Source organism: Aquarana catesbeiana, linkage group LG04 (genome assembly GCF_042186555.1).
Source record: "Aquarana catesbeiana isolate 2022-GZ linkage group LG04, ASM4218655v1, whole genome shotgun sequence".
NCBI classification, from domain to species: domain Eukaryota; kingdom Metazoa; phylum Chordata; class Amphibia; order Anura; family Ranidae; genus Aquarana; species Aquarana catesbeiana.
In genome coordinates this window covers 350,071,865-350,143,953 of record NC_133327.1, presented here as the reverse complement: position 1 = coordinate 350,143,953, position 72,089 = coordinate 350,071,865, and the positions used below count along the sequence as shown (strand labels likewise).

Below are 72,089 nucleotides of genomic sequence, written 5' to 3'. Positions count from 1 at the left end.
GATCGTACCATAATGGGATCGTTAGTACAGAGCTTTCGAGAGCCGATCACGACAATTCATCCAAGATTATTCGATTGGACAAGCACAAAAATTTTCCTCGTACAATACCAGATCGTACAATTTTCGTTTAGTCAGTACAGTTGTCGTCCGAAAATACAATACAAATATATTACAACACATGACATCACTTCCGATTTTTTTTTCTGTTGTATGAGAATTTTCGTGACTTTAGTAACCTATTCAATTTCTACTTGCGACCATTAAGCGAAAAAGTCGGACGATCTGTCGTCCGATTTTCAAATCGTGTGTACGGGCCATAAGATGTGCAGTTTTATCACAGAATGTCGCAAGTTTTAAGGGAGTGTGCAATTGGTTTGCTGACTGCAGGAGTGTCCACCAGAGCTGTTGCCCTTGAATTGAATGTTCATTTCTCTACCAAAAGCCATCTCCAAAGGTGTCTCCAAAGGCGAGAATTTGGCAGTACATCCAACTGGCCTCACAACCGCACACCACGTGTAACCACACCAGCCCAGGACCTTCACATCCAGCATCTTCACCTCCAAGATCGTCTGAGACCAGCCACCCGGACAGCTGCTGCAACAATCGGTTTGCATAACCAAAGAATTTCTGCACAAACTGTCAGAAACCGTCTCAGGGAAGCTCATCTGCATGCTCATTGTCCTCATCAGGGTCTCAACCTGACTGCAGTTTATCATCGTAACCAACTTGAGAGGGCAAATGCTCACATTCGATGGCTTCTGGCACTTTGGAGAGGTGTTCCCTTCACGGATGAATCCTGGTTTTCACTGTACAGGGCAGATGGCAGACAGTGTGTATGGCGTCGTGTGGGTGAGCCGTTTGCTGATGTCAACGTTGTGGATCGAGTGGCCCATGGTATGGCCAGGCGTATTCTATGGACAAAGAACACAGGTGCATTTTATTGATGGCATTTTGAATGCACAGAGATACCGTGACAAGATCCTGAGGCTCATTGTTCTGCCATTCATCCATGACCATCGCCTCATGTTGCAGCATGATAATGCACGGCCCCATGTAGTAAGGATCTGTACACAGTTCCTGGAAGCTGAAAACATCCCAGTTCTTGCATGGCCAGCATACATGTCACCCATTGAGCATGTTTGGGATGCTCTGGATCTGCAAATATGACAGCGTGTTCCAGTTCCTGCCAATATCCAGCAAATTCGCACAACAACTGAAGAGGAATGGCCAGCCTAAGGCACACTTGTGCAATAATCATGCTGTCTAATCAGCATCTTGATATGCCACACCTGTGAGGTGGATGGATTATCTCGGCAAATGAGAAGTGCTCACTAACATTTAGACAGATTTGTGAACAATATTTGAGAGAAAAAGGCCTTTTGTGTACATAGAAAAGTCGTAGATCTTTAAGTTCAACTCATGATAAATAGGAGCAAACACAGAAGTGTTGCGTTTATATTTTGCTCAGTGTAACTATTGTTTGAATTAATAACCCCACCCACATCTTTTTCCGGGTGTGCTTCCACAAGCACTTCTTCCTGACCCTTGGGCTCCCACTGATCTCTCTACTATTCCCAGGACTACTCTCCTGGAACTGTAGGGGGTCTACTCCTATCGCATCTGTCAGGGAACCACAACCCTCACTACCTGTATCAACCTTAACCGGCACCCTCTGTTTATCAGGTTCGCAAATACCCTTGGTTTCCCTTGGCAACCAATTTCTCAGAAACCCACAACTCAATATTTTCAATATTATTATTATTAATATTATTATACAGGATCTATATAGCGCCAACAGTTTACGCAGCGCTTTAAAACATGAGGGCAGACAGTACACTTACAATACAAATCAATACAGGAGGGATCAGAGGGCCCTGCTTGTTAGAGCTTACAATCTAGAAGGGAGGGTCAAGTGAAACAAAACTGTGAGGGATGAACTGATGGAGAAAATTAAAGGTGTGGGTAGGATAGGCTTCTCTGAAGAGGAGGGCTTTTAGGGATTGTCTAAAAGCTAAAAGAGGAGGAGATAATTGGACAGGTTGGGGTAAGGAGTTTCATATAATTGAAGAGGCTCTGGAAAAGTCCTGGAGGCGAGCAAAGGAGGAGGTGACGAGGGAGCTAGAGAGCAGGAGGTCTTGAGAGGAACAAAGAGAACGATTAGGTTGATATTTTAAGACTAGGCTAGTGATGTAGCTGTGGGCTAAATTGCAGATAGCTTTATAAGTTGTTGTTAGTATTTTGAACTAAATTTGTTGGGTGAGCGGGAGCGGGATTGACAGAGAGGAGTAGCAGACACAGAGCGATTGGTAAGGTGCATGAATCTGGCAGCAGCATGCATGATGGATTGAAGGGGGGATAGCCTATGTAGAGGTAAGCTGATAAGTAGGGAGTTGCAGTAGTCGTGGCGAGAGATGATCAGGGAGTGAATTAAGAGCTTTGTTGTATCATTGGTTAGAAAGAGGTGTTTTTGGAGATGTTGTGGTGGTTGAGGCAGCAATATTTGGACAGTGATAGGACGTGGGGCTTAAAGGAGAGTTCAGAGTCCAGGACTGCACCTAGGATCTTGGCATGCGGGGCTGGGCTGATAGTTGTGCCATCAATTTTGACAGAGAGATTAGGGGAAGGGGCATATGGTGGAGGAAAAATTATAATACCATCAGGAACTCTTGTTCCATTGCTTGCTAGGACAGTGTCTGAGGAGGGACCACATACAGGCATGCAGTTACTCCCTATGGGAGCTTCCCACATACAGTCAAGTCCATAAATATTGGGACATCGACACAATTCTAATCTTTTTTGGCTCTATACACCACCACAATGGATTTAAAATGAAATGACCAAGATGTGCTTTAATTGCAGACTTTCAGCTTTAATTTGAAGATGTTTACATCCAAATCAGGTGAACGGTGTAGGAATTACAACAGTTTGTATATGTGCTTCCCACTTTTTAAGGGACCAAAAATAATGGGACAATTGGCTGCTCAGCTGTTCCATGGCCAGGTGTGTGTTATTCCCTCATTATCCCATTTACAAGGTGCAGATAAAAGGTCCAGAGTTCATTTCAAGTGTGCTATTTGCATTTGGAATCTGTTGCTGTCAACTCTCAATATGAGATCCAAAGAGCTGTCACTATCAGTGAAGCAAGATATCATTAGGCTGAAAAAACAAAACAAACCCATCAGAGAGATAGCAAAAACATTAGGTGTGGCCAAATCAACTGATGGAACATCCTTGAAAAGAAAGAACGCACCGGTGAGCTCAGCAACACCAAAAGACCCGGAAGACCACGGAAAACAACTGTGGAGGATGACCGAAGAATTCTTTCCCTGGTGAAGAAAACACCCTTCACAACAGTTGGCCAGATCAAGAACACGCTCCAGGAGGTAGGTGTATGTGTGTCAAAGTCAACAATCAAGAGAAGACTTCACCAGAGTGAATACAGAGGGTTCACCATAAGATGTAAACCATTGGTTAGACTCAAAAACAGGAAGGCCAGATTAGAGTTTGCCAAACAACATCTAAAAAAGCCTTCACAGTTCTGGAACAACATCCTATGGACAGATGAGACCAAGATCAACTTGTACCAGAGTGATGGGAAGAGAAGAGTATGGAGAAGGAAAGGAACTGCTCATGATCCAAAGCATACCACCTCATCAGTGAAGCATGGTGGTGGTAGTGTCATGGCGTGGGCATGTATGGCTGCCAATGGAACTGGTTCTCTTGTATTTATTGATGATGTGACTGCTGACAAAATCAGCAGGATGAATTCTGAAGTGTTTCAGGCAATATTATCTGCTCATTCTCAGCAAAATGCTTCAGAACTCATTGGACGGCACTTCACAGTGCAAATGGACAATGACCCGAAGCATACTGTGAAGCAACCAAAGAGTTTTTTAAGGGAAAGAAGTGGAATGTTGTGCAATAGCCAAGTCAATCACCTGACCTGAATCCGATTGAGCATACATTTCACTTGCTGAAGACAAAACTGAAGGGAAAATACCCTAAGAACAAGCAGGAACTGAAGACAGTTGCAGTAGAGGCCTGGCAGAGCATCACCAGGGATGAAACCCAGAGTCTGGTGATGTCTATGCGTCCCAGACTTCAGGCTGTAATTGACTGCAAATGATTTGCAACCAAGTATTAAAAAGTGAAAGTTTGATGGATGATTGTTAATCTGTCCCATTACTTTTGTTCCCTTAAAAAGTGGGAGGCACATATACAAACTGTTGTAATTCCTACACCGTTCACCTAATTTGGGTGTAAACACCCTCAAATTAAAGCTGAAACTCTGCAGTTAAAGCACATCTTGTTTGTTTCATTTCAAATCCATTGTGGTGGTGTATAGAGCCAAAAAGATTAGAATTGTGTCGATGTCCCAATATTTATGGACCTGACTGTATTTTACATATCCCCCTGTTGTCCAACAATCCAATAGCGACGGTCCTACCAACGAACATTTTTCACCATATTTTTTCACAGCAATGTCTTTAACCATTTCTGTTACCTCTGGTATTTTCAAGACCTCTGACCTGTCCAACAGTGTTCCAGAGTGCTTCTTATTCCTACACACATAGGCGTGCACAGTGCACAGCCTATTGCATTAGGGTGTGCACCCCAAAGCTCAAACACACATGCGTATATATATATATATATATATATATATATATATGGCTTTTTTTCAGGGGGAACTTGGTGGAACTCAGTTCCACCACCTCTGGCTCAGACCCTTTGGTGCCTGCTCAACACAATCACTTGTAAACACAGAAGTTTCTGTGTTTACAAGTGACAGCTCTGCACTCTGTATGTAATGCAATCCTTGTATTTAATGCCCCTTTAAGACCCCCCTACTGTTTTCATGAAATTTGACTGAACACACCCACTATTTGATGTGATTTGGAGGGTGTATGTAGGGGGAGGGGTTTTGTGGGGCCGTGGTTAGGTTCCAGCACCTATTGTTTGAGAAAAAAAGCCCTGTATATATATATATATATATATATATATATATATATATATATATATATATATATATATACACTAAATTACCAGAAGTATTGAGAATGCCTGCCTTTACACGCACATGAACTTTAATGGCATCCCAGTCTTAGTCGGTAGGGTTCAATATTGAGTTAGCCCACCCTTTGCAGCTATAACAGCTTCAACTCTTATGGGAAGGCTGTCCACAGGTTTAGGAGTGTGTCTATGGGAATGTTTGACCCTTTTTCCAGAAGCGCATTTGTGAGGTCAGGCACTGATGTTGGATGAGAAGGCCTGGCTCACAGTCTCCACTTTAATGTGAAGGCCAGTCAAGTTCCTCCACCCCAAACTTGCTCGCCCATGTCTTTATGGACCTTGCTTTGTGCACTGGTCCAAATCATTTGGTGGAGGGGGGAATATGGTGTGGGGTTGTTTTTCAGGGGTTGGGCTTGGCCTCTTAGTTCCAGTGAAGGGAACTCTTAAGGTGTCAGCATACCAAGACATTTTGGACAATTTCATGCTCCCAACTTTGTGGGAACAGTTTGGGGATGACCCCTTCCTGTTCCAACATGACTGTGCACCAGTGCACAAAGCAAGGTCAATAAAGACATGGACTTAGCAAAGGTGGTGGAAAATTAACTTCAAGTGCAAAAATTCACATTATAATAGTAACTAAAACATATAGCATTAAGTGTAACAATCTAAAAAATAAAAATTCCAAAGTGCTATAATCCTCCCAACTAAAAACTTGTTGCACTTGAAGTTAATCTGTATAGCAAATATCTATAGGAGGGGTTTCCACCATCCCTGCTAAGTTTTTTATTTATTTTTTCAGTGTGATGTGTATTATATGTTACATATCACGTAATATTGACGTTTATTGAGATTTACATACATTAGAGGGTTCCACCATTATTGTTAAGTTGTTGATTAGTAAGCCACAGAGCGGCCAGCCCCCCATCCCGTTGGCTTGTGTTTGATAGGCTGGCTGTTCAGTCCCGCCTACCCCCGACATCAGCGCCGAGTTTTGACAGCTCGTCTCTGCAAACAGTGACATTACATTACAGTTTCAAGCACTAAGTGGCTCTTGCATGCCCCCTGACTACTCAATGGGAAACTGTTTCACAAGCAGCGCGCTATACAGTCTCTTGCAGCATTTTACAGCAGATCTCCGGACACACATTAGGGTGTGCCCAGGCACACCCGGCACACCCCATGCGCTTGCCTATGCACACACAACATCAGAATGTAGCAGTCCAGCACATTGTGAGACAACTTTCAACATTAACTCAAAACATTGCATCATATAACTCCAACATTGGCTATCTCTGCCCATTACAGCCTGTAATATCCAGCTCCAATTAGCAGTACCCCATGGTACAAGTTCTCCTGACCCAGTAGAGGACAGCAAGATATAAACTGGCTGTACATTTAATGATTCTAACATTTCTTTTAGCATGTCTGTCACCACAAGACACGCTACATCATTAACTCCTTCATGCATTGTGGGCAAAATTTCTGCTGTGAGTTCACATTCACTCGGACCTTCTGTCATGAGAGGGTTAATCTCTGCAGCAGCCACTACACCGTGGTCTATAGATTGCTCTGCAGACCCTTCTCTTGGCACAGCAGCAATAGTGCCCACCTTATTTTTACACCACACTTCGTGCAGTAACGCAAGTTCTTTCTTCTCCCATGCTTCCCAGTCTGTTTTGAGATCACATTACATTAAAGTGGTTGTAAACCCTTACAGACCACTTTTGACTACAGGTAAGCCTATACTAAGGCTTACCTGTAGCTACCCAGGATATCTCCTAAACCTGCACGGTTTAGGAGGTATCCCCTGTGTCTGCATGTGCCGACGTCATCGGCACATGCGCACTGAAGCAATGGCACGCACGTGCCGTTTGCTTCAGTGAGTGTGCCGTTACCGGCGGCTCCCGCGAGCATGCGTGGGAGTGATGACATTGCGGCTTCGGCCAATCACAGTGCTGGAGTCGCGATACCCATATGTAACTCCGGGGAGAAATGTCGCTGGCCGGTGCTGTGTACGGGCACCGCAGCGGAGGCTTCAATCTCATGTGAGTATTACATAATGAGCTAGTATGCTATGCATATTAGCTCATTATGCCTTTGTCTTGCAGGTCTTTTTTTTTGTTTGTTTTTTAACTCATCTTCAGACACTATTGGTTGCAATACCACCATTTCACCACTGTGCACTGGCAGTGCTTCCTGCATTTTATACACATTTGTAATTTCATCTGGCTGTATTACCTCACTATTTGCCTGAACGTTTTTCACCCTATTACTAAGCAACCCATTGTACTCAGTTTTACCCTGTTTTTACCCACCATACAGAGTACTACACAGCAGCAAGTCCTTCTTGCATGCAGATCTCCTCTTGCCACCACTTCACCGGTATTAGACACATACTTAGTCTCTTTTACATTTTTATCAGGAACAGTCTTACCACTCCATCTGGCATATTTCCGGGTATATCTCCCCATGCAACCACAGGATGAAGCCACAAACACTCTGCTAGGTGTCACAGGCTTTTGGACACCCCAGCACTTTTTGTGGGGATGATTAGCAACTCTTTACTGTAGCTCCACCACCCAGGTGACCCTTCCTCTCTTGTTGCCACAAGAAACTGCATTCTCCCAGCAGAACTTTTCCAGTACTCTCCAAATGGCTGTAGCAGTTCCTCAGAAAACATTTTTGGTGTACCGTCTCTTTAAGGCTTGTGAGACAATACACATTTCCTTGATCACCCAGCAAAGCACAAACAGACAGTCTCTGGCAACTCACAGTTTTTGGTATGCTGGGGTTGGGGAATTTGTTGCTCATTGGTAGCGCCAAACTGTAAGTTTACTTCACACCAGAGGTACGTGTCACAGCTTTTTCTGCCTACTTTTATTTAAAAGTAACCAAAAAAGCACACATGAAAGTTTTCCCATGCAGGGGTTCTCAACATCAATGCAACAAAACATAGAATTTAGCCTTGTGGTTCTTTTTGCAGTTTCACTGCTTAGGCCCCATGTCTTGGTCCTCTCTTAAATGCCCCTGAAGAAATGATATACTTTTGCTCTTGAAACGCGTCGGGCATAGCGAGAAGCTACAACCACATCATTAACCAGCTCTTCACGAGCCCATGCACAACTTGCTGTTTTATGTAAAGTGATGGTGATGTATGCACCAATGTGCTTATTCTGTAATAATAAACTTTATACTTTTTAAATATATCTACTTTACATTTGAGTCTGCCTTAAAAGTCCCACAGTACCGGGGGTACATTATTAAGCCTGGTACACATGATCAGAGCATCAGACTTTTGTCCGAAGGGCGTGTGCCAGGAACTTGTCTTGCATACAAACGATACACAATTGTCGGCCAACAAACACAAATGTAGTGACGTACTACGTGGAATTTCAGCTCTTGAATGCCACCCTTTGGGCACCTTCTGCTAATGTTGTGTTTGGTGAGCATTGATTCTGAGCATGCGTGTTTGTACTTTGGACTTTTGTGCGACGGACTTCTGTACACACTATCTGAAAATCTGACAACAGACTGCTGTCCTCCGAAAATTTACTAGCCTGTCATCCAACATTTGTTGGCGGAAAGTTGGACAGCAATTGTCTGATGGAGCGTACTAACGGTCGGATTTTAGGCAAACAGTCTGTCATCACACAATTCCCTGCCAAAAATCCGATCGTGTATACAAGACTTTACATTCTGTTTAACACACACCTGCATCATTAGCATGCCTGTTTCCCAGAAAACCTGGCCCAGACCGCCATTTTAAACAGTGACACAGGCTCGACCTGCCACAGTTCTTTCTGTTTAATCCTAATCCTCTTTTAGAATAATCCTGGGCTCTGATTTTTATGTTTTTGTGGATGGACCTCCTAAAGCCAAACTGGAAGTTACATTTGTAGGAGGTCCTCCTTCACAGCGTCTTCTAGCCAGACGTAATTAATCACTTCAATACAGGGCACTTTCCTCCCTTTCTGCCCAGAACAATTTTTAGCTTGCAGCGCTGTCACACTTTGAATGACAATTGCTCAGTCATCCAACACTGTACCCAAAGTAAATTTTTATCATTTTCTTCACAAATAGAGCTTTCCTGGTGCCTCCATGGCAGCATACCAATGGTTGGTTGCTCCGCCCCCGACCAACCCACAGGACCACTTTAACTCTATAAATAAAAGAGTTGTTCCTCCCCACCGTCATTCTTTTCTCTGTCCTTGTTCCTACAGGATCAAGCGCTCAGCCCTACCTCACCGCTTTATGGTGTGACCATTGCAGGTTCATGCTCTCCTGCAGTATGGAGTCCCATTGCTTGGGCTGCTAAAAGCGCCAGATATGTATGGGAGCCTGTTTTTCTGTGGATCTTTTTGGGGCTTGGTGGGTTAACAGGAGCCAGTTTTCTCTCCTATATATTCCCTTGTTCGGCATACTAAAACCCTAAATGCTTAAATGCTTGTGCTTTTTACAAAAATGCTATGAGGTTTTTGCCTACCTCCACAGCATGCCTCTTGTGCCTGTGTAGCTCACCTCTGAGTGTGCAGCGCTTCGCACGCACGCCGCTCGGCTCTGCTTTCCCAGCGGGGGGGCGGGGCCTCGGCGTGATGTCACGGCGCATGCGCAGTAGCGCTGTGAAGCCGACGGCGGCCATCTTGGGACTCCCAGACCGCTCTCTAGTATAGTATATAAGAGAGCTTACTGTCAGTAGAGGAGCAGCTGCCTTAGAGGAAGCATCTTTGAGGTGTCCTCTCCCGCACCTTTATCCTTTTTGACTCTATTGTGCTATGGAGCCCAGCCAAGGTACCAGGGAGGAATGGGAATATATATATTTATATGTATACCTATATGTATATATATATATATATATATATATAAAAAATTTTGTTGTTCTTCCCTCCTCTGCAAAATCCTTTTTTGTTTTTAACTGCTTTTATATGAAATTTTCATCGTTCCTTTTCAGCTGTCCCTAGTACTATAATGCCGCATCAAAAAGATCCTCAACATACCACTAGGTAAGGGCTGCAACTTTCAGGTAAGTTTTTTTATCAAGAGAAAAGAGCACCCCGGGCTGATTGAAACACCCTTGTCTTTGTTTCTATTTTTTGTCTTAGCCCGCATCACGGATCTTCCCGCAGATCATCCCATAGAGATTCTACGGATAGAAGATCAAAGGACCATAGGAGCTCGGGGCATTCTCATTCGTCCTCGGCCCATACTTCCCTCAGTGGGCACAGATCATCACGACATACCTCTAGTAAACAGGACTCCCAGCACAGACCTGTATATCCAGGAGAGAAAGCATGCTGGGTGTGTGGCAAACAAGCCCTCCCTGATAAATTGGTATGTGGTCAATGCCTCCTGGAAGCTACAGGAGACAAAGAGAGAGAGAAACTTGACTCAATGGAATCAATCAAAAGAATGATCAAAGACTCTATCCGGGAGTTAGCCTTATCCCAAGATCAAGCAACCCCACCCGCAGATGAAGCAGCAGTGAATACACCCAATCCACAGCCAGACACAGAGGTTATTTTTGAAAGCGATTCTGATGTGGGAGAAGAGAATGCTTCAGCCTTTGATTTTGCTCTAGTGGAGCCCTTTATCAATGCAGTAAAGGACGCAATCCAATGGGAGGAAGATCCAGAGCCTCCATCTAAAGCAAAGAAATATTTTCCACACCTGAAGAAAAAATTATCAACCTTCCCCTTAATGGAAGAAATAAAGGAAGTTGTGACAGATGAATGGCAGAAGGTGGATAAAAGACCCTTAGCTTACAATCGTTTTCTCAAATTATACCCACTTGCTGAAGCAGATGCCCAGCTTTTTGATTCGCTTCCAACGGTAGATGCTTCAATTATGAGATTAGCCAGGAATACAACACTGCCTCTAGAGGATGCTGTCTCTTTCAGGGATGTACTTGATCGAAGGATCGATTCAGATCTAAAAAAATCTTATCAAGCTGCAGGAGGGGCATGTAAGCCAGCAGTAGCCCTGACTTCAATCTCTCGGGCTACTAGAGTATGGTCAGACAATATTGAGACAGCCCTCAGACAGGGGGTGGGGTCTAACGAGATCATCAAAGCACTAGATGAGCTGAAGCTGGCCTCAGATTTCATGGCGGAGGTTGCCATTGATGTCCTCAAGTGTTCCTCCAGAGCTATGCTGTATTCCATCACTGCCAGAAAGGCATTGTGGCTAAAACCATGGTCAGCCGACCCAACCTCAAAACAATCGTGGTGTCGCATACCATACAATGGGAAAGCTCTGTTCGGCGTCAAAATGGATGCAGCGATTACCAGAGTCACAGGAGGGAAAAGTGGTCTAATTCCCCAGGACAGAAGCAGGAGGAAAAGATTTGTGTCACGTCCAGCTGGTCAGCAGAGAGCAAGAGACTCCAGAATGTACCACCCGGGCAGGGAGTACAGAAGAGGCTGGAAGGGCTTGCAGGCAACTTTCTTGAAGGCGGGGAAGCCGAAAACCTCAACATCCACGGTTGAGGGCCAGAAGTCTTTTTGACTCCCTATCCACCCAAACCGCTCCAGTAGGAGCTCGACTCAGGGCGTTCGCCCAGGTTTGGGTGGAGAATTGTACCGATCAATGGGCAGTCTCCACTGTCATTCAGGGGCATTTCTGGACATTCAGAAAACGGCCCCCACCCTTTTCATTCCAGCCAACGAAGATACCAACCTCCAAAGAGAAGAAAGAGGTCCTTCTTCAGTATGTACAAATTCTTATCGGGCAGCAAGCAGTAGTTCCAGTTCCGGACTTGGAAAAACATTCAGGGTTCTATTCCCCAGTCTTTTTGGTCCCCAAAAAATCGGGCGGCTGGAGGCCCGTTTTGGACCTGAAGAGGTTAAACAGATACATCCGTACAGAGCATTTCAAAATGGAATCCTTAAATACAGTGATCCTATCAGTACAGCCAGGGGATTGGATGGTCTCTATAGACCTTCAAGACGCATATCTCCATATACCTATACTGCAGCAGTTTCAACCTTTCCTACGTTTCAAAGTAGGCGATTTACACCTACAGTTTCAATGCCTGCCATTCGGGATCTCAACAGCTCCCAGAACCTTTACCAAGGTGCTAGTGGCAATCCTGGCTCCTAAAAGGGATTCGAGTGCTTCACTACTTGGATGACATCCTCATTCTATCCCAGCACAAAAGGAGCCTAGAAATGCATGTACAGCTGGTCCTAGACACCCTGAGCAAGTTCGAGTGGTTAATCAATTACTCGAAAAGCCAGCTCACACCTACACAAAAGATGACATATCTAGGAGCACTTTTCAACACTCCAGAGAGGGCAGTTTCACTTCCCCTAGAAAAGATTCCTGTCCTGATAAGGAAGGTAAAGAGAGTATTGGCAAGCCATTCCATGTTGGCATCAGACTTTCTGAGTCTCCTGGGCTCCCTTTCCTCTTGTATACCCATGGTGAAGTGGGCCAGGTGGCATCTGCGGGGATTCCAACTGGGCTTTCTGGCACAGTGGAGGAAGAATCGCCTGGATCAGAGGATATTAGTTACATCCATAATGAAGTCCAGTCTCTGGTGGTGGACGAGACCATCCAACCTGCAGATACACTGTTCCCTAGGGCCCATCTCATGGACCATTCTTACGTCAGACGCAAGTCAGTTGGGCTGGGGTGCGCACTTCCAAGGTTAACTAGTCAAAGGGAGATGGCAGTTCAAATCGGAGGTGGTAGTATCGAACATACTGGAACTAAGGGCGGCATGGATGGCAATCTTACATTTAGTCACCTACCTCAGAGGAAAATCCATACTCCTACAGATGGACAACAAAGCGGCAGTGACCTATGTCCAGAACCAGGGGGGAACACACAGCAAGTCTCTACTCAGCGAAGTGACGCCCATTCTGACCTGGGCCGAGAGGAACTTAATCAACCTGCGGGCCTCATACATCCCAGGGTCCGAGAACCAGTTAGCCGACCATCTGTCAAGATCATTCGTCAACAACAACAAGTAGTCCCTGAATCCCAAGGTTTTCGATTGGATATGCCAACAATGGGGCACCCCCCAAATGGACCTATTTGCCTCTCCACTCAACGCGTAGACGCCTCTGTTCTTCTCAAGGTTCCCGTCCCCAGGGTCAGCAGGAGTAGACGCTCTAGCCCAGCCTTGGAATTTTCAGAAAGGATATGCATTTCCTCCGACTTCTCTGATATTGAGGTTTCTTCAGCGGCTGACGACGGAGAAAGTCACAGTCTTGGCAGTAATCCCATACTGGCCCAAGAGACCGTGGTTCACACTCCTAGTCAACTTGGCTGTATGCAGACCGCTTCCTCTTCCACACCTGAACGACCTTCTGTCTCAAAACGACTTCTCTCACCCGCATCCGGAAATCCTAGACTTGAGGGTCTGGAAATTGAGCGGAAAAGGCTGGATGATTTAGGGTGCTCATATAATGTTATTCAAACACTTCTTCAGGCAAGGAAGTCTTCCACTAATTCCACCTATTACAGAATATGGAGAAAATTTACAGAGCTGGCAGAGCTTAATCATTTCGATCCCCTGGATCCTGGGGTCCAGAATGTGCTTCTCTTCCTACAGAATGGCTTGGATCTAGGTTTAGGTCTAAACACTCTTAAGGTCCAGGTCTCGGCTCTCTCAGCCCTGACAGATACACGATGGGCTTTGAACCCTCTGGTCAAACGCTTTTTGAAGGCAGTCCTGAGATTGCGACCTCACAGGAAAGCATTATACCCCAAATGGGACTTGACGATTGTGCTGGATGTCCTATCAAATCCTCCCTTTGCTCCCACAGAAGATTGCACCCTAGAGGACATTTCCTTAAAAGCAGTATTCTTGATTGCCATCACCTCGGCTCACAGAGTATCGGAAATCCAAGCTCTAGGATCATGGGAACCTTACATCACCTTCTTCCCGGACAGGGTGGTTTTGCAACCCATCCATCAATTCATTCCTAAGGTACCTTCTCTCTATCATCTTAATCAGGAATGGGTTCTCCCAGCATTTGGAGAAGATCCAGAGTCTTCAAGATTACATGAGCTAGATGTAGCCAGATCCCTGAGACACTATTTAAACTCAACACAACAGTTTCGCAAAGATCAAGGACTGTTTGTCATCCCAAAAGGCGCCAGAAAGGGAATGGCAGCATCCAAGACGACCTTGACAAGCTGGATCGTAAAATTAATCCAAAGGGCCTATCGGGCTTGTGGTCTGGCAGTCCCAGATGTGGTCAATGCGCATTCCACTCGGGGAATGGCCTCTTCTTGGGCAGCATTGGCGCGGGTCTCCCCTGAGACAATTTGCCGAGCAGCTAGTTGGTCGTCATTCAACACTTTCATGTCTCACTATAGTGTAGACCCAGCGGTTCTTACTTCCTGGGAATTTGGGGAAAGAACCTTACAGATGTCAAGGCTGTAGTTTTTCATTAAATTTCTTATTGCAGTACCCTCCCTGTAAGCGAGTTATTTACCATTGGTATGCTGCCATGGAGGCACCAGGAAAACGGAAAATTGAATACTTACCTTTCCGTAATTTTCCTTTCCTGGTGCCTACCCATGGCAGCATACACCCTCTCTTCAATAATCCTTAGTTTTCTGAGATCTAGTTACAAGAATGACGGTGGGGAGGAACAACTCTTTTATTTATAGAGTTAAAGTGGTCCTGTGGGTTGGTCGGGGGCGGAGCAACCAACCATTGGTATGCTGCCATGGGTAGGCACCAGGAAAGGAAAATTACGGAAAGGTAAGTATTCAATTTTCCGTTTTCTTTTGGTGGTATTTCCACCACTGGGTTTTTTATTTTTTGCTAAACAAACTAAAAAAGACGGAAATTTTTGAAAAAAAAAAGTTTTTCTTTGTTTCTGTTATAAAATTTTGTTTTCTCCTTCACTGACGGGCACTGATGAGGCTGCACTAATGGGCACTGATAAGATGGCACCGATAAAGTGGCATCAGAGGCGGACTGACCATTCGGGCACCGCCCAAGGGCCCGGGCTCACTAGGGGGCCCCATCAGGGTTGCCAGCCTCAATAAAACCAGGGACAGTATGTAAAAATCACGATTATAGCTGCCCCGCCTCTCCACTGCCTACTCAGCCCATAGGAACACAGTGTACCCGCTCCCTTCTCCAGTGTGGCTTATTTGACATAGGAACAGGAGATGCCGACTGCTGGAGGACAGGAGAAGGAGGAGGGGACACAGCCTGCAATGTGGGACGGACTGCAACCTGATATAAAGTAAGCTGAACTAAATGTATTCTAAATGTATTCTTGTCAGTGGTTTACCCTGGTGAGCAGGGGGCAGGCTGTGTTTCCTCTAGTAGGGCTCCTCCTGTCTCTGAAGCAATTAGATTGATTATCCATGTGAGGACAAGTGCACTGCTTCAATCTCTGCTACACCGCCCTACTCTTTACCTGCCCACCAGTACACAGGCACAGTCTCCCCCTTTCCTGTATTACAACTTCCTGTGTATGTGAGCCTCTGGGGCATTACAAGTACCAGCATGCCAGGAGATGGAGGCAGCAGCAGTGTGTTCCATCATTGGATGAAAAGAGCTGGTTTGTGTATACTGTGTGTGTATACTGTGTATATGTATACTATATGTATGTGTGACTGTATGTCTATGTGTACTGTGCATGCGTGCGTCTGTATGTATACTGTGCATGCATGCGTCTGTGTACTGTCCATGTGTGCCCACTGCCGCTCAACAGAAGTCGATCTAACAATCCCGTACCCGTGAAAAATCCACTTGTTGCCATTCGGAGGCAGCTGAATGGTGCACTGCTGAGCTCGGTCTCAGATCAGGCAGCAGGGCAGGTCTAGGTGCACACCTGTGCAGTGATATCATGGCACACATCAAGCATGGCTTTTATTCACGTGCCCCACTGCCCGATCTGAGGCCAATCGCAGCAGTTCACCATTCTGCTGGCTCTACGACTCCCTTGCGCAGTTCAGAGCCTGCAACATGTGGATTTTTTTTAAAAGCCTTTTCCCGCCAGCTGCCTACCACACCAAGCACTCACATCAAGGTGCAAACCAAGGTGCAAAGGTGTGTCTAAGGGGATACTGATGGAAGGTGACACTCTGAGAGCTGTGCCGTAGGGTGGCACTCAGGAGGCTGTGCCGTAGGGCGGCACTCCAGGGGCTGTGCCATAGGGTGGCACTCCGGGGGCTGTGCCGCAGTGTGGTACACTGGGGGCTGTGCCATATGGTGGCACACTGTGGGCTGTGCCGTAGGGTGGCACACTGGGGGCTCTGCCATAAGGTGGCACTCTGAGAGCTCTGCCATAAGGTGGAACTCTGAGAGCTCTGCTGCAAGTAGCATTTTGGGGGCTCTGCCATAGAGTGGGACTCTGCGGACTGTGATGTATAGGGAGAATGTTGGGACTTCGATGTAGCGGAGGACTCTGATGTGAGCGTGGTGCTCATCCTGACTGCTGTATTCTATGTTTTGATTGTTACTTACTCCTGACCCACATACTCTGTACATTATAGTGTACATATACCTGACCAAGGTGTTCATTGTCTCAACAGTTGCTGGTTTTAATTAAGTTCTTCTGTAAGGTTGCCTCAGTAAGACAAAAATATCCTTTTTTTTTGTGCATAAAAAACATATATAATGGAAACATTTATTTTAAAAACAAATTATCCTGATTTATTTGTGTCTGTGAGATTATCAGTTGTGACACAGAAAGTAGAATTTTATGGGTACAAGGTCTTCTGTGGTATGTTTGCATTGTATACAGCAGGTGCAGATTCTGTTCAATCCTCCTTGGTTCGCCATGGTGCACTATGCATGCCACAGGTCATCATCTCCCTGGTAGGGGTCCCAGTGCAGTATTTTGCCCAGCGGCCCATAAGGCTGTTAAGGTGGCACTGCCCATGAGAGGCTTCTGGTGCCTCTACTGGGTTACCAGCTCTAAGTCTCCTGCCACTCTGCATGTCGCTAAGCTTGGTGCCCTTCTCCTAAAAAAGATGTCTGCCACGTGTCGGCCATATGTAAGCCTGGGGGCCCCATAATCTCCTATAGCCCAGGGGCCCCATGTGTTGTCAGTCTGCTTGGGTGGCTCTGATGAGGAGGCACTAATATGTAGAATTGATGGGCACTGATAGGCGGCACTGATATGCAGCACTGATGGGCACCGATAGGCTACATTGGTATGCAGCACTGATGGGCACTAATAGGTGGCACTGATGAGCACTGATAGGCGGCACTGATAGGCAGCACTGATGGGCACTGATTGGCACTTTGGTGGGCACTGATTGGCGATTTGGGTGGGAATTGGCAGCTGATGGGCACGAATTGGCATTGTGGTGGGCACCTCTGATGAGGGCTGCACTGATAATCAATGTGCTGATTATCAGTACACACCCCTCCCCTGACAGGAGAGCCCCCGATCGGCTCTCCCTGTCAGCGCAAACAGAGGAAAACCGATTACCAGCACCTCTGTCAGAGGCTCTTTACTACGATCAGAGATGCAGTGTGTCAGAGTGACACACCACACCACTGATCGCCATGCTGCGCGCCCCCGTGGGCATGTGCTGGCTTGTTATCCTGCTGGACATCATATGACGCCCAGTCAGGATAACTGAACCACTTCCCGGCCGCCATTTTGCTATAGGCCAGTTGGGAAGTGGTTAGTTTAGGCATTACTTTTATTAAATACTTCTGTCATGCCAGTTTAATTTGCAAATTAATGCAAATACCCCAAATTATGTTATTCATTATAAAAACATGTTTAAAAAGATATGTCACAAACACCTGTACAATACTCCAGAGTTCCAATATACAGACATGGTCGTGATCTAAAGATATATTCTTTTACATTGTATGATTGGCTGTTCCAACCCTGAGGCAAGAGTGTGTGTATCTTCAACACTTTCACGGGTTTACACCTGCCTTATCAGGAAACGATAAAACTTTAACAATGTATATATGAAGTTCATGTATGCAGATGTGCATCCTAGAAAGGCAAGGGGCCATAGGTCCAGCACATGCTCAGTGAGATGGGGTGCATCAAGGGATAAAATGCCCCTTTGAAGCAAGCAACTAAATAAGGGTGTTGGGTGCTGAAAAAGAATGCCATTAGGATTTGTACTTAACGGCAGTCATGAGCGTCCCCCAAGGGTCCTTGCAGCACATTCCTTCTTCCAGACATGTGGTATAGGCAACTCTGTTCCCAAGAGGTGTAAGAGTGGGTCTGGTTTCCTTGGGAACTGAAAGATAGGACACAAAGGAAAGGCAGAAATATCAGAAAGCCTAAGGGCAGCTTACCTAGCCGGCATGTAAGGGTCTGCGTTCCTGATGGTCCCAATCAAGGCAAGATTCCTTTTGCAGACTCTGTCCACTCCTGGCTGGCTTGCCAAAACTGTTGTGCCTATTTCTGGTTGAGACTGAAATTTACTAAACAGTTGCATGGAACATTTTATTTTATGTTTGAACACAGCCACAGGTCCTTATTTGATAGCCGTGTGGGTGCAGGTACGTGGCCTCAAACGCAGACAATGTGCATTCTGAACCGCTCACCCACACACCTGTCAAGTTATGACCTGCAACTGTGTTTGTACAGCCACTGTGTTCTCATAGAGGAACAGGCAGCTGCACAAACACGCTGTACGCGCCACCCATGTGAATGAGCCCTTAATTATTATTACTTTTTTTACAATTCTATTTTTATTTTTTTTTAACAAAAAAGTGTGTTATAATGACACTGCACTGCTAAAAATGACTTTAAATATAACAACAATTACAAAAGCAGCTGTTTACACTTATTCTATTATAAGTTACTATACAAATTTAAAAAACTTCATTTTACGGCGTCTGTTCCTAAACACAGTGAAACTGTCTGTCTTCTGAAATATGCATTTAATTATACATATATAAATAATATATAAATGTGCGTATCACCAACAAAATAAATTAAGTAGAGAACATTGCTTTAACATATACTGTATGCTAAGAATAATGCGTTTATAATTTAAAATTAGTAATTCCAAAATGAATTTAACCACTTTGAATGACAATTGCACGGTCATGCTACACACTACCCATATGACATTTTTTATAATTTTTTTTCACACAAATAGAGCTTTCTTTTGGTGATATTTCATAACCTCTGGATTTTTTATTTTTTGCTAAATGAAAAAAGACCTAAAGTTTTGAAAACAAAAAATGTTTTTAAAGTTTATTATAAAATTTTGCAAACAGGTAATGTTTCTCCTTCACTGATGTGCACTCACGAGGCTGCACTAATGGGCACTGATGAGGCTGCACTGATAGGCGGCATTAATAAGTGGCACTGATAGGCAGCACTGATAGGGGACACTGATTGGCAGCACTGGTGGGCACTGATTGGCATTATTGTTGGGACGGCCCTGATTATCAGTGTAGATGTCTCCTTCACACAAGCCAATTATCAGCTCTCCTCTCCTCAAGCTGTCAGCATGAGGAAAGGAATGCTGGTAACCAGCTTATGTTTACATCACAATCAGCTGTCATTGGACACAGCTGTTCACGTGGTAAAAGGTCGCTGTGATTGGCCTTTTACCACGATCTGTAATCAGCTGTGTCCTAAGGACTCAGCGATCACAGACTGCGCCTCCCGCATACTGCAGGGGGGCACGTGGGCAGCACAATCACGGGAGGACGTCAATGGACACCCTCCTGGCAATGTAAGCCCGCATTGTAGCTGTCTTTTGACTATAGCGTGGGTGGGAAATGGTTAAAAAACAAATTATCGTGAAAAAAAAGTCCTTAGAAACAGTTCCAAACTTTCAAGGAAGAAACACATTCCAGCAGAACAGTGCAATAATGTGAAGATTCTCCAGTGAAAACTGAATGTGCTGTTGCTGAAAACCACCACTGTGCTGCTCCACACCCTGTGAACAATGTCCACTTTCTGACCCACCACAGTACATACAGTGGGGAAAATAATTATTTGATCCCCTACAGATTTTGTAAGTTACACTTACAAAGAAATGAAGGGTCTATAATTTTTATCATAGGTGTATTTTAAATGATAGAGACAGAATATTACCAAAAATCCAGAAAAAGCGCATGATACAAATTATAACTTATAGTTATAAATTGAGTTGCAGTTCAGTGAGTAAAATAAGTATTTGATCCCCAAGCAAAACATGACTAAGTACTTGGTGGAGAAACCCTTGGCAAGCACAGAGGTAAGACATTTCTTGTAGTTGGTGACCAGGTTTTCACACATCTCAGGAGGGATTTTTGTCCACTCTTCTTTACAGATTTTCTCTAAATCCTTTTGGGGCGTACACACGGTCAGACTTTTCGTCTACAAAAGTCCAACGGACGCCGACGGACTAAAGCTGGCTGGTAATCCGATCGTGTGTGGGCTTCTCCGGACTTTCAGCAGACTTTTTCAGCCTCAAATCCGACGGACTTTAGATTTGAAACATGCTTCAAATCTTTACGTCGTAACTACGACGGACCCCGAAATCCGCTCGTCTGTGTGCTAGTCCGACGGACAAAAACCCACGCTAGGGCAGCTATTGGCTACTGGCTATGAACTTCCTTATTTTAGTCCGGTGTACGTCATCACGTACGAATCCGTCGGACTTTTGTGTGGTCGTGTGTAGGCAAGTCCGCTCGTTAGAAAGTCTGCTGCAAGTCTGCCGAAAGTCCGCCGGAAGTCTGTCGGACAGGCTGTCGGACTTTTGTAGACGAAAAGTCCGACCGTGTGTACGCCCCATTAAGGTTTCTTGGCTGTCACTTGGCAACTCAAACTTTCAGCTCCCTCCATAACTTTTCTATAGGATTAAAGTCTAGAGACTGGCTAGACCACTCCATGACCTTAATGTGCTTCTTCTTGAGCCACTCATTTGTTGTCTTGGAGGTATGTTTTGGGTCATTGTCATACTGGAAGACCCATCCATGACCTATCTTCAGTGTTCTGGGTGAGGGAAGAAGGTTCTCATCCAAGATCTTACAATACATTGCTCCATCCATTGTCCCCTCAATGCGGCAAAATCAGCCTGTACCTTTAGCAGGGAAACAGCCCCAAAGCAATATATTTAATATACCTCCGTGCTTGACTGTAGGGATGGTGTTCTTAGTCAGAAGTCATAGTCAGCATTATTCTTCCTCCAAACACAGTGAGTTGAGTTAATGCCAAAGAGCTCAATTTTGGTCTCATCTGACCACAGCACTTTCTCACAGTCCTTCTCTGAATCATTTATATGTTCACTGCGGGCACTGCAGGGTTGTCCCAATTGCCTTGAGATCATTCACAGGCTCCTCCTCTATAGTTCTGGGCTGATCCCTCACTTTTCTCATGATCATCCTTACTCCATGAGGTGAAATCTTGCATGAAGCTCCAGACCGAGGGCTGTTGATGATTATTTTGTATTCCTTCCATTCTTGAATAATCGCTCCAATTGTCTCCTTCTCATCAAGCTTCTTGCTGGTGGTCTTGTAGCCCATTCCAGCCTCGTGCAGGTCTACAATCTTGTCCCTGATGTCCTTTGATAGCTGTTTGGTCTTGCCTATGATGGTGAGGTTTGAATGGAAGAAAAAGCTTCTGTGGGCAGGTGTATTTTATACACATAATCAGTTGTCGTTAGGAGCACCTTCTTAAATTGACAGGACTAATCTGGGTACCACATGAGCACATACTGTAACCAGTCTGTGAAAGACAAAATTATTGTTTGTTGGTAGGGGATCAAATACTTATTTTACTCACTGAACTGCAACTCAGTTTATAACATTTGTATCTTGTTTTTTTCTGGATTTTGGTATTCTGTCTCTATCATTTAAAATACACTTATGATAACAATTATAGACTCTTCATTTCTTTGTAAGTGGGCAAACTTCTGCAGGGGATCAAATAATAATTTTCCCCACTGTATACTGCAACAGGGAGGCTTGTACAGGGACCGCAATGTACTTGTACATTGCAACTTGATTGAACACAGCAGGACATAGCCAGCACGTCAGCCAATGATTCATGGCTGTGACCTGCTGATCATCTGTGTCCAATCACAGCCCAGAACCCTGTGTTGACAATCAGCACAGGGCTCTGTACAGAGAGAATGATTTTAGACCGGGTCCACATACTGTATGTGCCATCCGGTTTTGACAGCAGGATTTCAGCTCCCTTCGGTGTGACTTTGTTCAGTGGTTCAAGTGTGATTCAGGTGCGAATTGTCAAAGTGTATGACAGTGGAAATCGCACCTAAACCATGCTCAAAATCGTACCGGAATCTTTTTAAAAATGTGCTGCGGTCGGCCCACACATATGTGAACTGGCTCCATTGAAAAGGCTTCATTTCATGTGAATTAGATGCAGTTCAAAACACATCCAATTAGTGAACCAAATCTTATTGGAATTTATTTTTTTTTTTTTTTTTAACGAAAGACATGAAAGAATACATTTTGTCCTAAATTTATGAAGAATGTTTTTATCTGATATGTTTTATAACAGAAAATAGAAAAAATGTTTTTTTTTTTCCAAATTTTCAGTCTTTTTTCGTTTATATAAAAAAAGATGAAAAGATGAAAAAAGGTGTTGATGAAATACCACCAAAATAAAGCTCTGTTTGTGTGAAAAAAATGATGTAAATTTCATGTGGGTACACTGTTGCATGACCGCACAATTGCCAGTTAAAGTAGCACAGTACCGAATAGCAAAAAATGCCCTGGTCATGAAGGGAGTAACTTCTTCCGGAGCTCAAGTGGAAATACACTCATCAGATCAAAACACTTCATAAAGAAAGATGGCAGGTGGCACTTTGTTTTTAAAATATAGCGGGATATCCTCTCTGAAGCACCATCAGTACTGTCTGTGACTAGGGATGAGCCGAACACCCCCCGGTTCGGTTCGCACCAGAACCCGCGAACGGACCGAAAGTTCGCACGAACGTTAGAACCCCATTGACGTCTATGGGACTCGAACGTTCGAAATCAAAAGTGCTCATTTTAAAGGCTAATTTGCATGGTATTGTCCTAAAAAGGGTTTGGGGACCCGGGTCCTACCCCAGGGGACATGTATCAATGCAAAAAAAACTTTTAAAAACGGCCGTTTTTTCGGGAGCAGTGATTTTAATGATGCTTAAAGTAAAAAAAAAAAAAGTGAAATATTCCTTTAAATATCGTACCTGGGGGGTGTCTATAGTATGCCTGTAAAGTGACGCGTGTTTCCCATGTTTAGAACAGTCCCTGCACCAAATGTCATTTTTAAAGGAAAAAATCTCATTTAAAACTGCTTGCGGGTTTAATGTCATGTCGGGTCATGGCAATATGGATGAAAATCAGTGAGACAAACGGCATGGGTACCCCCCAGTCCATTACCAGGCCCTTTGGGTCTTGTATGGCTATTAAGGGGAACCCCGCACCCAAATTAAAATAAGGAAAGGTGTGGGGCCACCAGGCCCTATATACTCTGAACAGCAGTATACAGGCGGTGCAAACAAGACAGGGACTGTAGGTTTGTTGTTAAGTAGAATCTGTTTGTAATTTTGCACATTTTTAACGTGTTTAGCTCCAGCCAAAAAATCTTTTCTAAGCTTTTTGGAAAACATAGGGAAGGGTTATCACCCCTGTGACATTTGTTTTGCTGTCTTTCCTCCTCTTCAGAAGATTTCACCTCACTTTTTTGTCCCAATGAAAAATGTTTTTTGAAAATTTGGGTTTTTTTGTGGAACAAGGATTGGAAAGCATCAGTGGAAAGGAGAAATTGTTTTCCCATATTAACTCTTACAGGAGAGAATTTCCCTTCCTAGGGGTAGATTTCATCTCACTTCCTGTTGTCTCCTTCCGTTTGCAAGTAGGAGTCGTTTGTAAGTTAGATGTTTGAAAGTAGGGTCCTGCCCTATATACTCAGCAGAAATTTGGGCCTTAGGTGTTGCTGTGGCCACAACACTGTAAGCCCTCACAGGGCCCTGCTGTGAAATATTAGATCAAGAATTGTAATTACATGCCCCTGTTGAACAGGAGCTGAAAAATTAGGCCTTAGGCACTGGTGCTGGTGCCACAACACTGCAACCCCTCACAGACACTCTAGTTGGAACGCAGGAACGGGCCCTGCTGCAAAGTATTGCTTCAAAAATTGTAATTACACGCCCCTGTTAGACAGGGGCAGAAAAATTGGGCCTTAGGCACTGGTGCTGGTGCCACAACACTGCAACCCCTCACAGACACTCTAGTTGGAACGCAGGAACGAGCCCTGCTGCAAAGTATTGCTTCAAAAATTGTAATTACACGCCCCTGTTAGACAGGGGCAGAAAAATTGGGCCTTAGGCACTGGTGCTGGTGCCACAACACTGCAACCCCTCACAGACACTCTAGTTGGAACGCAGGAACGAGCCCTGCTGCAAAGTATTGCTTCAAAAATTGTAATTACACGCCCCTGTTAGACAGGGGCAGAAAAATTGGGCCTTAGGCACTGGTGCTGGTGCCACAACACTGCAACCCCTCACAGACACTCTAGTTGGAATGCAGGAACGAGCCCTGCTGCAAAGTATTACATCAAAAATTGTAATTACACGCCCCTGTTAAACAGGGGCTGAAAAATTGTGCCTTAGGCACTGGTGGTGGCGCCCAGAACCAAAAATGTTCTTACAAGCTATCAGCGTGATGATTGAGGAGGAAGAGGATAATTACTCAGGGATAGTCACTCAGCATCAGCATAGGCAGTCTTTGAAGGGATCTGAGATTTCAAAAAAAATTATTCGGTTACATCACCATCAGGTGCTTGGTAGCTGGTGGTGATCCAAGACTCATTCATTTTTATGAAGGTCAGCCGATCGACCGAGTCGGTGGACAGACGCACCCTGTGATCGGTTACCACGCCTCCAGCAGCACTGAATGTGCGTTCCGAAAGAACGCTGGATGCAGGACAGGCCAGTAGCTCAATTGCATACTGTGCAAGCTCTGGCCAGTGATCCATCCTCAAGACCCAGTAACCCAGAGGATTTTCGGTGGGAAAGGTGTCCAAGTCTGATCTTGCCCCTAGGTATTCCTGCACCATGTAAAACAGACGCTGGCGATGGTTGCTGGAACCGATCATACCTTGGGGCTGCGGACCAAAAAATTGTCTGAACGCATCGGTCAGACGGCCACCTTCTCCATCGCTCCTTCTTTGACTGACCGAAGCCTCAGCAACACGTTGTCCAGTAACAGGTGTTTGTAACCTCCCAGTCTCTGGGAACGCGTTGCACAGACCTTTCTGCAAGGCCTCCCGAAGATGTTTCATCCTCTGCTCCCTCTGCGATGGCAAGATAAGGTCCGCAACCTTACCCTTGTAACGTGGATCAAGGAGGGTTGCCAGCCAGTATTGGTCCTTCTCCTTGATACCACGAATACGAGGATCCTTACGCAGGCTTTGCAGGATCAGGGAGGCCATGCAGCGTAGGTTTGCTGAGGCATTCGGTCCGGAGTCCTCTGGGTCACTAAGGACAACAATGTCCGCAGCCACCTCCTCCCAGCCACGTACAAGTCCATGTGTTCCTTGGGACTGATCCCTTAAAGACTGCTGCTGATGCTGAGTGCCAGGCTCCACCTCCATACTGACACAATCTTCCTCCTCCTCCTCCTCGTCCTCTTCCTGTGTGATCGGCGGGCACGCAGGAACACTGTCTGGATAAAGGGGGCCTTGAGAGCTAAGGAAGTCCTCCTCTTCCTGCCTCTGTTCTGCCTCAAGTGCCCTGTCCATTATTCCACGCAGCGTGTGCTCCAACAGGTGGACAAGGGGGACAGTGTCACTGATGCATGCACTGTCACTGCTCACCATCCTCGTGGCCTCCTCGAATGGTGACAGGACAGTGCATGCATCCCTGATCATGGCCCACTGGCGTGGGGAAAAAAAACCAAGCTCCCCTGACCCTGTCCTGGTGCCATAGTCGCACAGGTACTCATTGATGGCCCTCTGCTGCGTGTGCAGCCGCTGCAGCATGGCCAACGTTGAGTTCCACCTGGTGGGCATGTCACAGATTAGGCGGTTCTTGGGCAGGTTAAACTCCTTTTGGAGGTCCGTCAGCCGAGCACTGGCATTATATGACCGGCGGAAATGCACACAGACTTTCCTGGCCTGCCTCAGGACATCCTGTAAGCCCGGGTACCTGCCCAAGAACCGCTGCACCACCAAGTTAAGGACGTGAGCCAAACAGGGCACATGGGTCATTTGTCCCTGTCGGAGGGCAGAGAGGAGGTTGGTGCCATTGTCGCAAACCACCATTCCTGCCTTAAGTTGGCGTGGCGTCAACCACCTCTGAACCTGCCCCTGCAGAGCTGACAGAACCTCTGCCCCAGTGTGGCTCCTGTCCCCCAAGCACACCAGCTCAAGCACCACATGGCATCTTTTGGCCTGCGTACTTGTGTAGCCCCTTGAACGCCTACGGAGCACCGCTGGTTCCGAGGAAGAGGCCATGGAGGAAGAAGAAGAGGAGGGGGTGGAGGAGAGAGGTGTGTCACAATCAGCATTTTGGAGGCGTGGTGGCGGAACAACCTCCAACACTACTGCACCTTGTCCTGCATCCTTCCCAGCTGCCAGCAGAGTCACCCAATGCGCCGTGAAACTTAGGTAACGTCCCTGTCCATGCCTGCTGGACCATGAGTCAGCGGTAATATGCACCTTACCGCTGACCGCCCTGTCCAGCGAGGCATGGACATTGCCTTCCACATGCCGGTAGAGAGCCGGAATCGCCTTCCGTGAGAAAAAGTGGCGTTTGGGTACCTGCCACTGAGGAACCGCACATTCCACAAACTCACGGAAGGGGGCAGAGTCTACCAACTGAAAAGGCAGCAGTTGAAGTGCTACCAATTTTGCCAAGCTAGCATTCAACCGCTGGGCATGTGGATGGCTGGGAGCAAACTTCTTTCGGCGGTGCAGCAGCTGGGGCAGGGAAATTTGCCTGGTACAATCTGACGTCGGTGTACCAAAAGCAGATTGCCCACAAGTACTTGACTGTGACACACCTAATTCTACACCTTCATTCCTCTCACTGCAGGTCTCAGAGAGGACTGAAGGTCTAGTGGGGTTGGAAATCTCAGCTGATGAGGAGCAAGGAGAGATCCTCTTTGTTCTTTGGTGTGGGTCTTTTAGATACGCTTGCCAACGAACTGCATGGCAGGTCAACATATGTCTGGTCAAGCATGTGGTACCCAAGCGGGAGATGTTTTGGCCACGCGAGATACGCTTGAGACATATGTTGCAAATAGCAGCGGTGCGATCTGATGCACTCGTCTCAAAAAAGGCCCACACCAAAGAACTTTTTGAATAACGCGCAGAGACTGCAGCGCCCTGCACATGTGGAGCTTTGGGGTGTGATGCAGTCAATGTGCTGCCCTTAGGCTGGCCCCTGGAGGGCATCCTGCCTCGTTGGTGATGTGCCGCCGCCTCCTCCTCCTCCTCCTCTCTCCTATCAGGCACCCACGTTGAGTCAGTGACCTCATCATCCCCTCCCTCCTCATCACTGGAGCAAACCTGGCAGTATGCTGCAGCAGGGGGAGCATGACTGCCAGATTGCTGTCCTTCTTGGGCACCCCCTCTGTCCGTGCTCATGTTACTGCCTTCATCGAGCTCAGTATTGTCATCAGAGCCTTCCAAACGCTGGGCATCCTCCTGGAGCATGTACCCAACACTGTGGTCAAACAGTTCGAGGGAATCCTCATGAGGACATGGTGGAGCTAGGGAAGGAGTCACTGATGACATTGAGCTGAGGGAAGAGGCCGCTGCTTTGCCAGACAAAGCACCCTGGGCATGGGTGAGAGAGGATGAGGAGGATGAGGACGGCTTGGTCATCCACTCGACCAAGTCTTCCGCATGTTGCGGCTCAACACGGCCAGCTGCCGAAAAAAAGGCCAAGCGTGTCCCATGGCCACGTGCTGATGAGGATGCACCGTCTCCACGACCAGCACTAGACACAGAGCCTGCTTGCCCTCTCTTATTGGCTTGTGACTGTCTGCCTCTCCTTCTTGGCCTTCCAGACATACTAATGGCCTGTAGCTGCACTAAGCTGGGATAGAACACCTGTAATTTTCTTCAGGTAGCTTTATATACTGTAACCAGACAAGCCTGCCTGTCAGTAGGAAGATAACAGGAACGGATCTAGCTGAACACTGTGAGCAGGACGCACTGTACTAAATGTAAATAGTCTAGCTGCCTGACCGTGGTACTAATAGGATCAAATAGAACACCTGTAATTTTCTTCAGGTAGCTTTATATACTGTAACCAGACAAGCCTGCCTGTCAGTAGGAAGATAACAGGAACGGATCTAGCTGAACACTGTGAGCAGGACGCACTGCACTAAATGTAAATAGTCTAGAAGATAACAGGAATGGATCTAGCTGAACACTGTGAGCAGGACGCACTGCACTAAATGTAAATAGCAGGAACGGCTCTAGCTGAACACTGTGAGCAGGACGCACTGCACTAAATGTAAATAGCAGGAACGGATCTAGCTGAACACTGTGAGCAGGACGCACTGCACTAAATGTAAATAACAGGAACGGATCTAGCTGAACACTGTGAGCAGGACGCACTGCACTAAATGTAAATAGTCTAGAAGATAACAGGAACGGATCTAGCTGAACACTGTGAGCAGGACGCACTGCACTAAATGTAAATAGCAGGAACGGATCTAGCTGAACACTGTGAGCAGGACGCACTGCACTAAATGTAAATAGCAGGAACGGATCTAGCTGAACACTGTGAGCAGGACGCACTGCACTAAATGTAAATAACAGGAACGGATCTAGCTGAACACTGTGAGCAGGACGCACTGCACTAAATGTAAATAGTCTAGAAGATAACAGGAACGGATCTAGCTGAACACTGTGAGCAGGACGCACTGCACTAAATGTAAATAGCAGGAACGGATCTAGCTGAACACTGTGAGCAGGACGCACTGCACTAAATGTAAATAGCAGGAACGGATCTAGCTGAACACTGTGAGCAGGACGCACTGCACTAAATGTAAATAGTCTAGAAGATAACAGGAACGGATCTAGCTGAACACTGTGAGCAGGACGCACTGCACTAAATGTAAATAGCAGGAACGGCTCTAGCTGAACACTGTGAGCAGGACGCACTGCACTAAATGTAAATAGCAGGAACGGATCTAGCTGAACACTGTGAGCAGGACGCACTGCACTAAATGTAAATAACAGGAACGGATCTAGCTGAACACTGTGAGCAGGACGCACTGCACTAAATGTAAATAGTCTAGAAGATAACAGGAATGGATCTAGCTGAACACTGTGAGCAGGACGCACTGCACTAAATGTAAATAGCAGGAACGGATCTAGCTGAACACTGTGAGCAGGACGCACTGCACTAAATGTAAATAGCAGGAACGGATCTAGCTGAACACTGTGAGCAGGACGCACTGCACTAAATGTAAATAGCAGGAACGGATCTAGCTGAACACTGTGAGCAGGACGCACTGCACTAAATGTAAATAGCAGGAACGGATCTAGCTGAACACTGTGAGCAGGACGCACTGCACTAAATGTAAATAACAGGAACGGATCTAGCTGAACACTGTGAGCAGGACGCACTGCACTAAATGTAAATAGCAGGAACGGATCTAGCTGAACACTGTGAGCAGGACGCACTGCACTAAATGTAAATAGCAGGAACGGATCTAGCTGAACACTGTGAGCAGGACGCACTGCACTAAATGTAAATTGCAGGAACGGATCTAGCTGAACACTGTGAGCAGGACGCACTGCACTAAATGTAAATAGTCTAGAAGATAACAGGAACGGATCTAGCTGAACACTGTGAGCAGGACGCACTGCACTAAATGTAAATAGCAGGAACGGATCTAGCTGAACACTGTGAGCAGGACGCACTGCACTAAATGTAAATAGTCTAGATAGAAGATAACAGGAACGGATCTAGCTAAACTGAATACAGTGTATATATATATATGCAACACCTGGGATGCATATATATACACAATACACTGTAAGTGCAGCTAACTGACTGACTGTTCTGCCTAATCTATCTAACTCAAATCAAATGACACTGTCTCTCTCTCTCTCTATCTCTCAGCACACCGGAACACACACTACACAGGGCCGCCGTGCAGGCGGCCTTATATAGTGTGGGGTGTGTACTAAATCCCCTGAGCCATAATTGGCCAAAGCCACCCTGGCTTTGGCCAATTACAGCTCTCTCTACTGACGGCGCTGTGATTGGCCAAGCATGCGGGTCATAGTGCATGCTTGGCCAATCATCAGCCAGCAATGCACTGCGATGCCGCAGTGAACTATGGGCCGTGACGCGCCACACGAATTTAGCGCGAACGGCCCATATCGTTCGCAATTCGGCGAACGGGCGAACAGCCGATGTTCGAGTCGAACATGGGTTCGACTCGAACACGAAGCTCATCCCTATCTGTGACTACAGCTCATCAAAGGTAAATAAACAAAAAAGAAAAAGACTACCTTAGATTACAAGAATAATCCATTCCAGAAGCATGCTTGTAATCCAAAGCACTTGTATATCAAAGCAAGTTTCCCCATAGGAATCAATGGAAACTCAGATAATTAGTTCCAGTGTCACTGCTAGTGTATGCAGTACCACATATGGCCAGAGGTGGGGGGGGGGGCGCCAAAAACACTCGGAGACCATTCGAAGATGCTCAGAGACACTCGGGAACGGAGTGTTTCTGAGCCTCTTCGAGCGTCACCGGCGCCCCCCGCACTTCTGGCCACATGCGGTACTGCACTCCCCAGAGGCTTGAATCCTGCTCATCTTGTGAGACAGCGCTCGCAAATCGAGTCAGGATTTTAAAAAAATGCATGTAAACTGCGTTACTTGCAATCTAAGGTTTTACTGTAATTAATAGTATTGCCAGCAAATGTTCAAGGAAAAAAGTCTGAATAAACCAATGCAGTAAAAGGAGAGTGCTCCAGTCAAAACTGAATATGGCTAGTAAATGTGCATTTCAATTGAAGTCTTTGGGGTATAAAACGCACTATACCAAAAAGAAAAAAAAGTGAGCTGCATTGATGTGAATGGCCACTATAATATTAGGATTAGATTAAAAGGATAAGTTCGCCTTTCTGAACGCGTTACACCCATATTTAGGGTGCAACTTGTAACATGTTCAGTATCTGCCTCCCGCCCCTCTCTCCCTATGACAGCGGGCCGGGGATCTTCTCCCCGCACGCACTGTCACAATTCAAAAAGAGGGCAGCCACTGATAATTAGGTTGGATTAGCTATGAGGAAGGGTGTTTGTCCCCCCGAAACGCATCAACCATTGAATCGTTTTTGGTCCTAGGATGGGTTACATCGCGTTCGGCTGAAGTTTATCAAATTTATGCATACTATTTTATCCGCTTATAAATATCCATTTGTCTTGGTGGATGTAATAAACTTGTCTGTGGTAATGCACAAGGTGTTTGCTCCCTCCTGTGTGCTTTTGCAGTTTATCGACGATTTCCCAGTCTGAAGGGAGCTGCATCCCAAAGAGGCATTGCGCATTGAAGCATTGTGAAAGAGAAAATCCCGGGATCTAGCGCTGGTGTTTTTGAGCGTCATTCTACTACTTCCGATATTTAGCACAATGCAGCCACATGTCTACATCAATGTGTCCCTCTCTTTCCAATTATAAAACTGAGAAATATAAATTAACCACTTTCCGCCAAATCACATACCTGTACGTCATTTGACTTCAAGTGCTTATACTGGGATTTTGTGTCTCTCTCGGCTCTCCTGTCCCACCGGGAGACCCGAGCTACTAGACGAGATGTCCGGAGGCTAGTCGGAGACCCATACAAAAGCTGAAATTGGCTTTGATCAGGTCTCCACTATGGTAACCTGGAAGCAATGATATGACATCACTTCTGGTTTACCTGGATGTCAACAGCGCCATTTTTTGAAAATCGAAAGTATTTAAAAATGCAGATCTTGGTGTTTTTTTAATGCTTTTAAGTGCAAAGGAGGGATGTGGGGTCTTATTGACCCCACATCCCTCCGTAAGGAGTATCTGTCACATGCCTATTACTGTCACAAGGATGTATACATTTCTTGTGACAGCAATAAAAGTGATAAAAAAAAATTTAAAGCAACAGTGTAAATATAAAAAAAAGAAATAATAATAATTTAAAAAAGAAAAAAAAAGTGCCCCTGTCCCCTCCATGTTAGCGCACAATGGCGAATGCGTGTGTCGGTCCGGCAGGCACACAACGATAGTCCCACACATGTGAGGTATCGCTGCGAACATTGGATCATGGGCAGTAATTCTAGCAGTAGTCCTCATCTGTAGATATAGGGGGTTATTTACGAAAGGCAAAACCACTTTGCACTACAAGTGCAAACTACCAGTGCAAAGTGCTCTTGGAAGTGCAGTCGCTGTAGATCCGAGAGGGACATGCAAGGAATATATAAAAAAACTGCATTTTAGCTTGCACATGATTGGATGATAAAATCAGCAGAGCTTCCCCTCATTTCAGATCTACCCCTCAGATTTACAGCGACTGCACTTCCAAGTGCACTTTCAGTGCAAAGTGGATTTGCGTTTTGTAAATAACCCCCATCAAGTGGTAACCTGTAAAGGCTGCCGTTGCAGCATGACGTTTGGTATCTATTTACTCGGCGTGACATCATCTCTTTTTTTTTTTTTTTAAATATTAGGTTATGTATTGTATATATTTTTTCGCATTAAACTTTTTAAAAAGTGTATTTTTTCCCAAAAATTGCATTTGAAAAAACGCTGCGCAAATGCTGTGTAACGTAAAAATGTGCAAAACGCGCCAATGTATTATCTAGGGTCTCTGCTTTAAAAATATATATAATGTTTAGGGGTTCTAAGTTATTTTCTAGTAAAAAGTACCGATTTTGACATTGAAACAAAAGATGACAGAAAATGCCTGGTTCTTCAAGTGGTTACTAGTGTAATATCTGGAATGTTTATAAAAGGATTGATATCAAACCAAAAAAAAAGGGGGCAGTTAAGGTAGAAAGAGAGAATTCTTTGTATGTGAGGGACAGTTAGGAGGAGGCCTGTCCATTCAACACGTTCATACATGATAGTCCTGTGGTGGAGGTCAGCAGGGAAGACACAAGTAACAGTCTGCCCTTCTCTCTCATGGCGTTTCCTGGTGTTACTTCCGGGGTGGTGTTTCCTCTGTGTGAGGGGCCGGTGTAATCGTTGCACATTTCCGGCGGCTGTCACCTATAAGCCGAGCCTGGTGTTGGCAGTGTGTAGTGGAGAACGATGTGGTCTCTGGTGATCTCAGTAAGAGGTGTGCGGTGTACAGGGAGTCGCTCAGGTAATGCAGCAAGAGAGGAGACACTTCCGGCTTCTTCGTATCACATAGTCATGGCACATAGGACACTCAGCGAGCAGTACAAGTACGGGCCACTGTGTGTGCACTAAAGTCTATAGGAATTCATTACATGGACTATGTGTGTGTAGGGGGCGGGGCTACACAGCACTTATCATTCATAACCGGATAGTACGATCCAGTAACTGGGACATTGTCAGAGCACGTGTTCTCCACAACCAATCACAGTGCACACAGCTCTCCCATCCCACCTGTTGGAGCTGACTCTTAATCTGTTTATTTAAAATAGAACTAACAACATGGAGAGGAATTAGACCACCTGTCAGTTTTTCTTGCAGTCTGTGTCCCCATTGGGGAGATTTGTTTACTGTTCTTAGAGTGAAAGAGAGTCTCACGTTTTGAGTTGTCACCTGAACAGGAATTAAGGGGAAATCTTCCAATGGGGACACTAGTTCTGGTGACAACTATGGAGGGATTTCCTCTCACTTCCTGTTTTGGCTATGGAAAGGGAAGCGGAATCTCCTCTATGGGCCACAGAATATGTGTGTGTTGTGTGGTGTTTTTGTTTTTTTTTTTGTTTTTGTTTTTGTTTTTTTACCCTCTCTTACCAAAAACATAAAGGAGGGGGGGGGTGGGGGGGGGAATAATTGTGCCTTTTTAGTTTTGCTTTAAAGTGATTGTAAAGGCAGAAGGTTTGTTTTTTTTTTTTTTTAATGTATTCTATGCATACAGATAAAAAGCCTTCTGTGTGCAATACTCCCCCTAATACTTACCTCAGCCCCCTCTAGATCCATCAATGTTGAAGGAGTGTCTCGGCTGCCCAGGACTCTTCTTCTCATTGGCTGAGACAGCAGCGCGGCGCCATTGGCTCCTGCTGCTGTCAATCAAAGGCAGTCGGGCAATGAGAAAAGAAAGGGGGGATGGGGCCGGGCATTGGCGCCATGTCTGAATGGACACACAGAGCTGAGGCTCAGGTGCCCCCATAGCAAGCTGCTTGCTGTGCGGGCACTCAACAGGAGGGAGGGGCCACCGAAGAGGGACCCGAAAAGAGGAGGATCCAGGCAGCTTTGTGTAAAACCACTGCAACAGAGCAGATATGTTATTTTAACTTAAAAAAAAAAAAAAAAAAAAAAAAAAAAAGAGACTTTACAATCACTTTTTAACTCTTTCAGATCTGCGCTATAGCCGTATGACGGCTACAGCGCACATCTGCTTTCCCGGTCGGTTGTCAATAGACGTCCTCCCCTTTGTATGCTTTGCACACCACCCTGAAGGGTGCGTGTGGCACGCGCTGTGATCACCTGAGTCAAGGAGACTTGGTGATCACAGATCGGAGTAAGGGGTCGATCCCTCCCCCTTACCACGTGATCAGCTGTCAGCCAATGACAGCTGATCACGTGATGTAAACAGAGTCAGTAATCAGCGTGAGGAGGAGAAAAAGCCGATCACTGACTTCTGTTGAAGGGACACCGGTCCCGAAGAGGAAGAGGCAAAGCCACCTCATGTGTGCCAACCAGTGCCACGAATCAGTGCCACCTAACAATGCCCACCAGTGCCAGCTATCAGTGTCGCCTTATCAGTGCAGCCTCATCAGCGTACATCAATGAAGGAGAAAAATTACCTGTTTGCAAAATTTATTAAAAAAATATAAAACGGTTTTGCATTTTATTTTTTTTTAAATGCGGTCTTTTTTTACTTTTTGTTTTAACAAAATATAAAAAAACTCAGAGGTGAGCAAACGCCACCAAAAGAAAGCTCTATTTGTGGGAAAAGATAAAAATGTAGTTTGGGTACAGTGTTGTATGACCGTGCAATTGTCATTCAAAGAGTGACAGCGCGAAAAGCTGAAAATTTGGTCTGGGCAGGAGGGGGGTTTAGGTGCCCAGTAAGCAAGTGGTTAAATAAAGAAGAGGTTTCATTGTTCACTTACAATGTCTATGCTGCAACAATACAAAGTCGCACTAAGAAATAGTATAAGTGCCCATTCACACCTGAATGTAGTGAACCCATGTTCTGTGTGCTTTTCCCAAACTGCATTCAAAACGCACTGCAGTTATGATTTGCAATATTAATATTAAAGGGGTTGTAAAGTTATTTTTTTTTTTTTTTTTTTAAAAATAACAAACATGTTATACTTACCTTCACTGTGCAGCTCGTTCTGCACAGAGTGGCCCCGAACCTAGTCTTCTGGGGTCCCTCGGCGGCTGTTTCAGCTCCTCCCCGCAAGCATTTACCACCTTCATGCGAGCTCCCTCGCACGGTGGTGAGTGCTTGCGGGCGCGCTCCCGTGATACAGCCGGCGGCTATAGCCGCTCGCTGTATCACTCGGCCCCGCCCCCCGGCGCGCCGCCTCATCGGATGTGATTGACAGCAGCGCGAGCCAATGGCTGCGCTGCTTTCAATCCATCCACTGCAGCCAATCAGCGACCAGGCTGAGCTGCAATGAAGCTGACGAGGACGAGGAGCGAAGATTCGAGGCGTCAGGTAAGTAAAACGGGGGGGCTGGGGGCGGCGGTACTGTCAAAAGTTTTTTCACCTTAATGCATAGAATGCATTAAGGTGAAAAAATTTTTACCTTTACAACCCCTTTAAGTTAATAAAACAGCGAACAGACAAAATACCACAACCAGTAGCGCTAGGTGGGAGCTCCTATATCAGAAAAGTAGTACTGAAGAAAAGTCTATGATGGTGCCAGTGATGTTAAAACCATAAAAAAAGTTTATTAAGACAATCATTATCTTAGAGGGGAGCGTTGCATGTATTGGTTCATATTGCTATAAGATAATGATTGTCTTTTTTTTTTTTTTATTTTTTTTTTTTTTCTTAAACATACTTTTTATTAAATTTTTTGACAAACAGTAGAAATGAGTGGTATTAACACAACATCAAGCCACTCCAGAGAAACAAAAATTCGCCCGTGGGACTTTAAATGAAGTGTCCATGGTGATCACAGATAAATAAAGAGTATAGAAATGACAACATTTATTGAAATAAATATCATCCAGTACAAGTCATGAACATGGGTGACAAATACATAAGAACAGCAGCATGATAAAGTGGTCCTAAAAACATAGCCATAATGACATAACATCAAAATATGAAAAGTACAGATATACATGATACATCTCTAACCCGATGCGTTTCGCGAGCTCTCCTCGCTTCATCAGGGGCTGATGTGTATATCTGATGTCTGTAACAACAAGTAAAGAGTGTATTGGAGCATGGGTTATGATTGGACAACAACATGAAGCCAGAGCTAGTAATCCAATACCTACTTGTCAGGCACTTGACCTCGAGGGGGTGGCCCCAGGCAGGGGGCAGCGGGGAACACATCTCCACTGGGAGCTGAGGGTGGGGAGACCATAGAATGGAGGCCCAGGATCAGGCACAGGGCAGGCATGGCAAATGAATAAAAATGAATAAAAAGAAAAGAGATGGACCCGACTGTCACCCATGATGGTTACAGAGCGTACTCACTGTAATTAAATAAATGTAACAAAAATATATGTAACTGTGATAATGGCGATAACAATATCCTAAAGATATAAAGTAATATGCTTGAGTATGAAGGGTGCAGGGTATCCAGCAAAGCATGAAAAAGAGAGCAAAACAGAAGACAGAGAAGAGGTGGAAGAATGTGAGCCCAAGTGTTACCCATGAATCTAGCAGGGCATATTCCCTGTGATGAAGTATATAGATGTGTATGTGTATATGTATATGTGTATATATATATATATATATATATATATATATACAAATTATAATTGAGGTGGCGGATGACACGATCTCCTAAGTAACCCATAAATCCTACATGGCATGTACACCATGATAAAATACATGAGTATGTACATGGGGAGGGGTGATGTGAAAAGAAAGAAAGTATGAGAGAAAGAGTGAAGGGATGGTAAAGGAAAAAGAAAAGGGAAGAAGAAAGCCACTCCAGCGACCAAACATGGCCAACCGTTACAGACAACAACCTTACTAACTAACATAGTCTTCTGGCTGAGTGTATAAAACATCCTCCCTACCCCCCAACAGCCCATAACTCAGTTCACCTCTGTCCTCAGATGGTATTGTAACCTAAAGATGGAGAAAAACCGAGAGATATAAAACAAGAGTGACAGTGTGGCATATGCGGTAATAGTACAAGACTCATTCACCTCCATCTGACCATATCATTACCCAGAGTATGAAAAATCAGTGATTCCTGTTACAACCCCATTATTTAGGCTACTTTCACACTGAGGCGCTTAGCAGGTGCTAAAGTGCTAAAAATAGCACCTGCAAAGCGCCCTGAAAGAGCCACTCAATTCACTCCAATGGTAAAGCCCAAGGGCTTTTACACTGGAATGGTGCGCTTGCAGGACAGTCAAAAAAGTCCTGCAAGCCACATCTTTGCAGCGCTATAGGAGCGATGTATTCACCACTCCTAGAGCACCCCTTCATATTGAAAAACGATGGGGCAGCGCTGCAAACCCGCCGGCAAAGTGCCGCTGTGGGTACCATCAGAACCTCCGCTATGCAGGAAGTCACCCCCGACCAAAAAGTTTTGATCTGAGGGCACTCCCAGAAGATATGTTTTGCGTCCACCGGTGAAAAGGAACATCTCCAGCAGTCTGCCGGAACAGACGGATAAATGACAGACAGTCTGGCTGGTGTGAAATAAACTTTGTGTAGAAATTTGAAGTGTATCAGTCTGTCCCTTGCAGAAACCAGATTTTGGAAGGGGTGATCCCACATGTCATCCCATTCCTCCCCTTGAATGTCAGGAACCTCCACCTCCCAGCGATCCCTACATTTTGTTACCGCTAACGGCCTCCGCTTAAATAGTTCTTTGTATGTGACGGACAGTGTTTTGGAAAGGTCTTCTACCATGAGCAAATCTTCTAAGGCAGAGGGGATGGACTCTATACTCGAGTCCCTGAATTGGGTCTGAAAGGCATGGTGACGTTGTAGAAACCTGAAAAAATACAAGTTAGGAAGTGCATGTCTAGCCTTGAGTTGGTCAAAAGTTAGTAATTCCCCATCCTTTGTAATATATTTAAGTAGCTTGATTCCGTTGAGATAATGATTGTCTTAAACTTTTTTTTTTTTTTTTTTTATGGTTTTAACATCACTGGCACCATCATAGACTTTTCTTCTGTACGGTGGTTATCTGCTTTTCTGATATAGGAGCTCCCACCTAGCGCTACTTGTTGTGGTATTTTTTCTGTTGGTTGTTTTTGGTTTTCATTCTGGCACCGCTCCTTGTGCAGACACTCCACACAGCTGCTTGTAGCTCCCCATTTGGTACCAGTCATCATCGACAAGAGGATCACTGTCCTGGTCCTTTAGCGCCAGATTTGTTTGTTGTAATAGGTTAATGACACCCCAAACACAGGTTGCAAACACAGAAGTACCATGCGATCTGGTTGCAGTGTGTGCAAAGTTAATGGTTTCAAATTACACAGCATGTGAACCGCACAAACGCACAGCACATTTCTGTGCAACTCCTGGTGTGAACTGGTCCTAAGATTATGTAACCCAGCCTTTGGCAACCTGTGTACCTCAGCTAAAAAGGATTATACTTGCAGCTCGTGGTGCACTAGCATGGTCAATAAACCCCAGTTTACACTGTAAATCGCATAGAAATGTGCAGTACATCCCTGTGCTATTCACATGCGATTCAGCCCCCAGTCAAACTGGTTTGACTTGTCATGCGATTTGACAGTTTCAAATCACATGACAAGTTGCACCCTATTGTCCACATTGAAAGCGGTCTCATTTTGAAAGTAGTTCCTGCTGCACTACTTTTTGCAAGTTCAGGTGCAACTTGCATAAACATCTGTCTGTCTTCCAAGTTGCACCTGAAGTAGCACTGAAATGCTACTTTAGAATCGTGCTACTTCAATTGAAGCAGCATGATTTCAATGTCATGATCAGTGTGACTTTAGTGTCAGTGCGGTGCGATTTCAGATCACACTCCATTGCATCAAAAGTAGTGGATGCATCACTTTTTGGAAACTCAACAGAATCGCATAGTACTTTTCTACCATGTAATCTGGTGCAGGCAGACGCACTGTTTGTGACCTGTGTTTGGGTTGTTAACACTGACACCTGCTGCAGATTGCAACTGCAGTGCATTCTGAAAGCAGTTCGGGAAACGTGCACAGAACGCAGGTTTTCAGCATTGAACCAAGTCTAAGTTAATAAATTTTTTTCCCAACCTATTTAGTTGAATGGGCTGAAATTACACCGGATAGCACAAAAAGCAGCGCATGCACTACATTTCAAAAACGCACCAAATCGCATGGTATTGTGGTGCCATCTGATCCAGTGCAGGATACCATTTGTGATCTGCGTATATGGGGGTGTCTTTAGGAATACATTGACACCCGCAGCAGACTGCACACCTAGTATGTTTTGAATGCTATGTGGGGAAACAATGTGCACAAAACCTGGGTTTCCCACACTGCGTTCTGGTGTGAATGAGCCCCAAAAGAATATATAATTTGGTGTACCTAGTGTATTTGACACCCAGGGCATATCATTTTGATACTGATTATCAACAAAATGTATTTTTGGTAATATTCTTGAAATAATAAAAAAAAAAAAAAAAAAAAAAAGAAAGGCAGGTGGTTCAGCCAATCAGAGGACGCTTTGTATTCATTCAAACTTTAACAAACTTTGTTGCAGATTCCTACCTTTTTGTTCTGAAAAAATAGCGGTTTGTTTGTGTCCATGTGCATCTGTATGTAAGTGGTTTTAGAATTATCAATCAACTGCTGCACCTGCAGGGATCTAATGAGGAAAGTGGCAAGGTCTGCATCCCTCTTTTTTGGGAGCATCTCACCAAAAATGAAATTTTTGTTGCAGGGGATGCTCAATATCTGACTTGTATCTTAGTGCAGACTTCTGGGAAAATCAGTGAGCCATTCACACAAGCAGGAAATTACATTTTCAGGGGGTGTTCTGTACAGAACACCTCCAGGTAGCCATATTGCATAGCATTTTACAGAAAATAACGCTGCAGATTGAAAAGGAAAGGTAATTTTTAATAACATTCAATTACACTGTGACTTGTTTAGCAATTGTATACACTTTATTTTTTTCCCTGTGAATGTGAAGTTACCCTTTAATGCTCCTGCTTCTACAAAATACTGACATGGGTTTTTGGTGGAATAGACCTGTAAGTAGAGTTGCAATAACACCAATATGGGGTTTACCGTCATTTATTTCCTTCTGCAAATACATTTTGTCTGGCTGCAGTTATTATCTGCTAGTTTTTAGTATGATATGGGAAAGGTACGCAGGCCAGGAAAGTTAGAATTGATATGAATATTTTTGCTCTTGTGTCTCAAAGAAATAATTTATTGTGACATGCTGCTGAAGTGACCTGCAGGACCATGCTGGACCACTGTTTTGGTATTTCCTTGTCAAAAGAAGTTTATTGAGTATACAATGTTATAAAGATACATAAAGTAAGTTTACAAGGATCTATAAAGTAAGCTCATTGTTTTACAGTAGGGTTTATATAGGTAAATATCATGAAATTTCAAATATTAAACATTGGGTTCACGTAAACCTAAATTAAAGATATATATCATTTCCTTAGTTACTTTTGTAGGTATTTAAATGATTTATACCTACTATACATATTGTTTACAAGTAGAGTGTATATAGGTCAAATAAATTCTGATAATGAGCTTTAATCGTAAGGTGGCGAAAAGGAAAGAGAAAGAAGAAAAAGGGTTGAAAGGTAAAGGTATGGTCCACAAGGTTGTCCCGCTCGTCAGTTTATTATTCTTTTTAGTTCTCTTTGAAGCCTTAGAATGGGTGACTCTGTAAGTCATTTAATCTGTTACCATGGCAACAGGACAGAGTCATTGAAATTTGACTGGAACTGTTGTTTTATCCAAGGATGCCAAAGTTTTTCAAATTTTGGAATTTGATTTTGATCGATGGCTACCATCTTAGCATGGGACATTGTATTATTCATTCTGTGAATTGTTTCTGCTAGTACCAATGTAGGAGATTTCCATGCCTTGGCCACTGTTTGTTTTGCAGCCGTTATTAGTTGGATCATAAGTTTGAATTGAGAGAGTGTTAACCATTCCGGTTTTAGATTAAGTAAAGTTAAATATGGATCTGGTTGTATTATTTTTTTAAATATTTTAGATGCAATCACGAAGACTTCCTTCCAGAAGGTTTGGATTACTGGGCACGTCCACCATATGTGTAAATATGTGCCTATTTCTGGGCATCCTCGAAAACAAAGAGCTGAGGTATTAGGTGAATATTTTGCCACTCTAGCGGGTACAAGGTACCAGCGAGTTAGGACTTTATAATTTGTCTCCAGTGCCAAGATGTTGGGTGAAGATGACTTAGATGTGAGCCATATGTTAGACCAGTCCGTGTCTTCTAAAGTTCGTCCCAGGTCCTCCTCCCACCTCTGAACGTAAGAGGGTCTATCAAGACCTGCTACTCCATATAATTGATTATAAAGTGATGAAATTGTACTTTTAGCAAATGGATCTTTTGTACAGATTGATTCAAAAATGGATAATTGGGATAATGGTGTATCCCCCTTTAGGAATGGTGTATAGAAATTTTTGATTTGGAGATATCTAAATATCTCAGAGTTTGGTAGATCATATTTTTCTCTAAGCGATGGGAATGAAAGGAATGATTTAGATGTTATGAAGTCATTTAGTGTCTGAATGCCTGATGTTGTCCAAGCTTTAAAAGAATTTGGGTAGATCCATGCCGGATAAAAGGCCGGATTTCTGATAAAAGAAAGGAGAGGATTGTGTGGAGATTGTAACTGATATTTGGTTTTTAGTTTATCCCAGAGAGATAAGAAGTGTTTAGTTATGGGATTATGAATTTTAAAGCGGTCTTTAGGATCAAGCCATAATAAATTTGATATTAATAGAGGGTCATTTTCTGAAGCCTCTATAAATACCCATAATGGGATTTCCTGTTTTGCATGGTATTTGGACAGACTGGCCAAATGTGCTGCTCTGTAGTAGTTAGTAAAATTAGGGTATCCCAGGCCTCCTTTATTTTTGGGAAGATGTAGTGTGTGTATAGGTATACGTGGTTTAGAAGATCCCCATATAAACGAAGTTGCTCTTTTTTGTACTATTCTCAAAAAATAGGAAGGAATTGGAATAGGGAGGACTCTGAATAGATAAAGCAATTTGGGTAGAATAGTCATTTTGATTGCATTAATCTTCCCTATCCAGGATAAAGGAAGTTGCGACCATTGTTTTATTAGATTTGTGATGTGTCTTAATACAGGAGGATAATTGGTTGAGAATAAGTCAGAATGAGATGCTGTTAAATGAATTCCAAGATATGGGATTGATTTTTCTGCCCATGTGAATGGGAGTGCAGCCCTAGCCGGGATCAATTCCATGTTTGTGAGTGAAATATTAAGCACTAGGCATTTCTTAGGATTAATCATAAGGCCGGACAGGGCTGAAAATCCATCAAGAGCTGGTATTAAGTTAGGACCAGAGACCTGTGGTGATGATAGAAAAAGTAATATATCGTCTGCAAATATACATAATTTGTGTGTAATACCTCCTACTTCAATTCCAGTTATAGTTTGGTTTGTTCTGATGTATTGGGCCATGGGTTCGAGTATAAGGGCAAATAATAAGGGAGATAATGGGCAACCCTGTCGGGTACCTCTTTCGATATTAAAGGCTTCAGATTTGTATCCAGCATATTTTATATAGGCTTTGGGTTTATTATATAATGCTTTGATCCATGTTAAAAAGTGGGGTCCAAAACCCCATTTTTGTAATGAATATTGCATATATTGCCAGGATACTGTGTCAAATGCCCTCTTAATATCGAGAGATAGAAAACATAAAGGGATTTTCCGTTTTTTAGCAATATGTGCCAATAACACTGCCCTGCGTATATTATCACCTGCCTGTCTATTTGGCATGAAGCCTACTTGATCTCTATGTATTAATTTTCCTATAATGCTATTGAGGCGTTTTGCTATTATTTTTGCTAATAATTTAATATCGAGGTTTAACAGAGAGATAGGCCGATAATTCACACAGGAAGTATCATCAGAAAGGGGTTTTGGGATCATACAAACAATTGCCATTAGTGTTTCTTGCCGAAAAGAATGTCCATCTAGAAGTTTGTTAAAAGTTTCAGTGAGAATGGGAGAGAGTATTTCTGAGAATGTTTTATAGTATAAAGCAGAGTAGCCGTCTGGGCCTGGTCTTTTGTTAAGTTTTAGGTCTTTTATGGCGTTAGCAACTTCATCTATAGTTATAGGCTCATCCAAACTGCTTTTTTGATTCTGAGATAACTCAGGTAAGGTTATTTTTGAGAAGAAGGATTCAGCTTCTGTACGATTAAATTCATTGTTTGTCTTGTATAAAGTTGCGAGATGTGAGTGAAATTTATGGACTATTTTAACTGGATTACAAGTGTAAACATTTTTTGATAATTTCAAACGTATTGGTTTGAAAGATTTGTTAGTTGAATTTAATGCCCGAGCCAAATATGTACCTGGTTTGTTTGTATTCATGTAGAAATTGTGTTTGGAGCGTTTGAGGGATTTATCAACTGACTCAGTGAGAAATAGATCGTATTCCAATCTAGATTTTTCCAGATGAGATTTTGTACTCTGAGATGGATTATCTTGAAATGATATGTAGGCTGCATTAAAATTGAGCTCTAGTTTTTTTGCTAGATTTTTGCGTTCCCGTTTAAATAGTGCCATTTGTCTTTGTATTGTACCACGCAAGACAGGCTTATGAGCTTCCCACAGTGTTATTGGGGAGATGTCTGTTGTATTATTAATTGATATGTATTCCTTTAAAGCTTGTTCAATGGCCATCTGATGTAGTGGGTGTTTGAGCATTATGTCCGGTAAGTACCACGTTGGGTCATGCGCTTTTGGTATGGCTGAGGCTATAGTAGTGTATACTGCATTATGGTCAGACCACGGAATCGGAATTATATCTGATGCAATAATTTCTGGTATCATTCCTATTGTTAGAAAAATATGATCTATTCTGGTGAAGGTTTGATGAGGGTGCGAGAAATAAGTGAATTTCTTTTTCATTGGGTTACTTTCTCTCCATGAATCTACCAGATTGTATTTGGAAAGAAGTTGAGAAAAAGGTAATCTAGAGGTTATTTTGGATGGTGTAAAAGGTGATTTATCTAGAAATGGGAGGAGGACCTGGTTCGAATCCCCACACATTATCACTGTTCCTATTTTGTGTGTATTAATCACTTGTAATATATGTGAGAGGAATGGTGTAGGTTGTTTGTTAGGAGCGTAGTAGGAAATCACCGTGATTGCTGTATCCATTATATAACCCATGAGTATCAGGTATCTACCTTCTGGGTCTTTAATTTCTGATGATAAGGTAAATGGTGTGGATCGGTGAAATGCAATTAGAGTTCCCCTTTGCTTGGTACAGGCAGAAGCCGTGTAAATTTGTTGATAAAAAGGAGAAATATATTTTGGAGTAGAATCTTTGGTGAAGTGTGTTTCTTGGAGGCATACTATGTGAGCCTTCTTGTTATGGAAAGTACGGAAGGCTTTGGTCCTTTTTTGAGGGACATTTATTCCCTGAACATTCAGGGAAAGTATATTCAGTGGTGCCATGGCAATAGATCAAATAGTTTTGACTTACTTTTTGTTATGCAGAGCTGACTGCGCAGATCAACCTGTGTGGACTGAAGAGATGAATAGATAGAAAAGAAACCAGTGAATTCTGGAGTAAAGAGTAAACAAAAAACATATGAGATTAGATGATACATTGTATAAATTATTTTTTGCAAGCAATCACAATTTACCCGTGAAAGAGAATAAATATCTCTCTCAGGGGAATAAGTGCCTTCGTCACACTCCCACATAATATGGTTGGGAGAATGAGGAGGGCTAATGGGGGTACACGGATCTTCCGCTTACAGGAGAGAAGTGCTATGTCAAAAGACATCAAAATGATGTTTCATTAATTGGAGTGCAGAATATAGTTTTTGTTGAAATTATTTATTCCAGGGTGGTTGTATATGGTTAGTCTTACCCTAGGCTAAATAATTCAGTTAGAAAGGTACTGTTAATAACTTTGGTACTGATGAAGATAGTTTGAATTATTTTGGGATTTTAACCCTTTTAGAGTAAACAATTACATATTTTATTCATATGTAACTGTTTAGATATGTTAATTCATAAAATTGAGGTTGTATTGCTTCAGATTAGAATAAACAAAAACATAATTCTAGGAACTAGTTAGGTAATAATATATTTGTTTTAAGAAAAGAAAGAAAAAGCTTCCATTACTTCTGGATTATTGAATATATTTGTCCTAAAAAGTAATAAATCTATTGTTATTACCTGATAATATATAACTGAACAAGAATTTCCTTATTTCACTTATATATTCTAAGGCTATATGAATCAGAAGTAATAAGAAATATAACTGGAATGTAACATGATCCCACACAGTGTGTGACTATCAGAATGCAGTTACATTCAGTTATAAATATAGGTTTTTTATAGAGAACCATCTCTTAGTATAATAAATGAAGAGATATCAGGAATTAGGATGTCAGTCCATTGAATCTTCTTGGTCCATGGATGATGTGGCATAAAGGCCTCTTTTGTGAGAATGATGATTCCCATTTTGTTCTGAAATTTTCTGGGTGCTGCCTGAAGGTGAAGATGACGCTATTCTTCTGCGTGTGGGAGTGTTGCTGCTTGTGGGTTCTGTCAGATTTAATTTTAAAAGGGTTTGTTGTAGTTCATCTGCTGATCTGCTTCTGTAAATTGTACCTTGGTAGTTAAATCTGACTGAAAAGGGGAAGCCCCATTGATACATAATGTTGTGGCGTTGCAGTTCCATTAGTTGGGGTTTCATGGATCGTCTTTTAGTAATAGTAAGTTGGGATAGGTCAGCAAAAATTTGATAATTGTGTCCTTGAAAATTAAGTTCCTTTTTTTTCTCTTGCAGCAATTAGTATTTGTTCTTTCGTTCTGTAATAATGAAATTTTGTGATTATATCACGTGGGGGTCCATCTTTCTTTTTGGCTGTGAGGGCTCTGTGTACTCTGTCCAGTTCTAAACGTTCAATAGGGATATCTGGATTTAGTTCTTGTAATAGAGCAGTAATAGTAGATTGCAGGTCTGTCACAGTTTCAGGTATTCCCCTTATGCGCAAGTTTGAACGTCTGGCTCTATTTTCGTAATCTTCGAGCTTAGTTTGAAGTATTAAATTCTCTTTTTTTAATTGTTCCAATTCTGTTATATTTTCTTGGGTTGTAATTTCAATTTCATCCATTTTTATTTCTAAGGCTGCGGTGCGGTTTCCCAGCTCTCTTATTTCTTTGGTTAGGCTTTTTGTTATTTGGTCTGAGGTTTGTTTTAAAGCCTTATGAAGCATCTTTTCAAATTGTAATAATATTACTGGGGATACTGAGGAGGCTTGTGGAGAAGTTTGTGAGAGGATTTGTTCTGTATCTGACTCAAATGGAGAGTCTTGCTGTGACATTTTCTGTCTGTGAGAGCGCCCTGATGCTGTATATTGTGAGGTGACTGGAGCTGCTTTAGTTGCAGTGAGTGCCTGTGAGCTCTTTGTGAGGTGATTTTTATTTCTGCCACGGTTTCCTCCCAGTACCATATTTCCTGCCCAAACTTTCACAGTTTGTTCCCTGGGGCAAAAAGGTTCAAATGGATACCTTTTGAGCCTGCAGGCTCCGCTTTGTCCTTCTCTTCTCTCCTCAGCGGTGTGGAGCTCTAACAATGCATGTCTGCTCTGCTAGGCTCCGCCTCCTGCCCTCCTGTTTTGGTATTTCAACCCTGGCATTTACTGAATAAAAAAAAAAAATGCAGCCTGTCTACATTTAACTGTAAATAGAAGCGGTTCAGCTTGGCTTTAAAAATGCGTGGATCTTGCCTCCTTGCATGTCTGTATATTACATGTATGTATGTTACTGTATATATGACATGTTTGTATATTTAGTAGTATGTAGTTCCTTTTTTATATTCACATTGATATAATTTTCTTTTTTGTTAACAGTTGCCAGCTTAATACCTATGCTTCAGAAGTTGTCCTTTGGTAACCAAGAAAGCAGAAATGTCAGCACGGCAACCAGAGCAAGAAGACTGTAAGCTTTGGGTTTGGTGCTTGAAGTTTTTTGTTGTTAAATATATACACTGTATATAAATATCGCAAAGCCCAATTTTAGTTGGTAAAGGCATAGAGACCCCTGTCAGGATTTTTTGCAGTCTGTGTCCCCATTAGGGAGATTTCCTCGCTTTTCAATGGGGATACAGATTGCAACAATACATACTTTTTCGTGGGGATGGTTTAGAACCTCTATTCTTTCTTTCCTTTTTATTTTTTATTTTTTTTTTTTTTTTCCCCTTCTGTCTCTGATGTCACGTCCCCATGACAACTCCCCTCCTTTCATACCCTATTCTTAGAGGATAAGCACATAAGGTGAATTATCCCCAGTCTATTTACTTGTACAAAATCTATTCCAGCTGTATTGGCCTGAATTGGGTTAAAAGCAACAAATAACTTATTATTATTATTATTATTATTATTATTCAGTTTTTATTTTTAATTGCAGCATTAATTTGTGTTTTTTCCTATGGTTCACTGCATTTAATTAGGCTGTACAGCCTCAAAGCTTTGGCTGCATCTGTGTCTAAATTATATGACCGTATATACTCGAGTATAAGCTGAGTTTTTCAGCACATTTTTTTTTGTGCTGAAAGTGCCCCCCTCCGCTTATACTCGAGTCAAGCACTTTTCTGGTGTAAAGAATGACATTTTCCGAACCAAATTTGGGGCCCCGTATCTCTGGACCACTTGGTACTAGGAACCCCCAAATTTGGTGTGCAAACCCAGTGGATCTAGCACTACAACATGTCCAAAGCTGGGGTTCCTAGCACCAAGTGACCCCGAGATATGGGGCCCCAAAGTCAGTTCGGAAAATGTCTTCTCTGCTGCAGAAAAGTGCTTGACATTTTCCGAACCAAATTTGGGGCCCCGTATCTCAGGGCCACTTGGTGCTAGGAACCCCAGCTTTGGATATATTGTAGTGCCAGTTCCACTGGGCTTGCACATCAAATGTGGGGTTCGTAGCACCAAGTGACCCCGAGATACCAGGCCCCAAATTCGGTCAACTGTGTCCATCTGCAGCAATGTCATTTCAGGACCCTTTGGGTCCAGAGACCCCAAATTTTGGCTGCAGCTAAGGGGCATCTAGGAACCTTTAACTACCGAGTTTGAAGTTCGGGGACCTATGGCTGTAAATAGGCACAGTGAGGCTGCAAATGGGCATTGTTGACCCTCTTTTCCACTTACAGTAGCTGCACATTTCTCACCCTAGGCTTATACTCGAGTCAATAAGTTTTCCCAGTTTTTTGTGGTAAAATTAGGTGCCTCGGCTTATATTCGGGTCGGCTTTTACTCGAGTATATACGGTAACTCTTCCTTCTTAAAAGCATTTTATTGACAAAGCATTTGAACTTTTAATAAAAGTGTTTTGTTTTTTTTTTTCTATGATGGGCACCAATTAAGATACTCAACTTCTCACACAGTGGATCCTACTGAGCTGAAGAAATTTCAGGCTTGGTCAGCAAAATGGTGGGATGAAGAAGGAATATACAAAGCTCTCCATGCCATGAATGATATTCGTGTACCCTTTGTAAGGTATACTTATATATACATGATTATTTGCATCACATTACAGTTCGTTTACTACACCCTAAAGACTTTCAAAGGGTTCTTGTACTCCAGAGGTTGACCTAAATCTATGGTAAATGTTTGGATGGATTTAAAAAAAGAAAAAAAAAAAAAACCCAGGTTGTCAGCTAAGGGGTACTTCTAACACAGTGGTCCTCCAAAACCTGTTTACCAACAAAGGGGCAGCTCACTGTCCTTAAAGATGAGTTCCAGTTATCGATATTTAATACATGGCTACATTATACCTGGCTGATCCCCCTGCATGCTGGTAATCCCTGAAGTAGACACTGCTACACCAGTGATATCCACTTGCTTCTGGGTCCCACGACGAGCAGCTGCCCTGCTGCATCCTGAGTAAAGGGGGGCAGCCACTATGTATATACCATACCTGGCAGATGCCCTGGGAGGCTGCAAATCGCTGAAGTAGACACCATTACTCCAGTGATCTCCACTAGCTTCCATGTCCCTTGGCAAGCAGCCGTTCTGATGCATTTTGAGCGTAGGAAGCCAGCCACTTGGCATGGGCACCATTTAGAGAATGCTTGCATTCATTAAGAAAATAGAAGTGTTCTCTGATTTACATGAGGTGCAGAGCACAATGTCACTGCCCTGCCTCTTCACCTTGTCCCTTCAGAGAGCACTTTTGCATTTTATTGCTTTGCATTCTCTGAATGGCGTCCATGCCAAATGGCTGCCCTCCTATGTTTAGATCAGATTTTCTGCCAGGAATTGTGTGACAGGCTGTTGGTGGAAAATCCAACCGTTTGTACGCTTCACCGGGCAATTGTTGTCGGATTTTCTGCGGACAATTGTGGGCTGGCAGGCTTATAAATTTTCTGCGGACAAATGTCTGTCGGATTTTTTAAAAATTTTTTTTATTGTGCATTTAAAAAAAGAAAAGCTATCTGCCAATAGAACTTAATCAAAAAGTGCATTCTATGCATCTAAAAATATACCAAATCAAATCATTATTCAACCAAAAAATAAAAGCCTCATGCATGTGTCCTGCTTCCTTTTATAGGGGGTCAACAATGCCAATAGTTGGTGAAAGCAGGGGTCCGTCATCTGGATATAATTTCCAAAATCATCTGGATTATATTCCTGGAGCTCCTGCAGCATATGACCTAATTGGTCACGATTAATAAAGCAACCAATTTTTGGTCCAAGAACTCCTCCTCCTCCTGTTCCTGGACTGTATTTGGGTCAAAGCAATAACTCCAAGGCCAATAATAAATAACATGTTATCTCCTCCGATTCCGCAACATGTCTGTTTGACCAACGGCCGTTCAGAAACAAACTTAAAAAAAAGCGAATCAACACTCGCCAAACTTCTACTAACCCGAAATTAGCAGAAGGAGCCGAAAGGGTGACGCCTGACAATTGAACTTCTTCTTTATCGGCTCGTAGTACGTAACTACGTTCGTATTTGTTGGCAGACAATTGTATGCCGTTTGTATGCAAGACAAGTTTTTTTTGGCCAACGCCCTTCGGACAAAAGTCCGAAACTTTGTCTACGGAAAGTCTGATCGTGTGTACGAGGCTGAAGGACGCAGAAAAGACAAGTTGGAGGAGTGAATGCTGCCAGATTTGGTTAACAATCTTTTAATAGCGATCTATGTACCTTATAATCTTCCACTCTATTTGGCAGTAAGAATGGCCTCTACTCTTCATGCTTATGTTTTTAACTAGAGAAACGAGGGTCTTTGGATAGCCGTTTATATTAATACACGTTTTTGCTATCTAAGGTATTTTTACCCCTTTAGAATGAGCAAACCATGTTTGAATCTTGAAGAGAAAAAGCATATACATTCAAAAGAGATGAAGTAGACGTGCAATCTTATGTTTCAGGTCTCGTGTGACAGCCCCTCCTAGCCATTAAAGAGGAAACTGACAAACTGACCAGATCATTAGGCTGGAGGTTTCAAAGCAAGATCTTTTCTGTGCAACCTAATGGAGTGGAAGAGTAAAGCCAACCTTTTTGCCAGCAGTCTATCTTTTAATGGCAAAGGTGTTTGACTAGATAAAGACAACCTACCACCATCAGTGCCCCCCCCCTTCTTCTTTTTTCTTTCTTTTTTTTTATTTATTTATTTAATTTTTTTTCTCCTCCTCCTTGTTTTTGCAGTTGAAAGTTGTTAAAGCTGAACTCCTCCGGGTTTCTTTCTTATTGCATAATTATGCATGCTCCATACCATTGGGACCACTGTGTAAGTAAGGGAATGACTCTAGTAATCAGCGGCACAACAGTGATTGCTGAGGTCTTCGGGTTATGTCCTTGAGTAGTTGCCCTTCTGCATAGTGAACACAGGGGGTCGGTCCTCCATCAGCATGGCTGCCATTCACAGAATGCCTTGCATTTTTTTTTTTTTTTTTTTTTTTTTTAATGAATACATGGCAATCTCTGGGTGAGGTGAAGATCTTGACGTCGGTGCTCTGCCTCTCCTCATTGGTCCAAGTTGCACCAATGTAACTACATAATAAAAATACCTTAAGTTCAGTCTTAAAATGACAGAAAATGGAATTATCTGTGGCTAGCAATAGCCATTAGATAGGAGTTGATGGTTTTTACTGCCAAACAATCATTTTGCATAAACCATCACTTGGCTTGGGTTCTAAGCTTAAATGTTGAGGGAAGGTGGACATACAGAAGGCAGGTGGTATGATCTTGTAGAACTACCATCTTATGTCTTAGAGTACATCCTTTGAATATTCTACTTTTACTGCACAAGGTCAACTGCTTTTTTTTTTTTTTTTTTTTTTTTTTTTTTTTGCTAGGTGTGAGCACAAAGTATTTACTTGCCTGACCTGCCGATCTTCCAGAAAACCATGCTCCTCCACCGTGTACGATTCCTGTCTATGGAGAGTACTCTGAGCATTCTGACGTCAGAAACCATTCATTTTCAAGACTGTGGGAGCACAGGGGGTGAGGGACCGGTCTTGTGTGGAGAGGATTGGTGGGGACAGTAAATCTATGTTGTCCTCTTCCCTAGAATAAAACGAGCAGTTGTGCAGTCACAGCCCCACTGCATGAGAAAAAAATTTGCCCAGAGTTCAGCTTTAGGAAATGCTTCTTGCATAGTGTTTTGTTAGGAAGATTAAAACTACTGTTGAGTTACAGCATTTATCTTTAGTACATGTGGGACAGTTCATTGTTACACTATTGTCTAATCTTATCTTCTAGAGATGTTCTTATGAGCAAAAGCTATCATGATGTTGGGTGCCCCCTCTCTGGCATAAAAATCCTTGATGTTGGCTGTGGTGGAGGACTTTTATCTGAGGTAACCATAATATACAGGGTTTTTTTTTTTTTGTTTTTTTTTTTAACAGTAGCTGCTCAACCCATTTTAGGACACTGTCAGACTTTTTCTTTAGATTTGATCTGCATGGGCATCCTCATTTGCTAAATGCTATGTAGTGTGTGGGAATGGACACATGGATTTTGGTCTCTTCCTACTTTCTTGGTGTGAAGTGGGAGACTATGAGGTTGATTTACTAAAACTGGAGAGTGCAAAATCTAATGCAGCTGTGCATAGGAGCCAATCCGCTTCTAACTTCAGCTTGTTCAATTAAGCTTTGGCAAAAAAACTGGAAGCTGATTAGTTACTATGCAGAGCTGTAAAACTTTGCACTCTCCAGTTTTACTAAATCAAGCCCTTATATGCTGTAGTCATTTGCATTTGTAGGGCATTCTGCACACAAACTGTGCCCAGAATACCAGCAGCATAGCCATGGTAGATAAAGATTGAAACTAGAAGAGTCATTCTTTAAAGGTAGCTGTAACTGTAAAAAAAAAAATCAATAAGATTTGGGTGGCTGTGGGCTCGCTAGTTAGAAATAACTGTAGTGCCTCTGTTCCCAAACTGCACAGCAGTGTTCATGTTGCAGGGTCCACAGTGTTTATAGCCCCTACCAAAAAGGATCAGGGCTGTGTTGATGCTGAGTGGGAAGGTCTGCCTCCTCTGACTCCCTATTAAATGGTGTTTTACTAAAAGCTGATAGACTGTGCATTTTGCAAGGCATTTTCTCCAGTGCTGAGTAAATGAGGTGAAGCTTTGCAAAGAATACCCAATTACATGCAAGGAGGAAAAAACAGCATTTTTGCTTGCACATGCTTGGATGGTGGAAGTCGGCAGTGATTCCTCTCATTTACTAAACACTGAAACGCAAGTGCACAGTTATTTGCCTTTAGTAAATCGACCCCATTGTTTTTTTTTTTTTTTTACAGCTGCCCTTTAACTTAAATTACTCAATGTCTTAGGTTGTAGTTTTTATTCAAGTGCTTTTTTTTTTTTTTTTTTTTATTACGCTTTTTCAGATATTTCATGCTTTATTTCTATACATTCATTTGTGTGTTTGCTTGCTTTGCAACAAAGCTTGTTGAATGTTTCCTTCATTTCTAATGGGACCCATACATGTGCCAACTGACACACCTAACCCTTACTGCACTGCAGTGTATGCAATATAAAACACATGTGCTGCTCTGTAGTCTCTTTAAGAAAAACAGTGCAGGAGGTTTTTGTTGTATGTGAAATCCCTGGTGTTAGTCCTTCTTTCCTATTAAAAAAACAAAAAAAAACTGACCACTCTAAGTAGGAGAACACACCATGGTCAGTTCTCTTGCTATGTTGAGAACTCGGTGTGCTCTCCTCCAGCAGCCTTTCACCGGGAAGTTGTGTACTGCTACTTCTCCTCCCCCCAGCTCTTATGCAGCTAACAGAAGGAATGTGATCGCTTATAAAAAAAAAAAAAAGGGGGGGGGAAAAGGTGTTTATAATGGTTTGTTTTTTGTTTTTGTTTTTTTTTTTATATACCTATGCACAAATGATTTTACTTTACTTTTCTATTTTAAACGAAATGGGTTGCTTTTACAAGGTGATCGTTTGCAATCACTTTAATGATGATTATTATTATTATTATTATTATACAGGATTTATATAGCGCCGACAGTTTACGCAGCACTTTACAACATTAGGGCAGACAGTACAATTACAATACAGTTCAATACAGGGGGGAATCAGAGGGCCCTGCTCGTTAGAGCTTACAATCTAGGAGGGAGGGTCAAGTTATACAAAAGGGTAAAAGCTGTGGGGGATGAGCTAATGGAGAAAATAGTGCAGTTGTTAGATGGAGGCAGGATAGGCTTCTCTGAAGAGGAAAGTTTTCAGGGATTGCCTAAAAGTGGATACATTTGGAGACAGTCTGACAGATTGGGGTAGGGAATTCCAGAGGATAGGCGAGGCTCAGGAGAAGTCCTGGAGGCAGATATGGGAGGAGGTGATGAGGGAGCTAGAGAACAGGAGGTCTTGGGAGGAACGGAGATGGCGATTAGGTTGGTATTTTGAGACTAGGTTAGTGATGTAGCTGGGGGCAGAGTTGTGGATGGCTTTGTAACTTATTGTTAGTATTCTGAATTTAATTTGTTGGGCGAGTGGTAGCCAATGGAGGGATTGGCAGAGAGGGGTAGCAGACACTGAGTGGTTTGTAAGGTGGATGAGTCTGGCAGCAGCATTCATGATGGACTGAAGGGGGGGATAATCTATTTAAAGGTAAGCCAATGAGGAGTGAGTTGCAGTAGTCAAGGCGAGAAATAACCAGGGAGTGAATCAGGAGCTTTGTGGTTTCACTGGTTAGAAAGGGACGTAGTTTAGAGATGTTGCGGAAGTTGAGGCAGCAAGCTTTGGAAAGTGATTGGATGTGGGGCCGAAAGGAGAGTTCAGAATCCAGGATAACACCTAGCACCCTGACTTGTGGGGACGGGTGGATGGTTTTGCCATTGCTCTTGACAGAGAAGTCAGGGGAAGAGGACGTGGGGGAGTAAATATTATAAGCTCGGTTTTGGACAAGTTGAGTTTGAGGAAGTGGTGTGACATCCATACAGATATGTCGGTTAGTAAGTTAGTGATGCGCGAGGAGACTGATGGAGTGAGTTGAGGGGTGGAGAGATAGATTTGTGTGTCATCAGCATAGAAATGATATTGATAGCCGTGAGAGGCTATCAACTGACCCAGGGAAGAGGTGTAGATTGAAAATAAAAGAGGTCCAAGAACAGAACCTTGGGGGACCCCGACAGAGAAGGGAAGAGGAGTGGAGGAAGTAGAATTGTAAGTGACACTGAAGGTGCGTTGGGATAGGTAGGATGAGAGCCACTGAAGAGCACAGTCACGGAGACCGAGGGAGTAAAGTTTTTTTGAGGAGGAGGGGGTGGTCAACTATCAAAGGCAGCTGAAAGATCCAGAAGTAGGAGTACAGAATAGTGTCCGTTGGTTTTTGCAGTTAGTAGGTCATTTGTGAGTTTTAAAAGAGCAGTTTCTGTGGAGTGTTGAGGGCGAAATCCAGATTGAAGGGGATCAAGAAGGTTGTTTTTAATGAGGTGGTCACTCAGTTGGTTGTAAACCAGGTGTTCAAGGAGTTTAGAGGGAAAGGGGAGCAAGGAGATAGGGCGTAGGTTGTTAAGATTGGTAGGGTCCAAGGACGGCTTTTTGAGTATGGGGGTGACCAGTGCATGTTTTAGAGCATCGGGGAAGATGCCAGAGATGAGGGAGAGATTGAAGATGTGGGTTAGAGAGTGTAGGATGGGGTCAGAGGGTGACCGTAGTATTTGAGAGGGAATAGGGTCCAGGGGACAGGTGGTTAGGTGGGCGATAGAAAGGAGTTTAGCAACTTCGTCTGTAGTAGCAGATTTGAATAGGGGGAGTGTCAGCTGTACCTGTTGACATGGGGTCTTAGCTGGGGGAGATACCTGTAGAATGGAGATTTCATCACGGATTGTATCAATCTTGTTTTTGAAGTGATTAGCGATTTCCTCGGCAGTGAGTAAGTCAGTGGGTGGAGGACAAAGTAGAGAGTTGAAGGTAGAGAAGAGTTTACGGGGATTGGATGAGAAGGTGTTAATAAGAGTTGTAAAATAGGTTTGCTTGGCAGTGTGGAGGAAAGAATAGTATTTTTGGAGGGCAGATTTGTATTGGTTGAAGTCTTTGAGAGACTTAGTCTTGTGCCACAGACGCTCAAGAGCACGACTACGTTTTTTGAGAATTTTAGTGTCAGCTGTTTGCCAGGGTTGTAGGGGTCGAGGCCTGATTCTGCGTGTAGTGAGGGGAGCGAGCTTGTCCAGGGTGGAGGACAGAGATTTATTGTAGATGGACGTGGTTTGGTTGGGGCAGGACAGGGGAGAGATTTTGTCATAGAGGTGGTTAGTAGCAGAATAGAGGCGAGAGGAGTTGACGTTTCGAAAGTTTCTACGGGTGATGGTTAGGCGATTGGAGGGAAAGGTGGTGGAAGACAGGGGGAGAGAGAAACTAATAAGGTGGTGGTCGGAGAGAGGAAAAGGATTGTTTGAGAAGTTGCATGGAGTGCATAGGTAGGAGAATACAAGGTCAAGCGTGTTGCCATCAGAGTGAGTAGAAGCCTGTACCCATTGCTTCAGGTCAAATGAAGAGGTTGGACTAAGAAGTTTAGAAGTAGCAGGAGTGTTTGTATTAGCAGGGATGTTGAAATCACCGAGAAGGATTGCGGGAATATCCGAAGAGAGAAAGTAGGGTAGCCAGGCAGAAAACTCATCAAGGAAAGTCAATAATGGTCCAGGGGGCCGGTAGATCACAGCAATTCTTAGGGAAGTAGGAGAGAATAGACGTATACAGTGGGCTTCGAATGAAGAGAGGGAAAAAGAGGGAGGAGGGTAAATAACCTGGAAGGGCCCTCGGGGAAGGATAGGAGGAATCCCACTCCACCTCCCTTGCGTCCATTAGGATTAGGGGAGTGAGTTCAGTGAAGGCCACACTGGGAGAGGGAAGCAGGAGAAGGGGTGTCATATTCGTGGAGCCAGGTTTTGGTGAGAGCAAGTAGATTAAAGCAAGAATACAAGGACTAATGCGCAAAACCACAGCACCATATATAAATTAAATGAACAACCTAAGCATTAGACAATGGTACCAGATAAAAAGCTGCCAACATAGATGGGTGCACTCAACACCCCAGTGAATAAATAATAAAATCAGATAGTATGTGGCGCTATTCTACCCTCCCGTACCAAACTGTAAAGTTTACAGTTTGGTACGGGAGGGTAGAATAGCGCCACATACTATCTGATTTTATTAAGTAGATTAAAGGAATTAGTGACAAAGAGGTCATGAACAGCAGTGCGTTTGTTGCAGACAGAGTGGGCGTTCCAGAGGGTGCAGGAGAGAGGGAGGCTGGTGTTGGGAAGAAGAGGAATGGAGACTAAATTGTGTAGATTGCGACTACTGCCAGAGGGTGTAGGGTGATTGGTGTGTTGGGCACAGTTAAATAAGGGGGGCCCAGTATTTGGGGAAATATCTCCAGCGATTAGGAGAAGCAGAAGAGTGAGGGAGGTAATATGAGGGGACATGCTTCAGTATCCTGGGGGGTATGTTAGCAAGTGGGCTTAGCGTCAGAAAGAGGTGATGAGTGCAGTAATAGGGGGAGGGGAGAAGTGAGGGTGATATGTACAGATTGTGGGGTGGAGCAGAGGGATGAAGAAAAGAGAGTTTGAGGAGAGAGGCAGCAATTGTGAAAAGGAGGAGAGGTAAAGAGTGCATGTTTCAGAGAGGAAGATGATAAAGTTTGGAAATGGGGTCACCTGCAGTCTGTTATAGTTAGCTTTGTGCAACTCGCTGAAGTGCAAGAGCAGAAGTGCCACTTATTTAAAGAACCCCGCTTCTTTGGAAGAACCCCCTGTATGTGCAGCCCCCTGTATGTGCTCCCCCGTAAAGAAGGCCTTGTTTTTATACTGTGTGTTGGGGGTGGGTTGAATCTGGCAATTAATCAATTAGGAGGGGATATTAGGAACACAGCTAGCAGGGCATAACTTTCACACCACAATCAAACTGCAAGGGAACTAAAAGGCCAAAATTGTAAAGATAAGGGAACCCATAATTTAGGTAAGACTTAATGGCTAAATAAACATTGAAATAATGTGAGCATGGCTACAGATGGAGTTGAAACAGTGGTGACAAACAGATTTACCAAATATGCATTTGTGCAGTCAGTCAATATTCAGTTTTAAGGTATGTGGAGGTATAAACGCAGGTTTACCTGTGAAGAGAGAAGAAGATGTTCAGATGGATGGTGCAAGAGCAGAAGTGCCACTTATTTAAAGAACCCCACTTCTTTGGAAGAACCCCTGTATGTGCCTGTGTCTCTACAATCACTTGCTTCTTTCTTCAGCGACTGTTGTTATAATGGCTACATAGAGAATGCATTGTCTTTAATAGGAAGGACCTGTTTGGCAGATTTTCCCTGGAAGAAAAGAACAGTAAAGCCTAACTGCTGTGTATCATTACAAAAGAAAGCAAATGTTGCTGAATACAGCTAATTTTTTGGGGGGGTTAATTAGTATTCTGCTTCTCCCACATATTCTTTATATTGTAGCCACTTGGAAGACTAGGTGCTGCAGTCACAGGAATTGACCCTTTGGAAGATAATATTAGAACAGCAATACTTCATAAGTTAGCTGATCCTGCCTTGGATAAGCTTATCCAATACAAGCCTTGCACACTGGAAGAGGTTGCAGAGCAGGATTTTGGACCTTTTGATGCGGTTGTGGCTTCAGAAGTTGTGGAACATGTGAATAATATTGAGGCCTTCATCCAAAGCTGTTTTCATGTACTTAAGGTAGGACATAAATAACGTATATTTGTATTATGCATTTTTATATTACAATCTTTTCAAGTTTTCACAAGGAGAGTTACCTTTAAGGGGGGTCAAATGACAGTTTGTTTCACTGTATCATAACAAGGACATGATTTTGTAGTTCATTATTATAGAAAAGAATTATAGCTAAACTGTCAATACATTATTGAAATATAGACATTTGCCTACCATTCTTCTTCTATTGTGCATTTTTAATGACTACCTTCTATTCTGCTATGGTTCAAGTAAGAATGGGTCCTCAAGACTCCTAGTTGGAATTTTAACCTCACTTTTGAATTTTACATACATTACCTTATTGTCTATTATAATTTTGACACAATTGGTGTGGTCTATGTATTTTTGGAGAGAGAGGGGAGGGTTTGAGTACCAGAACAAACACTTTTTCGTCCAAATGTATGTTAAAGATTTTGTTACTTATTAATAATAAATATTAAGGCCAATAATCATTTACAAATGTGTATATCTGATAATTATATAATTTTTTTTTTTTTTTTGGAAGCCAGGTGGGTCACTGTTTATCACAACCATAAATAAAACCAAGATGTCCTATCTCCTTGGCATAGTCCTAGCAGAAAAGGTCATGTCCCTTGTTCCCGAAGGTACTCATGATTGGGACAAGTTCATCCCACCTGAAGAGCTTGAAAGACTGCTTGAATCAAGTGAGTATTATGAATGTAACTTTCTTTGATCTGGATTTGTGTAAATGACATTTGCTTAAATGTGGTCTGAACGTAATGACTGAGAGTTGATCTCAAAAGAATTCATATGCTGTAAATATGTTCTTACCCGCAGTTTCCTCAATAAAAAGTCTTTTTACTTCCTAATTTACAGATGGTTTTGTGGTAGATACACTGAGGGGAATGCTGTACAACCCCTTCATGGGATCCTGGAGGTGGTTTGATGACACAAGCATTAACTATGCAGTTCATGCATTGAAGACTGTGCGCCAAGAACAGACCTCAGATATAGACTTTGAAAAAGAACAGGACGTGCCTAAGGCTGCAGAGGCATCTATATAATGGATATTTCATTTGCTTACAGTGTGAACCAAGCATTTTTTTCTAAACCATTATGTTCTGTATATAGTGTTCTGCTTTTGCCAAGACTGGATCAAGTGGATGCTGCTGCAGAGCCATCTTCTGTCCCAGGAAGACACAGATTCTATTTTTTTTTTTTTTTTTTTCTGCTAAAGGTGCAATATTGTTTTAACTGTGGCTTAGGTACATTTGATTTTCCAAATAATGGACAGTGCTGCTTTTCGAACTATATCTAGTGTTCTTTTATAAAACATGTTTGTTTTATATAACAAAGTGAGTGTTATATGCATTTACAGAGTTAGGCTTCATGTACACGGGGCGTTTCTTAACCTCTCCTGAACGCTGGAACATCAGAGCTAATAATACACATTTAAAAAACGTGTGTTTTAGCAGCATTTGCAAGCCTCATTTAGCTGCGTTTGCATTCAGGAGCATTTACTAAAGATAACCTCAGGAGCCTTTCTGTGAGAGAACAGTGTGAGTAGCAGCTGAGAAAGCAGTGTGCTTGTAGCTAGTTGTTATTTTTTGGTTGTTTGTTAATATGGATCCCATGATGAGCATGTGTGAGGATATGCTCCTGATGTTGCTTTTGCTGAGGCTCCAAAGACGTAGAAAATTGTGTGCGAGGACCAGAGTTCGTTGCAACTGGACACCTCCATTGATGGCTTAGCGCATGTCCACAGGATACTTTTCTAATATGTATGTTCAGCTGCATAATGACCCAGAGAAATTTTTTAATTTTACCCGCATTTCAATTGCTACCTTTTGACGTTCTCTTGGAAGAGGTTAGACCCCGTCTAGTTTGCAAATTCTCAATGGTTGACGGGTGAGTGAAATTCCTATTCAACTTCAGCGTCAAGTAATGCAAGTTGTGTATTGTACAGCATAATTGGCTGATGAGGGGTATATCTAGCTTGCATACAGTGATAATTGAGTTTTTGGTGTGTTTTTAGGATTTTTCCAGGCTCAAAAGTAATGAATAAAATGTTTCCCTTTTGTAAACGCGGGTAGCCGTGTTTTGAAATGCCTCTAAACACATTTTTTTGTGTTCCAAAAAAAGCCTCTAAACGCAACTGCCTAGAAACGACCCTGTGTACATGTACTGATAAGATAACATGAAGGAGAGTTCAGGAGCAAAAAATGCCCAACTGCTCCTAAACGTCCGTTTACCAGCAGCAGTGTACATGAGGCCTAAGTTCACCTTTTCAAAAAAAATGGAATGATGAACCAACTCTGTACTGCCTCCCCCTGGTCAGATTTAGAGCAATTCTGATTGGTCAGTACTGGCAAAGAGCATCGCATAATCCTACCTGGAAGCACTGATGAAAGTGTAGGGAGAGGAGTGGGGATTTGAAATCCCCAGACTGCTGTACTAGTGCGTGGCCACTGACCTCTCATCGCCCATGGAGGTAAGTACAGCAGAGACTGGAGTGGTGGGGAAAGTGTACTCTTCCTTTTTTTTTTTTTCCCTGAAAAGGTAAGCTAACCCATTACATGATTTGTGAATGGTAAGACCGCCAATCCATTGTAAAGCATAGCTGAAGAAAAATTCCATCAGTAAGTTTCCTGGCCATCTGCAGTTTTTCAAACTCTGGGTTAAACCGGAAGAGCTTTAATTTGTCATGATGCTAGTATTTCTCTAACTGCTTCCCACCCAGCCACTAAACATATACGGGTGGACAGGACAAGCATTGTTCTGGGAGGACGTATCCATACATCCCCCACAGAACTTGTGCGCACCCTGATCTGTGACCGCTGTGTCTAGTGGACACAGTGGATCACCAATCTGTGTACCGTGCCACGTTACCATGCATTGGTTTTAATACAAGTGGTTGATTAGTGTGATATACAATATCTGGTATATTATCAGTACAAATACTGGAAAAAATCCCACATGTGTGGTATCCCCATACATGGGAGGAGTAAAATGTGTTTTGGGGTGTAATTCTAAGTATGCCCATCCTATTAAATTGACAACTTTGTGTTTATGCTTTTTTTTTTTTTTTTTTTATTTTTTAATCCCTGCCCATAGAACACCTGAAGATTCTGCTTGGAATTTTTCCTTGTGTTTTGAGTATGCCGAGTATGTTGTGTGTTAGAAATATCTTATTACCGTATGTATCGCCGTATACCACACACTTTTTTTTCCCCTTGAAAATAGGGGGAAAATTGCAGGTGCGTGTTATACGCCGACATCGTACTTCGGAGGGGGACGAGCGCTGCTGGAAATTGCCGAGCCGTCATCTCCTCTCCCCTCGGCTCTCTGACACACAGTCCCGCCTCCGCCACCAGCATTGGACCAGTGTTCTGTCTATCACAGGAGCTGGTCCAATGCCGATAGCGGAGGCGGGACTGTGTATGTGACTGCTGACTGAGAGCGAGGAAACCGATAACGGCTCAGTGATTTCATCCGAGATATGATGAGCTGCATTGAGGGGGCAGATGGACGCAGAACAAGCTGGTAATTCACAACTAACAATTGACAAATATACCTTTTCATTTTCTTTCCTGCATTTTCCAAAAAGTTGTGGAAAGATTTTTTTCAAAAGACTCACTTTTCCTTTTAGAAAATAGCTTGCTGTGTTTGCTTTTCAAAATGGGGATAATTTTTGTGTGTGTATTCTACTGTCCTGGTGCTCCAGGGCCTCCAAAAATGTGATAGGTAGCCGGGAAATTAGATGCTTAATTTATGCTTCTTGAAAGCCTAAATGTGCTCCTTGGATTTTGGGCCTCCCTATGCATCTAGACTGTAAAAAAAAAGTCACACACGTGTGGTATCCCCATACTTGGGAGTCAAAGCAGAATGTGTGTTGGGGTTTAATTATAAGTGTACCTCTGCTGTGTGTGACAAATAACTTGATAAAATCACAACTTTATGAAAAAGCAAACTTTTTTTTTTTTTTTTTTTTTAATTTTCCAAAAAAATTACAAAATTTACAACTTCAAAAAACTCAGTGGGGTTGATTTACTAAAACTGGAGAGTGCAAAATTTGGAGCAGTCTGGCATAGAAACCAATTGGTTTCCAAGTTTTTTGGTCAAAGCTAAATTGAACAAGCTGACGTTAGAAGATAATTAGCTACCATTCACAACTGCACCAGATTTTGCGCTCTTTGGTTTTGGTAAATCAACCCCAATGTATCTTACTAGATACCTTGGACTGCCTACCTTCCATAAAGGGGTAAGTTGGGGGGTGTTTGTACTGCCTTGATTTTTTTTTTTTTCCTTTTTTGGACCTCAAGAAGAAATAGGCAGTCATTACATCAGGATTGATCAATCAAACCATAGTTTGTAGACTTTATACCCTTCACACAGACTTATAATGCACTTATTTGGGTTATTGTTACCAAAGAAATGTAGCAGAATACACTTTGCCTAAAATTTTATGAAGAAAAATTACTTTTTTCTCAGTATTTCTTTATAATTTTTTTTTATTTTATTGTTTGCTATATCAACAAATGATTAACCACTTGCCGCCCGCCATATAGCAAAATGACGGCAGCAAAGTGGTTTCAACATCCTGACCGGACGTCATATGACGTGATCAGGATATTAAGCCGCTGCACATCCCCGGGGGCACACATCGCATCGATCGTTGTTGCGGTGTGTCAGTCTGACCACACCGCAACTCCGATCTAGATAAAGAGTCTCTGATGGAGACTCTTTACCACGTGATCAGCCATGTCCAGTCACGGCTGCTCACAATGTAAATAGGAAGAGTCGGTGATCGGCTTTTCCTCACTTGCATCTGACAGACGTGAGTAGAGGAGAGTTAATCGGCTGCTCTCCTGACGGGGGGGTCTGTGCTGATTGTTTATCAGCACAGTCCCCCTCAGATCCCACCCATGACCACCAGGATGGCCACGCACACTGGACCACCAGGTATGCCCCCCTAGACCCCCAGAGAAATACTAATCTGTGCCCAGGCAGCTGCCAGTCAGTCCCCACTCACAATGCCTATCAGTGCCACCCATAAGAACCCATCTTTGCAGCCTATCAATGCCCATCAGTGCTGAATATCAGTGGCGCCTACCAGTGCCTGCTCATTGCTACCACCTTATCGGTGCCGCCTTAGCAGTGCCTGTCAGTGCCGCATTATCAGTGAAAGAGAAAACTTACTTATTTACAAAATTTTTTTAACAGAAACAAAACTTTTATTTTTTTCAAAATTTTCGGTCTTTTTTTTTTATTTAGAAAAAATAAAAACCGTAGAGGTGATCAATACCACCAAAAGAAAGCTCTATTTGTGGGAACAAAATGATACAAATTTAGTTTGGGTACAGTGTAGCATGACTGTGCAGTTGTCATTAAAACTGCGACAGCGCTGAAAGCTGAAAATTGGTCTGGGCAGGAAGGTGTATAAGTGCCCTGTATTGAAGTGGTTAAATACAACAAAAAAAAAGCTCTATCGATCTAAAAAAAAAAATGCTAAAAATTGAATTTGTGTACAGTGTTGCATGACTGAGTAATTGTCACAGTGTGACAGAACTGAAAGCTGAAAAAATGGCTTGGACAGGAAGGGGGTGAAAGTGTCAAGCGTTGAGGTGTTTAAAGAGGAACTGGACTCTGAAAGCTGTGCCCAGAAAAAGGCAGGCTGAGTGCATCAGAATAGGCAGTAGTATTGCCTGAGGTCTCCTTGTAGCTGATCTTTCACAATTACTGACTTGCCATGCCTTGTTCTGCAGTGTCTGTCTCTATGCCCATCTTGGAAGATGCTGGGTTTGCCTTGTTCAATTAAGCTTTGACAAGAAAACCTAGAAGCTGATTGGTTACTATGCACAGCTGAATCTGTGTATACTAGGTTGTAGCAAATATCCCCCTCTATGTCCATTCATCAGTGCTCTTATGCTGTCAGTGCTACAGTGGATATAAAAAAAAAAAGTCTACACGCCCCTGTTAAAATGTCAGGTTTCTGTGATGTAAAAAAAAAAAATGAGACCAGATAAATCATTTCAGAACATTTTCCATCTTTTAGGCCTCATGTACACTGGATGTTTTTACAGCTGCTGTTTTTGGCTTCAGACGTTTTTTCTGCAGCCAATAAACTCTCCAGCATGTTATCCTTTGTGTCCATGCATACATGGGCTGTTATCAGAAGTTTTTGGCAGGGGCATTTTCTGGCTGGAAAAAAAACACCCCAGAACTAGTGGGGTTTGAGAGGAGTTTTTCAGTTCAGTTAAAAATGCTCTAACTCTGAAAAACGTGACTATTCTGTGTTTTATCAACCGTAAGCTTTTGTGGGAGTATCATTTTGTTTAAAAATGCTACAGCTAAAAAAAGGCTACTGTAAAAATGCTGATAAACTAATTTTATAGCTAACCCTACTGTCATTTTTATAATGTCCAGTGTGCATGAGCCCTTATTGTGACCTATAAACTGTACAACTCGATTGAAAAACAAACTGAAATCTTTTGGGGGGGGGGGGGGGGGGTAAAAATAAACTAAAATAATGTGGTTGCATAAGTGTGCACACCCTCTTATAACTGGGGATGTAGCTGTGTTCGGAATTAAGCAATCATATTCAAACTCATGTTAAATAGGAGTCAGTACACACCTGCCATCATTTGAACTCTGTTTAAACCCCAATTAATGTTCAGCTGTTCTAGTAAGTCTTTCCTGACATTTTCTTAGTCGCATCCTACAGCAAAAGTCATGGTCCACAGAGAGCTTCCAGAGCATCAGAGGGATCTCATTGTTAAAAGGTATCAGTCAGGAGAAGGGTAAAAAAGAATTTCCAAGGCATTAGATATACCATGGAACACAGTGAAGACAGTCGTCATCCAGTGGAGAAAATATGGCACAACAGTGACATTACCAAGAACTGGATGTCTCTCCAAAATTGATAAATAGACAAGAAGAAAACTGGTCAGAGAGGCCGTCAAGAGGAGTACAGCAACATTAAATGATCTGCATGAATATCTGGCTAGTACTGGCTGTGTGCTACATGTGACAACAATCTCCCGTATTCTTCATATTTCTGGGCTATGGGGTAGAGTGGCAAGATGGAAGCCTTTTTCTTACGAAGAAAAACATCCAAGACCAAGTCAATTTTGCAAAAACACATCTGAAGTCTCCCAAAAGCATGTGTTATGGTCTGAGGAAACCAAGGTTGAACTATTTGGCCATAATTCCAAAAGATATATGTTTGTTGCAAAAACAACACTGCACATCACCAAAAGAACACCATACCCACAGTGAAGCATGGTGGTGGCAGCATCATGCTTCGGGGCTGTTTTTTCTTCAGCTGGAACAGGGGCCTTAGTCAAGGTAGAGGGAATTATGAATAGTTCCAAATGCCAGTCAATATTGGCACAAAACCTTCAGGCTTCTGCTAGAAATCTGACCATGAAGAGGAACTTCATCTTTCAGCATGACAACGATCCAAAGCATACATCCAAATCAACAAAGGAATGGCTTCACCAGAAGATTAAAGTTTTGGAATGGCCCAGCCAGAGCCCAGACCTCAATCTGATTGAAAATCTGTGGGGTGATCTGAAGAGGGCTGTGCACAGGAGATGCCTTCGCAATCTGACAGATTTGGAGTGTTTTTGCAAAGAGTGGGCAAATATTGCCAAGTCAAGATGTGCCGTGCTGATAGACTCATACCCAAACATAAAATCAAAAGGTGCTTTAACAAAGTAATAGTTTAAGGGTGTGCACACTTATACAATCATATTTTAGTTTTTTATTTTTACTTCCCTTCACCTAAAAGATTTCAGTTTGTTGTTCAACTGAGTTGTACAGTTTAAAGGTGGAAAAAGTTCTGAAATGATTTATCTTTGTCTCATATTATATTATTTTATTTTATTTTTCTTTTACATCAGAAACTTGACATTTTAACAGGGGGTGTGTAGACTTTTTATAGCCACTGTATGTCTGGTATTTATAATTATCTATTGCAAGGGAGTATACTATAAATGAAAAGGAATTTACACATCCTACTTATCTGGCTCTTGTAGGTTACAATTCAACACGTGTCTGGGAAACTTTTTCTGGGACCTAGTTGAAAAGTTTACTTCTACAATGGCAACAATCCTATTCAAATAGAAGCAAAAAAAAAAACTCTTGAAATTTGGAAAATTTATTTTTCACTCGTGATTTCTTTTTTTTTTTTTCCTCAAAACTATAAATGCAGCATGAGTATGAGTCAGTCTATTCAAAAGTGATATTTCACTTAGATGTGCTCTGTTGCGATGATTTATTGAACGTGTCGAGAAGATGGCTGCAGTGTTGAATTTAGATGAAAATGTATACGGGAAGCCTCTCATCTCTTGTATGCGTCTCAGGTCAGTATACAGCGGGTAAAATAAGTATTGGACACGTCACCATTTTCTTAGGTAAATATATTTCTAAAGGTGCTGTTAACATGGAATTTTTAGCATACGCCAGTAACAACCCATGCATACAAAGCAACCAAAACAAAAGTTCAGAAATTAATTTATGTGTAATAAAATGGAAGGACACAGGGAAAAAGTACTGAACATATGAAGAAAGGGAGGTGCAAAAGTCATGGAAAGCCAAGACACCAGCTGATATCTATCAGTAATTAGCAATCATGCCCCTTGTCAGTGCAAATTAATATCAGCTGGTTCAGTCTCAACTGATAGCCTATAAAAAGGTGTCTCATTACCAAGGTGTCACACAAACATCTCATGATGGGCAAAAGCGAAGAGCTCTCTCAAGACCTTCACAACCTTATTGTTGCAAAACATACGGTGAGGGGGGAAAAAAGTATTTGATCCCCTGCTGATTTTCTACGTTTGCCCACTGACCAAGAAATGATCAGTCTATAATTTTTATGGTAGGTTTATTTTAATAGTGAGAAAAAGAATAACAACAAAAACAAATCAAGAAAAACGCATTTAAAAAAAGTTTTATAAATTGATTTGTATTTTAATGATTGAAATAAGTATTTGATACCCTATCAATCAGCAAGATTTCTGTCTCTGAGGTGTCTTCTATACAGGTAACAAGCTGAGATTAGGAGCACTCTTTTAAAGGGAATTCTCCTAATCTTAGCTTGTTACCTGTATAAAAGACACTTGTCCACAGAAGCAATCAGATTCCAATTCCTCCACCATGGCCAAGACCAAAGAGCTGTCCAAGGATGTAGGGGACAAGATTGTAGACATACGCAAGGCTGGAATGGGCTACAAGACCATTGCCAAGCAGCTTGGTGAGAGGATGACAACAGTTGGTGCGATTATTTGCAAATGCTAGAAACAAAGTAACTGTCAATCTCCCTCGGTCTGGGGCTCCATGCAGGATCTCACCTCGTGGAGTTTCGGTGATCATGAGAACGGTGAGGAATCAGCCCAGATCTACACAGGAGAATCTTCTCAATGATCTCAAGTCAACAGGAAAACAATTGGTAACGCGCTACGCTGTGAAGGACTGAAATCCTGCAGCACCCGCAAGGTCCCCCTGCTCAAGAAAGCAAATGTACAGACCTGTCTGAAGTTTGCTAATGAACATCTGAATGATTCAGAGGAGAACTGGGTGAAAGTGTTGTGGTAAGATGAGATCAAAATTGAGCCCTTTGGCATCAATGCACCGCGCAGTGTTTGGAGGAGGAGGAATGCTGCCTATGACCCCCAAAAACACCATCCCCACCGTCAAACATGGAGAGGGAAACATTATGCTTTGGGGGTGTTTTTCTGCTAGGGGGACAGGACAACTTCACCACATCAAAGAGACGATGGATGGGGTCATGTACCGTCAAATTGTGGGTGAGAACCTCCTTCCCTCAGCCAGCATTACGATGACCCAAAACACACGGCCAAGGCAACAAAGGAGTAGCTCAAGAAGAAGCACATTAAGGTCTGGAGGGGCATAGCCAGTCTTCAGACCTTGATCCTTTTAGAACAGTGGACATCAACCCTAGCCTCAGGGCCCACTAACAGGTCAGGTTTGCAAGATAACTGAAATACATCACAGGTGATATAATTTGCTGCTCAGTGATTGCAGTATTCTAGTTTGCATCTCCCCAGGGTAATACATAAAACCTGGCCTGTTAGTGGGCCCTGAGGACAGGGTTGATGACCACTGCTTTAGAAAATATGTGGAGGGAGCTGAAGGTTCGAGTTACCAAATGTCAGCCTAGAAACCTTAATGACTTCGGACATTGTTTCGTCGGATGGGCTGAGGACGTTTGACGACTTAAAGGGAGAGAGAGGACTACCCAATTACATGTTCTTCAGGTACATCCAGCTCCAACATGCTTATCAGACACAATTCCCCCAGCCTATCACACTGGAGGCTAATGGTGTTGAGCGCATGATGGCCCTGGCTGAAGACATAAAACCACTGTCGGCCCTCTATTCCAAATTTATTGGACTGGATACCTCTGTGGTTTCCCAGCTGTTCTCGAAATGGCAGGCGGACATACCCAAACTTGCGGATGATGACTGGGAGGAGGGTCCTCAGCAATACCTTCCTCTCATGATCTCTGTGAGGGATAGGTTCACTCAACTTAGATTCATCCACCATGCTTACTACTGGCCAGAGCGCCTGGCCAATATATACCCCGACAGGAGTCCCCTATGCCCTAAATGTACCTCAGAGAGGGGATCTTTTTTTCATATTACATGGTCCTGCCGACATCTTCAATCTTTTTGGAGGGGGGTAGTGGCCGAAATCAACTCTATAGGTAAACTTAGAGTTCCCTATGACCCGCTGCCACTACTACTAGGTATTGTAGACACACTAGAGGCATCACAGGCAAAAAAACTGTATTCTATATGGCCTTCTATGCGAGGAATGCGATCCTTCTCAAATGGAACGACTCTGCTCCCCCATCGTTACAACAATGGAAAGCCCTAGTAGACATGGCCCTGCCACTCTACAAATGAACATATCTAGGACGTAACTGCCCCAAGAAATTTAAAAAAATATGGGCGGCGTGGACTCGAGAAAGGCAACTCGCCTTGGAATAGGGTTAAGGACATTGAAGGAGTTCTTACATTAGGATAAGCCCAACCCCCCCCCCCCCCACAGGTCTGTATCACAATTGGAACATGGTAGCTATATAGGTCCCTACTTTGGGTCTACATCCCTGTGTACACTCGCTGTACTACATGTTACGATCGGTTCCAGAAGTTCAGATATACATACCCCCCACTCCACCCAATATCGTCAAGGTAACATGCTTCACTGATTATTTTCTCTGCTGTATTACTGCTAGTCACCGGAAATGTTGAGACTGTACTGCTGGTTTTTTACGTGTTTTGTTCAAAATAAATAAACTTTATGTTAAAAAAAACAAAACCTTAATGACTTGGAGAGGATATGCAAAGAGGAGTGGGACAAAATCCCTCCTGAGATGTGTGCAAATCTGGTGGCCAACTACAAGAAACGTCTGACCTCTGAGACTGCCAGCAAGGGTTTTGCCACTAAGTCATGTTTTGCGAAGGGGTCAAATACTTATTTCACTCATTAAAATCCAAATCAATTTATCAATTTTACATTTTTCTGGTACTCCTTGTGAAATTTCTGACAGTGGAGTAAAAGAATTATCAGAAGAATTGTCCACGAGACAATTAATAGGTACAACTGTTTCAAAGAAAACAATAAGTAATGCAGTCAACTGTCATGGCCTGTATGCACGCTCACCACGCAAGACTCCATTGCCGAAGAAAAAGCATGTTGAAGCTTGTTTAAAGTTTGCTGCACCACATTTAGGCAGGCCTAAAAATACTGGGAGAATATAGTTTGGTCAGATAGGACCAAAATTGAACTCTTCGGATGCCATAATACGCATCATGTTTAGGAGTCAAATGGCACTGCACATCACCTCAAAAACACCATACCAATAGTGAAGTTTGGAGGTGGTGTGGGGTTGTTTTTAAGCTTACGGTACTGGCAAACTTCATGTCATTGAAGGAAGAATGAATGGAAGAATATACCAAGACATTCTTGATAAAAAACTGCTGCCATTTACCAGAATGATGAAGAGGAAATGAGGGTGGACATTTTCAGCAAGACAATGATCCCAAACACAAAGCCAAGGAAACTCAATTGGTTTCAAAGAAAGAAAATAAAGCTGCTAGAATGGCCCAGTCAATCCAGTAGAAAATCTATGTACTAAACATCAGAGTTCATAGAAGAGGCCCACGGAATCTTGAATATTTAAAGACTGTTTGTGTAGAAGAATGGGCCAAAATCACACCTCAACAATGCATGCAACTAGTTTCTCTATACAGGAGGCATCTTGAAGCAGTCATTACCAACAAAGTATTTTCAACTAAGTAATAAATACATTTCGGTTAGCGTGTTCAAAGCTTTTTCCCTTTTTTATTCTATTTTATTACACATAACTTTAATATCTGAACGTGTTTGTTTTGGTGTCTTTGTATGTATGGATTGCATGGGTTGTTACTGACGTGGTTAAAATTCCATGTCAGTAGAACCTTTGGAAATATATTTACCTAGAAAAAATGTTTTCAATGCATTACAGTAAAACACGTGTTTTTTAGATACATTTTTTTTTTTATCCCTGACCCCGCACTCAAAAAAGGATTTTCAATGGGAGGTGCGTTTTTGGTGTGCTTTTGAAACGGCACACCAAAAATGCAGCATGCAGGCCTTGTAAAAATGCAGAGCACCTGCAATGTAGTGATGTCAACAGTTGCATGGGATTTAAAGGGGACCAGTTTTCATGGGCTTTTGTCATGATTTGAAAGGTGTGATTTTGTGTGGAAAAAGCAAACCAGTGTGAACAGGGCTTAAGAAACAGACTGCAAAGTTATTCTCCTCACTGACTATCATGGAATGTCTTTTTTTTTTTTTTTTCCCCCACTTTTTAAATATTACAGCAGTTTGGGTAGATCCTTAATCTTCCTGCAACAGACGCATTGTATTGAGTATCTAGGTCCGAGTGTTCTTCCCCCAAAAGAAGCTTCAGACTCTGGTCACAAGTTAGAACTTTTCAGTTCAGAAGCTGTTCACTTCTGCATTAGTCTTAAGGATGATGGTAGCTTACTTCAAGGCATTTCACTTCGCCATTTGCCCCAGACATCTGCAGTACTAGGTTCTGACATCGTGGAACAAATCAGTCTTATCCTGGACAGGCTATCTCTGCCTTGTTGGCTCAGGAATCTGGCTGTAAAGTTGGGAAAGTCCTATTTTCCTGTCTATCGAACCAGACACCAGCTTGTCAGGGAAACATTCTGGACACTTTGCTGGTGCACGAAACTCAGGTCGTCAAAGGAATCTTTTCTCCCATTTAACCACCCTGGAGCTTCAGGTAATTTGTCTGTCTCTTCAGCACTAGACCATCCTGATGGGGAGGGGGATCATCTATTCCAGAATTAATCGGACAACGCCACAGTGGTGGCTTACATCAACCATCGGTGAGGAACCAAAAGTCTTGCTTTGGCCAAAGAGAGAGCATGGATTCTGCCCTGGATAGAACCTC

General features: G+C 43.0%; 1 protein-coding gene across 1 annotated transcript; it reads left to right on the top strand.

Annotated features, from left to right (window-relative positions):
* The first annotated feature begins 33,077 nt into the window (after positions 1 to 33,077).
* Positions 33,078 to 61,662, top strand: COQ3 (coenzyme Q3, methyltransferase). The gene is made up of 7 exons (XM_073626984.1): positions 33,078 to 33,232; positions 47,294 to 47,381; positions 48,806 to 48,937; positions 52,152 to 52,248; positions 58,358 to 58,600; positions 59,139 to 59,298; positions 59,471 to 61,662. Exons 1-7 carry the CDS (start codon positions 33,178 to 33,180, stop codon positions 59,656 to 59,658), a joined length of 963 nt encoding a protein of 320 aa, XP_073483085.1. The 5' UTR covers positions 33,078 to 33,177; the 3' UTR covers positions 59,659 to 61,662.
* Positions 61,663 to 72,089: the final 10,427 nt, after the last annotated feature.

Bases quoted from the DNA above. Each gene is read 5' to 3' on its own strand.
- COQ3 (XM_073626984.1), top strand. From the start codon at position 33,178: ATGTGGTCTCTGGTGATCTCAGTAAGAGGTGTGCGGTGTACAGGGAGT. The intron at 33,233-47,293 runs GTAATGCAGCAA...TTTTGTTAACAG, and splicing joins GTGTACAGGGAGTCGCTCAG to TTGCCAGCTTAATACCTATG. The intron at 52,249-58,357 runs GTAACCATAATA...TTTATATTGTAG, and splicing joins GTGGAGGACTTTTATCTGAG to CCACTTGGAAGACTAGGTGC.